The 51,280-nt window shown below is 38.3% G+C and overlaps 1 protein-coding gene across 1 annotated transcript; it reads left to right on the top strand.

Moving 5' to 3' along the window:
• The first annotated feature begins 21,402 nt into the window (after window positions 1–21,402).
• Window positions 21,403–35,641, top strand: CDCP2 (CUB domain containing protein 2). The gene is made up of 5 exons (XM_034415272.3): window positions 21,403–21,862; window positions 24,412–24,753; window positions 26,527–26,880; window positions 31,186–31,364; window positions 34,251–35,641. Exons 1-5 carry the CDS (start codon window positions 21,496–21,498, stop codon window positions 34,566–34,568), a joined length of 1,560 nt encoding a protein of 519 aa, XP_034271163.1. The 5' UTR covers window positions 21,403–21,495; the 3' UTR covers window positions 34,569–35,641.
• The last annotated feature ends 15,639 nt before the right edge of the window (window positions 35,642–51,280 follow it).

The following is a 51,280-nucleotide window of genomic DNA, read 5'->3' as shown; positions in this document are numbered from 1 at the left end:
GGTTCCACCTGTAACAAGGCAACTTTAAATAGCATTATACTTTTCATCAGTGTAACAACCGGGGGTGGGGTGGGGGCAGGGGGGGAAGTGGGGCTGAAAAAAGCTAAATTTTCAAACGATGACTCCCCAATGAGGTTCACATCTCAGTAAGCAAAGATCAAATTTAAATGTTTTTTTTTTGTAAATAGCCATTTCCTTATCAAGAATTGCCCAAAGCATTGATTTATTATTTGTAAGATGTATAACCCAGGTTTCCTTGATGAGCTCAGGGCAGCATACATAGCAATCCCTTCTCTCATTTTAACTCACAACTGAGAGAAAGTGACTGTCTCAGACAGGGGCAGGTTTCAAAACCCGTTGCTACCGTTTTGCTCGTGGGTGTGCACCTGCTTTTGTGCGTGCGTGATGCTTCTGCGCATGCGCAGAAGCCTCTGGGCGGGTAGGCAGAGCCTCCAGCCACTACCGGTTCCCCCGATCCAGGGTGAACCACTAGCAACCCACCACTGGTCTCAGAGTCCTCTAGCCACTTTCTGTAACTGAAGGTAGACCTGAATCTCTATGACCCTAATCTAACACAGGGGTGGCTCAGGAATTTTGGGAGTTGAAGTCCATAGCTCATAAATGGCCCACCCCTGATTTAACACTATAACCCAGGGCTGTCAAACTCCTGGCCTGTGGGCCGGATGTGTCATGCGCTGGTCATGCCTACACCCGGTTTAGTGAAGAGAGAAAAAGTCCCAATACATGACATGACGCCACCATGATGACGTGAGTTTGACACCTCTGCTTTAACCACTACACCACACTGGATTTTTTAGCCTAATTACCCCAGCTATGTATATGATCTGAGAAATGCAGTGTTGGAGAAGATACAGATACTTGCTTCTATCTTGATTCTAATTAGCAACTGCAACATTCAGGCGTACCCTGAAAGTTATTGATTCCAAGAGCTTTCTTGCAATCACTTTTTTTTTTTTGCAAGTCTATCTTATTGATTTCATTGAGAACTAATTTCATTTGGGAGTACAAGGTTATACAGACCGTAATCAAGTCCTATTGGACTCAATGGGACTTGTTCCTCAAGAGATCCATATAAGATACTATCATTCTTTTATCCAATCCAGTTTATTATTCTGAACTGTTACTTTACTGTCTAGGCTTTCACTGATGGTATCTGTTGGGCAATTTAGTGACCATGGTCTGAACAATAGATTTCCTGATATTTCACCAGCAATTCTGAACAAACATCTTCAGTGGAAAAGTACCCTGCTATGCAGGCCACAGGCAAATGAGCACAGGAAAACACTGATTGGGTTCCTGTCTTTATAGCTAGATGACCTGACTTCAGATTGGTCTTTAGCCAAGCTGGTTTTCAGTTGGTGCAGACTGGTGAAATCTGGCCTCTGATTGATTCTTTCTGCCCAATCCTGATTGGCTGTGTTGGTGCTGTTGGTTCCCGATTTGTCCTTTGTTCATGCCAGCTTCTGATTGGTCATTTGGAAGTGCTGATTCTCTTCATTACTTGCATACCCAGCCACCCACAAGTTGTTTGGGCCCATGAGTTTTCAAATGGTAATCCTGAACATGCAGAATATAGATGCTTAATCTTCCATGAACGTCCTTTTCTGCATGCATCTCAATGAACAAAAATGCACAAGATGTTTCCAGAGACTGAGGAAATAATAGGGTTTAGATTTACCATACCTATTTGCAAATGTGATATGGATATAGATTAATCATAGCAACGAGTTGTTAATCTTAGCAACAAAGTTGTTAATCATACTGTAGCAGCAAACCTTCTTGCTGTTAGCAACAAAATAAAGATAAGGTATTGATAACCTTTTGAGAATGGAGCCTTCCAGGGGAATTGAGTTAGAGTTCCAATATAGAAGAGGGGGACCACTTGGTAAAAATGCATCTACCCATGTTTCCCTGAAAATAAGACTGGGTCTTACTGTATATATATTTTTGCCACCCAAAAAGGCACCAGGTCTTATTTTCGGGGGAGGGTTGTCCACTGACTCAACTCACGATATATACAGGTGGTCCTCAACTTATGTCTGTAATGGACTCTGCTCATCATAGTTGTAAGTCCTGGTGGTTGTAAAGCCAGTGACCTTCATGACTTCAAATAGTTGCTAAGTGACCGGTCATATGTTGAGGACTACCTGTATTCCGAAGGCCAAAGAGATAAATAATTTACCCTCATATGTCCCATAGCCTATAATTCATGGGAGCATCACTGTTCCACTGTCCTTTGAAATTTAAGCATTCTTGAATAGATCCCCAGTGACTGTTTCACTGTGGTGTGTTCCCTTTATCTCTATGCTGGGATTTGTATTTCATGTGAGAACAGAGCCCAGGAAGAAAGTGGAACTTTTTCAAATTACTGTACATGTCCCAATGCTTGATGCAGGGCTACCAGATCTGCCCTGCCACCGGTAGAACCTGGCTGTCTACTAGGTGGCAGCCAAGAGTTGGGTTTTTCAATTCTTCTGCCTTTTCTGGTAGGGATTTTTGATCCCTAGATATGGTTGCCCTTTATTATGAATAAATGAATAAGACTGGGTAAGTGGGAGACAGAATTGGAATTGCTGACTTCTGCCCAACAGTGTGCCTTTTGGACTGTGTATTAACACCTTTTCTTTTCACAAAAGGAAGATCTAAAGTAATACTTGAGTTTTTAATACTTAATAACTCAGTTTTGGTTGGCACTGGCAAAACTCAGAAGAAGCTAGAAGAACAGCTCTGAATGTGAAGAGGCCTTGAAAATATCATTATGATCACCCTATCAGGTATTCCAATAGCACTTTAATGAAGCTGCCATTTGAATTATCTATAGTACCCTAACATAAAGTTATACTACAGGGCACTGTGGAAGGATAAAATGATTGTGCTCAGTGCAGCAGTAGAAAATATTTTTATAGAAGGGGATTGAAAATATGCATTCATGGTGATTGCACTATTCAGACCTCTGAGGCACCAAGGGCTGCCTAGATAATTGAGTTTGCATAGACATTCTGAAGCACAAGTAGAATTTAATACCAATGTAACGTTTCTGGATGCTTCAATACAATGGCACTGATTCTTCAGCAATTCATCCCTTACAGACTTCAAGAGGGCAATAGGATGTAGGTAGGGAGTTAAGTATTTACTCTGTACCCCCACTTGGTGTATCACTATGCCTGCTTTTGTTCTAAGACAGTGTTTTTCAACTTCCAGAGCTTGAAGATGTGTGGACTTCAACTCCCAAAATTTCTCAGCCACCATTCTGAGGTCACATTTTTCTGCCTGGAATACCAGCATCTTCTCCAGATAGGCTGTAATAGCTAGGTGATAGGCTCTGACTATCCCTATAATATATTTCTTGTAAATAAATCTCCCTTTCCCTTATCTTCTTCACCAGTCATCGCTCAGGTCAGACTCCCACTCTTAGAAACATCCACAGAGTGAATGCTTCAACTTTCAACTATCCTTATCATGGTAGGCTTTCATCCTGGACTAATTCCTCTCATTTCTAGAATCTGTTAAACCAGAGATGAATAACTTTGCAGCCATCAAGACAAAAAAGATTAGCCACTAAAGACAATAGGAGGGAGAGTTGCAAATTTAATGGGACACTAGAGAGTTCCTGCTCCAAACTCGATTGCAGAAAATATGACTTCAGTAACAGAGTTGTTAATGCCTGGAATGCACTACCAGACTCTGTGATCTCATCCCCAAACACCCAAAACTTTAACCTAAAACTGTCTACTGTTGACCTCACCCCATTCCTAAGAGGTCTGTAAGGGGCGTGCATAAGAACATCAGTGTGCCTACCGTCCCTGTCCTAATGTTCCCTTTAATTGTATTCATTTTATGTATTCAATTCATGCTTATACTTATATATATTATTTAATATGTACTCGACAAAATAAAATAAAATAAAAAAATCAGTGTATCTCAAGCTTTCCAACTTTAAGACGACTCCCATGCTGGCTGGGGGATTCTGACAGCTGAAGCCCACACATGTTATACTTGCCAAGCTTGGGACACTGTGCTTTGGATAATGGATAATTTCTAACTAAATTTGAGTTACAAAAATCCCCTCCAAAAACTGATTGGTAATAATTGAGAGCCAGAGTAATGTGCTGGATTGTGTTGGACTAATGCCAGCGAGACCGAGGTTCTCATTTACCTTCAGCCAAAGAAGCTCAATGGGTGACTTTGGACCAATCATTTCCATCTCAGGCCAACACACTTTGCGTGATTGTTATGAGGGGTAATGGGAGGAATGAGTATTAAGCATGCTGCCTTGAACACTTGACTGAAAGCCCAGATATAAATCTAACAAACAATCAGAGCCAGTTTGGTGTGGTGGTTAAGGTGCTGGCCTAGAAACCAGGAGACTGTGAGTTCTAGTCCTATTTTAGGCATGAAAGCTGGACTTTGGGTTAGTCATCCTTTCTCAGTCCAGCCCACCTCACAGGTCTGTTGTGGGGGAAAATAAGAGGAGGAACGAGTATTAGGTATGTAGCTTGAATGTACTTATAAAGTAATAAAAGCAGGATAAAAATCTAATAAATAAGAAAAAAAGAGTATGTTGTTCACTATGCCAGTTATTTATGCTGTGTTTAGGGGAGAAAGAGTCACATAATTATTTTTGTAAATATGGTATTGTTGCAGCCATTGTGCTTTTGCAACTGTACGTTCCTGAACAATTTTATTAATCTCATTCTGCTCTTGCCCTGCTTTCTATTTCTAATCCTCTTTTTGTGATAATATACAATCCATTTCTATTAATCTTGTGCTTGTTATTTCCATACCATATATCAGCTATGAGCAATGCCACACTTCCCTATGAAATGACTCCACCAGCATAAATTATTGAATTGATTCATGACTCCATGTAATAACATTAAAACATACGCAACCCCCTCTCTCTCTCTCTCACACACACACAACCCTATGTATATGTATACACGTAGAACACACTACACACCAGATTTGAAGCAACATTTCACTTTATTATAATCCAAATATATACTGCATGCTTGTGTGTGTGTGCAGTGTTCAGTTATGTTAGTCTCAGGAAACTGTGCAAACAATGGCATTCACTCTGCTATACAAGTTTACATGCTGATCACCGAACCATATCTTAACTATTTATTTGCTGGTGTAGTGGGTCATAAAATTAGCTCTCAGAAAGCTGATCTGTCAGGTATGCCCTGAATAAATTAGCATGCCTATGAAGTATTTTGCAAACTGGCAATTTTATATCACAATGGGGGTCTGCTTTTATTAACAATTTTTCACCCGAGGGGGAGGAGAGAGAGAAGAAAAGAAAATCTTTGCTTTCCATGGAATACTAGGGAATATACATTTCAATTTCTTTTCTTTTTTTAAAAAAAAGAAACACTTTCCTTCCATTTCATAGAAATAAATTTTGATTTGGTCAATGGGGACATCAATGAATTTATTGTGCCACATTAAAAATAAGAATCATTTGGTTCAGGATGAAATGGGAGGAGGCCACTAAATATTGCTATTGTTAATCATTGCCCATAAAATAAATCCTGTCACTTAGTGACCTTGGTGTAGGGCATTTCCTGGGAATTGATGACTGATTGGTGTTAATGGCCCTCAGCTGCACCTTGAGTCCATCAGCTCCTCCAGGATGGTCATTAATCCACAGGAAACCTCTCGGGTATTGATCAATATAGCTTAATTAATAAATGCTGTGTGTCTTGTGATCTCAGATTTAGATTTTTTTTTCCTGCTAGCTTTTAAGGGTGAGATTTTAAAACCTGACATCTCTCAAAGCATTTTCAATGAAAGTATTATAGTTGAGTTTTCCTTCAGGCTTCACTCATGGAGAATTTCAGCAACAGAGTCTCAAACGATGGTGATGTCCTTTAAGGAGCCATGGGATATGGGCAAGAATATCTGCAGACCCCTCTCATCCTGGACATAAACAGTTTCAAAAATTTCCCTCGGGTGGGTGCTCTGGTCATTGTGATTGTATGTCAAAACAACTAGACATAGGGACATTTTTTCTCCTTCTGCCATCACTCTGCTGAACACCTAATTCTCTCAGTGCTGCCTAATGTCTATTAACCCATGTAGTGTGGCTGTAGTATTATTATTTATCCTTATTTTCATTACTCCCCCTTTTATTTGTATTATTATTCTGTTGCTTTGTATGTGCACTGAATTGGTCTGTACCGGAGACAAATTCCTTGTGCGTCTAATCACACTTGGCCAAATGAAGTATTCAATTCAATTCAATACGGGCAAAAATTGCCATTTGCCACATAGGACAGGGAAAGGCTGCACTTGTTGAAATGCTAGCTCCGACTCAAACGTTTTCCAGCCTAACATATAAAATGTGCTTCAGCTTTAATTTACCAAATTTCCAGCACACATGGCAAAACAAAGTATTGTCTGCAAATTCTGTGCCACAAGAATGCAAATAGAGGGTGCAGCCATATGGTGTATTCAGCAAAGCTCCTTACTCTTTTTTTGTTGTTGTTGTAATGATATGTCTTCCTGCCCACCCAAAAATCCAAATCTTGAATTATTCAGTATGTGTGAGGGGGCGGATAAGATGTACTATTCTCTGAGATTTGAATAGCCTAAGCAATTTTCTATATATTTGTTAGATCACTGTCATAATTGCCCTCCAGGAAAACATACAAAAAATTGGGTAGTTGGGTAGCAACAGGCTTTAAGAAGCAGCTGCATCTACTCACTGCCTTTTATATTAAAAATATAACTGATTCCATGCCTATGGTTTTTTTAAGAAATGATTTTTTAAATAAAAAAATCCTTTTCTGTCAAGGATTGCCGCAAGTTTATAGTGTTGAATGAAGGGTCAAACCAGTGGTGGGTTGCCCCCGGTTCGCACCAGTTCTATAGAACCGGTAGTAAAACCGGCGGGAGGCTCCGCCCACCGACTCCAACGTCACCAAAACACTTCTGCGCATGCGTGTGGCCCCATTGAGAACCGGTAGTAAAGATAAGTAGAACGCACCCCTGGGTCAAACCATTGATATTCAACTAAAAATAGCTAGAAGATTAACTTTAAATTTTTAATTTGAGAAGGGGGAATATAAGATACATCGAAATGATTGGGAGTCAGATAGTATATAAGTTTATTGTTATGATTCATCGCACAGTCAGCCAGATGTTCAGACTGGATTTGGCATTTTTATCTATTATTACTATTACTATATCAATGTAACAATGTAATTTAACAGCTTTTTTTTTTCTTATTTTTAAATAGAACCAAATAGCAGTTTGGGTCACAAAGTCCATTTTAAAAGGACGTAAGTAGATTTCTCCTACCTCTTATGAAGAGGTATTTTATCAATGGCTTCATCCCACAGAAATAATGACTAGATGTAGCAGGGGCCAAGATTCCTCTATCTTTAACAGTAGAGTAGAAGTGGTTTTCATATGTGAGGCATTCCTGTGTTGCAATTGTGACAAAAGATGCATATTTCAAGATTTCTTCTTTTACACAAAGCTACGTAAGGAATGGATTCTAGTGTCTGAAACAGTGGACGTTTTGTAGCTAATATACCAGCATTACATACAAATCAGTTCTGTAATTAAATTCATATTGTTACAGATGGTTAACTACAAAGGACTCTGATTGTATCCTTACCTAAAAGACATAGCTTTGGTAACTTAAAAACAGTAAAACTTCTCATTCTCCAGACTTTTTTTTTGCCCATCCTCTTCTTCTGCAAGATAAAATCAGAAAAATTGAAGAAGACAACTATTGCTCATCTGGCAGTACGGTCTTAGGAATGCTTATTCTGAAATCCCATTAATTTTGTATATGATTGTTCCTGAGTATGATTGAATTGCAGCATTTATTTTTATGTTAATATAAATTACTATTTAAAAATTGACAAATGATACGCTGCTGCATTTCATACATTTTTGTAGTATGTTACTCCATAGAATAGCACTGATGACCAATATTTGTCTATAGTGTTTTCTCAGGATTGTACAACATAAAGTAAAATGAAGATACATGTATCTTTTTAAACATTTTATTAACAAACTCATGAAAACTGGGCAATAGTGGGACAAGACCATATAATGTTTTTAAGTGTTCCTCAAAATAGACACATAACAGACAACCCTTTTAAAATATTCTATGGGGTTTCCAATAAATATGAAATAAAATAGTAAATTGGTCTTATATTAAGATCATAAGGAATATACTTAATATTCTTTAGGACCCATAGCCATATTAATCCATTAATATGCAATATTGGTGCAATGTATTAAGTCTGCTGAAGTAGGAAGTAACATTCTGTTCGTTGATTGGTTAAAGTAACATTCTGTTCGTTGATTGGTTAAAGTAACGTTCTGTTCGTTGATTGATTAAGTCGCCTGACTGCTGGCTAAATAAGAGCTGTCAGGCAGAGTTCCAAGCAGTTTTCAGTTATAGCTGTGGTAGTTAGCACAGCTGTTGCTAATAAACGGTTAATTACATGATCTTCGCATTGTCCATCATCATTGATCAAGCCAATACATTTCAATTTCAATTCTTAATTCCAGACCTCATACAAATAACTAATATCTACCCTATCAATACTCCATATTTTTTTAAAAAAATGCTGTAGAAATAAATCATTCAAAGGAACTTCTAATGCTAACAATAATTTGGGAGTTTTAGATGTGAATGCATTTGGACCAAATTATGAAATCAACAGATCCAATTCCTCTTCCAAAAAAAACTGAAGATAGTTTATAAGTTGATTGTAACTAAGCAATTTCAAGTTATTAATATTCTTAATAGCTTGTGACTTAAACAAAATATCTGAAATCTTGGAATGAAATATAAATTTGTCATTTGTCATTTTCAGACTATAAATTTGTCATTTGAGTTAGACTCAAAGCTGTGCTTCCATTATCTTCCAAATGGGCCTGGCAGCCTTTAATGAAGGACATTTTGGAATATTTGAAATAATGGAACCAAGTTTTTTTTCCAGTTTCTACAGTAGTTGTGTCCAAAATGGGTTTTTACTTGATCACTTTTATTTCATTTGTTCCAACTCTTCAAGATAAGCCAAGCCAGCTACAAAAACTGCCGAAATGCTGTTTATTATTGTAAGATATAATAACAAAAACTTGAAAGTCTTCTTCCCTCGTAAGTGCCTAAATTCTGATCACATGATCATGGGGATGCTGCAAAGATTGTAACTGAAAAATGGTCATAGGTCACATTTTTCAGTGCCATTATAACTTTCAACGCTTACTAAATGAACTGTTGTAAGTCAAGGGTGACCTTTATATTTGTCATTTTCTCTTCTTTACTGAAGTACAGTACAGTTCTGTACTGAAGAAGGTTCCTTATTTTCAGCCAACTAATTCTCCACATAGGTTTGCATGTGAAATCTGAAATTCCCATTTTTTTTTCTTTATCTGGTACAATTAAATATCTTTGTGAGTCCCACAGGATGTGTAGTCAGTAAAGACTTTTGGCATTTATGCAGCATATCCCAACCAATAACATTGTTTCTGTTGCAATATTTTCAGGATCAGACTCAATAAGATTAGTAAGAGTTAAAGGTTTAAATATATTTCCTTTTATTTACAATAGGCATTCTATATTCACTGAATATTCACAGATAGAAGCAAGGAAAAGGGTGCATGTAGCTCCTTATATATACAATGGGTGGAGCTATATGTGGGAGTGGTGAATTATGAATACATTAAGAAGTGGAGAATAAGTTAACCCCTGATACCCCGTTCATATACTATTTACACATTAGAGAATAAGGCATTTACATCTGACAAATCCCCCTCTAAATGCCGATTCGTTATGCAACACCAATTACATTCAGATTCAGGACAATACAAAACATACAACTTAGAAGTTAAATATTTATGTTGCTTAGAAGGTAAAGGCTTTGTCAATATGTCAGCTAATTGTTCTGAAGTATCACAATGCACTGCTTTGATAAATCCATCCTGAGATAATTGTCTCACATGTTTAAATTTTATATCTATGTGTGTCTGGACCTTTGTCCAATAGCATCAGATCTAGATATTTCAATGGCTGCTTTATTGTCTTCATGCATAACAAAAGGCAAAGCAGGTTTTTTCCAAACATCTGAAATTAAATCATTAAACCATACAAGGTTATTTGCAGCTTTGGATAAACAAACATATTCCGCTTCTGTCGTTGAAGTGGCCACTAGTTCCTGTTTACCAGTGTACCAGTAAACTGGACAGTCATTTAAGAGGAATATATAACCAGATGTACTTTTTCTACATGAGGTGTCTCCAGCCCAGTCCGCATCTGCGTAACATGTAAGCTTTGGTTCTTTATTGTCATTAGGTTCTAACATTAAACAAAAGTCTAGTGTACTTTTCAGATATCTTAAAATTCTTTTAACAGCTTCCCAGTGATACATTGTTGGTTTGCTGACATGTCTGGATAATAAATTGAGTGGTAAGGCGATATCTGGTCTTGTCCAATTAGATATATAAAGAAGTGAACCTATGATTGATCTATAAAATGTGTTATCCTTGAATTCGGGGGAAGATTCATCAGTATTTCTTAGAAAATCAGTTTGCATAGGAGTATCACAAGGTTTGGCATTGTTTAAATTGCATTTATTTAAAAGTTCTATGATCTTATCTCTCTGAGTAAGTTTGAATCCCCTTCTAGTCTTATTAATTTGAACACCAAGATATTTGTTTACTTTGCCTAGGGATTTTAACGAGAAATGTTCATTTAGCTTAGTTACAAAAGTTTCTCTTCTCTCTTTATGTTTTCCTATGTATAAAATGTCATCCACATAAATCAATACAAATTCAATGTAATCATCACCCTTTTTGACAAAGAAACAGTTATCAGCAGTGGTAGCGTTGAAGTCCATGGTTTTAAGTACTTTTACTAAACAATCATACCATCGTTTACCAGATTGTTTTAACCCGTATAAACTCTTGTTTAACAACCAAATCTCATTTTTGTTTGTGTATTGACTGTGAGGTGCTCTTACGTATATTTCCTTATCTAGTTTTGCGTGTAGATACGCAGTCTGTATGTCATATTGAAATACATCAAGATTGAGTGCTGATGCTACCACTAGAGCTGTTTTGACACTCTCTGTTCTTACTGTGGGGGAATACATGTCAGTATAGTCCTCCGGATATTTCTGTGCATAACCTTGTGCAACTAGTCTGGCTTTGTATAGAGTATTGCCTCCCTCTAAGTTCTTAATTTTATATATCCACCTGGTACCAATAATTGTTTTATCTTTAGGTGCAATTGCAGGTGTAAATACATTTAATCCTTGTAAACTTTCCATCTCCTTTTTCATCGCTAATTCCCATTTTTCTTTTTCTTCACGAGGGAGTGAAGAAACACTTCCTCATATGTATTAGGTGTTGTTGGCTCACCATCCATGTGCATTATATAATCCTTGTATTTATTTGGCATTTGATTTCTGGTGTTTCTAATAGTTTTTTCAGGTTTACTATCGTTATCATGCAAATATCTTGCTTCCTTTTTTGTTAGTGTGTCTGTCTTTATTTTGTGTTGGCTATTTGTCCAAGTTTTGTTTTTGTTTTTATATTTGTTGATATTTTGCTTTTCTATGGTCCCTTTCTCATGAGGTTTTGTATCTTTGTATTTATTTGGAAATATTTCATTAAGATGTAATTTAGACCAGTTGGCCTGTTCATGGAACACAGCTGTTCTGGAGACTATAAATTTGTTATTATTATCAATGAATCTGTACCCTTTAGTGCCAGTCTCATATCCCATAAATCTGAGTCTTCTGGATACGTTTTCTCCCTTTCTTCTTAATTGCTTAGGTATGTGTACGTCTGCAGTGACTCCGAATATGTGCATGTGTGCTAATTTTGGTTTCCTATTATACATCACTTCATATGGTGTCTTATTTACAATGCTGGACCAGGTTCTATTTTGTGTGTAATTTGAATAATGTAAGGCTTCTGACCAGAATTGTTTGCTTAAGCCAGCATCTTCCAATGTGCATCTAATCATGGTTTGTAATGTGGAATTTTTCCTCTCTGCAATCCCGTTCTGGAACGCAGAAAATGGACTAGATGTGTAATGTAACATTCCTTTGTCTTTTAACCATTGGGAGAATTCTTTAGACATGAATTCACATCCCCTATCTGTCATGATTTGTTTTATTTTGATATTGTGTTGTGTTTCTATGCGTTTGTAAAATTCTTTAAATTTTTGAAAGGTTTCATCTTTGTGTTTTAATGTATAAACAAATCCATAGCGGCTATAATCGTCTACTATTGTCAAGAAATAATGTTTTCTATAAGTGATTGATGGAGTTAATGGACCAACTAAGTCCATGTGTACTAAATCAAAAATTTTGTTAGTTGATCTAGTAGATTTTCTTGGCCTGGGACTAGTTTTTAGTTTTGTAGATTTACATACTGAGCATTCCAAATAGTTTTCACAATTTTTTATTTTAACACCTTCTGCGTGTTCAGTCATTTTTTGTACTACAGGAAAACTGGCATGTCCTAACTTCCTATGTAAGATGTGAGCACACTCATCATGAATTGGCTTACCTATTTTTGGTTTTTTTTCATTGTGTGCATCTATGTGATCATGAGATATTTTACATTCATCATTATCACTGTTGCTAATATTTTCATCATCTACTTCAATACAATCTCCCATATTTGAATCAATGTTATGCAGCCATTTTTCCTTTGTTATCAGATAAGGTAGGCCTCCTTTAATCATCACAGTGCCTATATTTATTTTATTCTTCTCTAAAGTCGCTTTTCCTTTTGAAAAAACAATGTTAATGTCAGAATCTCTACTTAGTTTTATGGCACTTAGTATGTTATGAGGTATTTCAGGTATTAGCAATACCCCCTCTATTTTTCCTAGACCAGGCAGGGTTACATTCCCTCTACCTAATACTTGAACCTTTTCTTGGTTAGCTACCTTTATTATAAATTTATCTTCTGTAAATGAAGACAATATATTTTTGTTATTAGTGGTGTGATTAGTTGCTCCAGAATCAATAAGCCAATTATTGTTCTCATTTTGCTGTATGTTAGTGTTGTCTTGTTTATTTAACCCATTCAGTGAGCCAGATTTTCTATCCTTTGAATTATCTCTGCCCCCTCTATTCTCTTTGTAATTTGGTGGGCTTCTATATCTATGTCTATCTATGGAAGACTGTCTATAATTGTATTTGTTCCTATATTCTGACCTATGTCTTTCCTTTGAAATCTTGGGGCAATCTCTTCTATTGTGTTCCCTGGATCCACAATTGTGACATTTAAATGTTTCATTATATTTTTCTTGGAAAGCTACTTTCCTATATGGTTTGTGTTCTGTGTGATTGTTAGAACGATTTCTTCTTGAATTGTCTTCTGCTATCAATTTATTGGATAGACTTTCTATGGATAAGTATCCTAGATTGATTGTGTCTAAATGTGACATAAAATTGTCCCATGATGGATCAAGTGAGTTGATAATAACACTTTTCATTGTTTGGTCTGAAATCACCTCCCCCCTCAAATGCAGCTCAGCTCTTATTTTGTTTAAAGATATTAAATGCTCACTTATGGAAACCCCTGGTTTTATCCTAGATGAAAAGAAATCTTTAGACATCCTTGTGGTGGTAGCTACACTATCACTGTGAAACAAATTAAACATGCATTGAATAATTTCTGAAACAGTCAGATTTGGCTTAATGCTGTGATACATTGCAGGAGACACACTAGATATTATTAAGAAAAATGCTCTATGGTGTAAACAATCTATTTTTAGAGTCCAAGGTCTTTTTGGGGGACTAGTGATAAAAAATAGTAAGCTTTCCTTCATAAAGACAACCTGGAGCTGTTGATACCATTCTTGCAAGTTAATGCCATCAACCCTTAGCTTCGGGAAGTCACTGGGTAAATTTCCGACATTATTGGGTCCATTACTTACAACCTGAGGTAGTCCGTGGTCTCGTAAATGCAGAAAATTGCAAAACGGCGTGGGGATGCTCGCAACGAGTCTGCGCGGTCTTCTCATCAGTTCATGTCTTCCCGGGCCGTCTGCGTAGTCTTGCGCATGCGCGTTGTCCATTTCTTCTTTGGAGTCGTCGTGGAAGGTTCTCCCCATTGCGGCTCGCTCGTTCTGCTCCTCCTCGGACGAATCGGTCTCTGGTTCGATTTTGGGAGTCCTGACGACGGCGACTGTTCTTCCTCTTCTTTTGAGGGCGTTGGTGCTTGCTTCGGTCTGTGGCGTAGGGCGGTATCGGCAAGGCTCTCTGGGTTCGGGCGTCAGCGCTCTCGTAGTCAGGATGGGAGCGGGCAGGTCTTGAGGCATTGGCTTGCTCGCTCGCTTCTTCGTTAGCTTTTTAGTAATTTTTAGTTTTGGCCCAAATGCGGCAAAAAGCGTTTTCATTGCTGATTTTATTTGGTAGTTTGTTGAATCACCTTCACTTTCTGATTCTGATTCTTCTGAGGTGTTTGAATCTTCTTTTTCATTTTCGTTGTCTGGTAATGTTTTTCGCGCCAGAAATTTTGAATTGAGCTTTTTGATTGGCTCTGCTTCGCTCATCTTGGAGGCCTGTTGAAACCAAGATGGCTGCCATTCAAAATTTCGCGCGGGATCACCGTTTTTCTTCTTCGCAATGATTTTCTCTGCAGTCATATCACTCACTATTTTTGGGTCTTTAGACTTTTCATTAGTGATGTTTTTCTCTCTCGCTGCTCCGCTGTTCTTCAGCATATCTTGGAGGTTCGCGATGAGGCTTTCATCATTCTTCTGGCTCTTTAATAATTTTAATATCTCTGACCTGAGTTCGTTATTCTCTATCTCGATTTCCTCCTGGTCATCATTTTCATCTATTATTTCTTCGTCTTCAGTGGTGTATTCTTCGGATTCTCTCGAAATTGCGTTTGTGGATTCGTTGATTATTTCTTGTTCTGTTTCCATTTCTTTGCTGTAGGCCCTGGTGTTGGGCCTATCTTTCTTAGACATTTTTAAGTTTTTATTGAGTCAATTAACCATCCTCTGCTACCAGCTTGTTGCAATATTTTCAGGATCAGACTCAATAAGATTAGTAAGAGTTAAAGGTTTAAATATATTTCCTTTTATTTACAATAGGCATTCTATATTCACTGAATATTCACAGATAGAAGCAAGGAAAAGGGTGCATGTAGCTCCTTATATATACAATGGGTGGAGCTATATGTGGGAGTGGTGAATTATGAATACATTAAGAAGTGGAGAATAAGTTAACCCCTGATACCCCGTTCATATACTATTTACACATTAGAGAATAAGGCATTTACATCTGACAGTTTCCATATACAGATAAGATATTGACAAGATATCTCGTCCACTGTAAATGCTAGAGATATTTGATCTCGGTTGTGAAAACCAAGTGTTGGAAGCAAAGCACAGTTCATGTTACTAATTCAAAGAAGCAATAAATTATTCATTACATTATTAATTCGACAGCCCTCCAGCTATTTTTCCTTTCCAGAGAGCCTACAATGAGTATACTTTTGCTGTTTTCGCTTCTCTGAGGATGCCCCAGATGCTTCTCAAACACTTTTTCACCATAATTTTCTTGAGCACAGCAAATGGAATAAATGCCAAGGCAGGTAAATTAAGGGGCTTCAGGGTGTGGAAGCAGCATTCTCAATTAGTTTGCAAAGTCCTTACTTTTTAGATAGAATGTCTTAAGTTTCTTTTCCATGCCCATCTGAGATACTTCCTTCAGAAAATTAGCTGCCGTTGAGAGAAATATTGTGCATACTAATGACACTCTTTGGGCAATGTTTTCAGCAGTCTGTTTGGGGTATATTTGTACATTTTTTAAAAAAACTTACAAATGTGTAGAACTGAGCCTAGAGATCTAAGTGCAATCAATTGTCAACTGGAAGTGAATCCAAATATTCACTCCCTATTGGGATGAATTGGAAAAACTCATGTCATGTCATGGTTGTGACCAGTGGTGGAATTCAATTTTTTTTACTACCAGTTCTGTGGGTGTGGCTTGGTGGGCATGCCTTGGTAGGCATGGCAGGGGAGGAATACTGCAAAATCTCCATTCCCATCCTACTCCAGGAGAAGGATACTGCAAAGTCCCCATTCCCTCCCCACTCTTGAGGGAAGGATATTGCAAAATCTCCATTCCTACCCCACTCTGGGGCCAGGCAGAAGTGGTATTTTCCGGTTCTCCGAACTACTCAAACTTTCCGCTACCGGTTCTCCAGAACCTGTCAGAACCTGCTGAATAGCACCCCTGGCTGTGAAAAGACTGAAAATTTATTCCCCTATTCCTCCTGTGAAGATTAGGTATGACAGAACAGGTAGTCCTTGACACAACTGACCCAGAGGTGAAATGCTCCCGGTTCGGACCGGCTCGGGCGAGTAGGTAGCGATGGCGGCGGGCAGTTCGGAGAACCGGTAGCAAAAATCTCTGCCCCTGCCCCCCATGCCCAGCTGAGCTGCGTGATCATCAGAGCCTTTTTTTTTCTTTTAAATGGCTCTGACCAGCCAAGCTCTGACGATCCCAGCTGAGTTGCCTGCTAATCAGGCAACTCAGCTTGGATCGCCAGAGCCATATAAAAGAAAAAACTTTTTTCCTTTTAAATGGCTCTGCCTGATAATCGGTAGCAAAAATCCCTCCCCTTCCCTCCCTCAGCTTGCTTACTTTGGCTGCTGGTCGCAACGCCTTGCTGTAATCCCTGCAATCGATGGCATCAGCAAGCAACTGAATCTCCCTGCCTGCAATCAAGCAGGCAGGGAGTTGTGGACTTCAACTCCCAGAATTCCTCAGCCAGTAAAGCAAAGCTGGCTGAAGAATTCTGGGAGTTGAAGTTTACAAGTCTTAAAGTTGCCAAGGTTGGAGACCCCTGTTCAATTGGGTAAGTCTTTTTTCCCCTTTGGGAGCTTTAAAAAAATAGTTAATTGGGGGTTTTTTTAGTTGTTCTTTTTTTAGACCTAGCCATTTAAAGTTTAAGAAGTTTTAAATTTAGCTGCTTTTATATAAAAATAAAAATAAAACAATATTTGTGCAGCTTTCTGAGATTTAGTGTGTTTCTGTAGTGTTTCACTCTAACTACACAATCACACAAAATCTCACAAAGCTGTATGTGGAATTTTGTGTGTGTAAAGTGTGAAAGTTGGTTTTTTGGGCTTTTTGTGGCTGTGTGAAGTTCCTGCTTGTTGCAGGGGCCATTTTGGGTCTAGCACAGCTGCTTTTATATTGTGGGTGAGCCAGTTGTGTTGTGTTATGTTTTGTAGGTTAAAAAAGGGCAAAGAAGTGACATTGACTTGGCCACGCCCACCTGACCAACAAACCACACCCTCCCAGTCACCTTACCACCAAGCCCCACCCACTAATTAAGCCACGCCCACAGAACTGGTAGCAAAAAATTTTAGATTTCATCCCTGAACTGACCCCAAAATTTCCACTGCTAAGCAAGACAATTGTCAAGGGAGTTTTGCCCCATTTTATGATCTTCCTTGCCACAGTTGTTAAGTGAATCACTGCAGTTGTTGTTAGTAACACGGCTGCTAAGTGAATCTGCCTTCCCCATTGGCTTTGCTTGTAAGAAGGTTGCAAGTGGCATCACATGATCTTGAAACACTGCAACTATCATAAATACATGCCAGCTGCCGGGCATCTGAATTTTGATCATGTGACCATGGGGATGCTGCAATGGTCATGAGTGTAAAAAAAATGATCATGAGTCACTTTTTCAATGCCATTGTAACTTTGAATAATCATTAAATGAATGGGGGCAAGTAGAGGATTACTTCATTACTTCCTACTATTTCACAGATAGTTAATATACTTAGAACTATGTTTACAATAGTCTTAGTTTACAATAGACATGTGGTTTCTGTTTTATTAATATATCATTGATTTCTCAGGATGTACTATCTGTAGGCAAGTCTATTTGAGTAAAGTTAAGGACAATGGTTAAATATTTACAATATGCAAAGAAATACTGGGCGGGGGGAAATCCCTGTCTGGATTATGAATTCATGCCACTCTGTAGAAGTACCAATCTCTTTCTTTGATTTAAAAAAAAAATCAGTTCTGAAGAAACAGGTGTTTTTTCCACCTTGCTACCTTCCAGTATCTTTTACTGAGAGTTTAACACAATGTTACTGACAATTAAATAGTCTTCCCAATTAGACTCTGTTTGAAAGAGTCAGATTTGTAAAATACAACTGTCAAAACAGTTAAACTTTCACAACGTAATCAGAGAAGAGAATTATACTTATGTTCAATGCATAAATGAGAAGGGAGGGAGGAAGGAAGGGAGGGAGGGAGGGAGGAAGGGAAGGGAAGGGAAGGGAAGGAAGGAAGGAAGGAAGGAAGGAAGGAAGGAAGGAAGGAAGGAAGGAGAAAAAGGCAATTTTAAAAGTATGTTTTCATAGAGAATGAATAATTGCATAAAGTCAGAGAACATGATGTCCTGGAGAAACATATCTATGAAACTGATATTTAAATAAGGGTTTTTTTTTCTAATGTGGAATCTTCCAATTTACATAGAAGGAAAAAGGATAATAAGGAAACCACTAAGGTAATCAAAGTGTTATAATAATAGATGAGTTTAATTACTCTCTTATAGACACGGTAAAGGCATGTTCTGGTGAAGAAAAACAAATAATGTCTGTTGGTTATGGAAACAAGCCTGGAGAAAGTAATTTTGTTCATGTCAAAACAAATGCCAATGTTGGCAAAATGAAATGCAAGTGGATCATAATGTAAGCAATGAAGAAGAATTCGAGACACAAATATTAAAGACCAATCATATTACTCTAAACAGAAAACTAACAGGCAGCTGGTCTACTGAATAAACTGTAAATTGAAAGGGAAGTAAATGATATTTCTGAAAAGCTTAAATATTTTTTATAATCTGTCCTTGTTGCACAATATATAGGAGATAGATAGATAGATAGATAGATAGATAGATAGATAGATAGATGGATGGATGGGGTGGGGGATATCCAAGGACCACCTTGTCCGTAAACCCAATCTGATGATGATGATGATGATGATATCCATTTTTTGGGCCAGATGTCTCCATATCTTGCAATCTTTCACTACTTCTTTGAGTTTTTCTATGCTCTTGCTAATGTCAGCTTTGATGGTGACCAGCAGCTTGATTACCAAGTCCAAACTTGGATTGCTTTCTCCAGTGACTTCCTCCACATGACATGGCCAAAATAAGTGAGACGAGTTTCATGATTTATGAGACCGCCTTCTGCCACCGAAAGCTTCCCACCGGCCAGTACGCTCCCACAGAGAGGGGCTCCTCAGGGTGCCGTCGGCCAAACAATGTCGACTGGTGGTCCCCAGGGGGAGAGCTTTCTCTGTGGGAGCACCTGCCCTCTGGAACGAATTCCCCCTGGAGATATGGACGATTCCGGATTTACGTACTTTCCGCCGGGCCCTCAAAACTTTTTTATTTCAACAAGCCGGGTTGGCCTAACTCTCCAATTGTTTAATTTTAATTTTAATTTTAAATGGGGTATTTTAATTGTTGGGCCAAATTGTTTAATATATTTTTAAATTGTTTTTAAATTTTGTATTCTATGTTTTTTACTTTTGGCTGTTCACCGCCCTGAGTCCTTCAGGAGAAGGGCGGTATATAAATTTAAATATAAATAAATAAAATAAAAATAAAATGATTTTGCCTTCTAATGACATGTCTGGTGTTATGTACTCCAGTACAGAAAGGCCAATCTAGAGCTCTATAAAGAATTCAGGCTGGTCCAAGTTGATATGAAGATAGTCCACTGTGACATGAAGCCCAGGTCCAGGGAGAGATTTGATGAACAGAGCCCTCTTGTTCTACACTTTAGAATAACTCCCCTTCCCCCCCCACGCACACAAGTTCTATATTTGTTCTGTATTTGTTGAATAAAATTTTAATGGGAACTGAACTATGTGGTATATTGGAGTCTAATAGCTAATTTAATTTTTTAGATTTCATGTAATTGCTGCCAAAAGTTTAGAATCAAACAAGATACAATTATTTAATGGCACTAGAAGGAAACACTTGACCTGCATTTAAGTATTTTTATGGCTGTGATCATAGCAAATCTTCCAGGGTGAAATCCTACTGAACTTGGTGAGACTCATTTCTAATTAAACATGAATATGGCCCTTTTGTGTATGCTGCAAAACAAAACTTACAATCCAAATGGGTAATTTCCAGAAATGTTAGGGATGTAAACGCGTATTGAGGATATTGTCTATTATTGGACTAATGGTTAAGCTTGGAAATGTAATTATCATTTTGACTGTTATAACTAAATTATTTTGTAATGATACATTACGAATTAGGAGTCTTTTAAGTATGTCGACTACCAAACAAAGCTAACCTCTAGTTGTTAATTCTGTTATATGTGCTCGGTAATTCAATTTTATATACATACGGAACTTGTTTGCAATGTGTATATGTGCACTGCTTTTCTTTCTTAAAAAAACCCATTGTAAGGTATAAACAGAATACAAATGATCTTTAATTAAAACAATTAAATGAAACAATCAAGAATAAACCTACCTACTCTAAAATATTTGCTGTACATGTTACCCAGTTTTATTTAAATATTCTTTTCAGTCAACCAAGTCTCCCAAATTCTTGAAGGATTAGCACAGAACATTACACTATGGCATGTTTAGTATCTTTAGTCATTTGTTTGTATATATCAAAACTATTCCCAAGACCGATTTAGCATGTGTAAATTGACTTCAGTGAATAAAAATAACTTGAGTCAGACTCTTTCAACTCAATTCACCTCACAGTGTAGTGATTGTGGGGGAAATTGGAGGAGGAAGGAGTATTAGATATGTTTGCTATTTTGAATTATTTATAAAATAAAAAAGATGGGATATCAGAATCTTTAAAAAATTGTCAAATGAGTTTTAGATAAGCATTGAAAAAATATTTTACTTTTAATTCACTATTGGGAAAATGTCCAGAGTCAATGGTAGGTATAGCATCTTAAGTAAGCAATATAGCCTATTATGCACAATCTGCATGTGTTCGTAAAGTGTCCATTTTATAGCTCCAGATTCTTCCAATAAAATGAGGTCATACAGAAATATTCTTTTTTGTAATGAGTGACATGACTAACTTGCAGACTTGAGGTTCATTCTGTGCGGGTCTGCACAGAATTCCTTTAAAAACATCAAAATCAGCCCATTTTAGCTCACTTACTTTGGAAACATCATACCTTTCTTTTTAAAAGAAAAAAAAAGGATAGCCTCAATCCTCAAAAATTGATCTATCCCTGATTTGCATTCTCTAAAAGGGAACTAGGTAATTAGAAATTCACCAGCTCATGTTTTATCTTGAAGTGTAATAATCAGGGTCAGGCCTGGTTAGTTTGGGAGGGAAAAAACTATCTGGGAATATCAGTTAGTGCAGGCATTTTAACAAGTTTTTAGAACAAGAGGGAGCAACATCCAGAATGTGGGCTGTTCTAGTTGCTAATCTATTATTCTTCGAATGTTGATATTTTCTGTAGGCATTAAATGTGGTGGACTTCTGTCAGCACCATACGGCAATATTTCAAGCCCAAATTTCCCAGGACTTTATCCGTATGATACAGATTGTACGTGGCTCATAGTGGTAACAGAAGGATCCTCTGTACTGCTCACTTTTCAACATTTTGACCTGGAATATCATGATAATTGCGAATTTGATTACATCAAGATCTTTAATGGGGTTTCTGAAGACCAAGGAAATCTGCTTGGTAAATTTTGTGGCACAAGTTTTCCTCCACCATTTACCTCATCCTGGAATATCATGACTCTAATATTTCACTCAGATAACCATGTGGCCAGTCAAGGATTCTCAGCAGTTTACCAAAAAGGTCAGAATTGTTTTCAACTGGATTTTTCTTAAGAGTACTACATCATACAGTAGTATTGTAGAACCTGTATCATTTTGCTGGTATAGGGTGCTTGAGAAGCAGTAAGTTTCTACAAAGGATGAGGTGAAGCAATTTCAGGCAATATGTAAAGGCCCCACACTGGAATTTTTGCAATGATGAAGCAGGATAGACAGTGTATAAGCAAACTGATTTTCTAACTGTTTGTGGATCTTAATAAGTCTAAACCAAGTGAACCACATTAATGCTTAGAGGGATGTATAAACCCAGCATTTGACACAGTGGTGAAATTCATTTTTTTTACTACAGGTTCTGTGGCTTAGTGGGCGTGGCAGGGGAAAGATATTGCAAAATCTCCATTCCCACCCCACTCTGGGGCCAGTCAGAGGTGGTATTTCCCAATTCTCCGAACTACTCAAAATTTCAACTACCTGTTCTCCAGAACCTGTCAGAACCTGCTGAATTTCACCCCTGATTTGACACACACATCTCTAAGACATAATGTAGTTAGTTTGATTCTGACTTTATGTGATGTGAGAACTTGGCCATTATGCTCTGCAAAATAGGTTATGCTTAAAATATTGTCCAAACCTGACCACTAATTCAGTGGTTGTTAAAGCACGCTATGCCTTAATGTGTATAATTCTTTTGACTGGTTGGTGCTTTCAGTTTCTCTTGTAGAATAGGTGCAACTTCCCATGATTCCAGATGCAATATGCTATTATTCTATATTTCAAGAAATTATTCCTTAATTAGCTTTAAATAGAGTTCTTTTTCAGTTTAATAATGAATGCAGTTTTGTTCTTTTCCTCTGGCCTTTGGGAAATCCTTCAAAACTATCAAAAGCATCTAGAAAGCAACCTGCCATCTTTTTCAGACTTAGATATTTATATTTTTCTTGAAATCAACAACATGTAATTAAACAGTTTATTCCAGTCATCTTTATGGAGCTTAGAAATAACTTTGGTAGTCTAAGTTATTCCAAGCCAATTTATCTAGTGGTTAAGGTACCAGGCTAGAAAGTGGGACGACTGTGAGTTCAAGTCCTGTCTTAGCCATGAAAACCAGCTGGGCCAGTTACTCTCTTCCAGCCTAACCTACCTCACAGGGTTGTGGTTGTGGGGAAAATAAGAGGAGAGAGGTGTGTTGGATATGTTTACCTCCTTGAGTTATTATAAATAATAAAGGTGGGATACAAATAAATTAAACTATTTTTACTTTTCCTCTGAATTCTAGAAATAACTCTCTTAAAGAGACTGAATGTAAGAATATTAATGCTATATATGCCATATATTTCAGAATATCCATTTAAGTAGTGTTCATTCTCTGCCAGTGTTGTTCACAAGTTAAATGTTGGACTCAAGAGGACCAAGTTCAAATCCACCCTCAGTCACAGAAGCTCCCTGGGCGTCTTTGAACCAGTCTCTCTCAGCTCAGCCTACTCTATAGAACAGTTGGGGCATAAAGAGAATGATGAGCTCTTGAATAAAGGGCAGGGTATAATTTAATAAATAAATGTAACATGACATTTCATTAAAGTTTCATGATGTGTATTAGCTATTTTGAACTGCTCAGGCAGCAAGCCTTCTCTGAAATCCTCACCCTAGCATGAAACTGGCAAAATGGCAAAAATCACTTCATCGGTTTTATAGCTGAACAGGAACTGTTTCTGGAACTTGCCAGTCATTTTTGGAGTTCAAACTGCTTCAAAAACCTTGCTCAGACTTCCCTCAAAAGCAGTTACCATTCTATATTAAAGCTTTAAAAATGGCATCGTGGGATCATCAGATAGTATAATGCAAAATGCAAAGTTTTAATGATTTTTTTTTAAGTAGTGCACTCAGAGCGCAGGTGTGTGCGCACAAACACACAAATATATTCTTCATTTTTCTCAAAGGTGTTTCATGAACATTGATCCAAAAGATCCAGAAATCACACTGGATTTTTTTTCCCACTCAGGGAAAAAAACAGCAGCAGGAAAAGGTTTCAGGCTTTATCCTGCTTTTCCTCCCATTGTAGTTTAATTGCTTCTTCCTTATTATCTTGTTGTAACTGAAAGCAGAAATGACCCAACAATTGAAACTCCTGGCTGGAATCTCCAAACCATTAGTGATGCGGAAGGAAAGCTTATGGATTTCAATGTGACTACTCCAGAGTAAACAATTTGAAAATAGGAAATTATTTTAGGCTGCATTTGGGGTTACTAGTAAGAGTAAATTCCACCCTGAGCTACATATATTCTCTTTCATTCAGTCATAATCTGGACAATTCTCTGGCTTCTGATTCCTGCCTCTCACTAATTTTATTTATCATATTCAGCCTCAAATACTTATATTTTTATACATACAAATTCCTGTTTATTACCTCCCATCCATAGCACTCCTTATTTCCTCTACTCCTCCAGTGTTTCCTTGCCTGGTTAAGATTATTTTCTGTGATGCAGAAGAATGCGGTTGGAATCCACATAGGAACTTTCCTTATTTCTATCTCTGTGTCTTATTTTAATACATATTGTATTTTCTTGCTTCCAGATGTTTGTGGGGGTGTGCTCACAGGATTGTCTGGATCAATCACAAGCCCCGATTACCCAGAGAATTATCCCAATAATGCTGAGTGCCACTGGGTCATCCAGGGAACGTCCAATTCTGTCATCAAACTGATTTTTGTTGACTTCCAGATGGAACACAGCGAGCAGTGTAATTTTGACTATGTGGCCATCTTTGATGGGCCCACAATGGAGGATACTCTTCTCAGTTACTACTGTGGAAACACGAAACCTCCAGAGGCGGTATCTTCTGCACGTGAACTTTTGGTTGTATTCAAATCAGATTTTAACATTGCTAACAAAGGCTTCAAGGCGTATTTCTTTTCAGGTATGGTGCAAAAATTAATATTTATCACAAATCAATATTATAATACGAAATGATGAAATGATTTTTGGAACCTTCTTGGAAAATAACATCAAATAATTTTTTTAGATCTTTGGAAAAATGTGTGTGTGTGTGTGTGTGTTTGTGTATGAAACTCAAAGTTTTCCAGCCTTCTTAATGAGTCTTAAACCTTCTGTGCATTCTTAATAGAAGGACTCCCCCAATACTAGGTAAGGCAATATGACCTTAACTCTACTATTCATTTACATCTGATAAAGTTATCATTATTTTAGTATGCTGAATATTTTTTCTGAGTGTTCTGCCACGTTATTTATCGTGTTTCCCCGAAAATAAGACCCTGTCCTATATTTTTTTGAACCCTGAAATAAGCACTTGGCCTTATTGCCATGCGCTTAAAAGCCCGATTGAGCTTATTATCAGGGGATATCTTATTTTGTGGGAAACAGGGTACTATATTCTGGAGAACCTAAGCTTTAGACCAGTTTAGGATATGTGGTACATAATCAGAAGATATCTTGACCACAAAATATGAGTAAAAAATCCCAGGAGCATAAAAAGTATGAGACAGGCTGAAGAAAAGCATTTGGATAGTGATAGCAATAGCACTTAGACTTATATAGTGCTTTTACAGCCCTTTCTAAACGGTTTACAGAGTCAGCATATTGCCCCCAACAATCTGGGTCCTCATTTTACTCACCTCAGAAGGATGGAAGGCTGAGTCATCCTTGAGCCGGTGAGATTCGATCTGCTGAATTGCAGCTAGCAGTCAGCTGAAGTAGCCTGCAGTACTGCACTCTAACCACTGCGCCACTTTGGTGGTGGTGGTGAGGAAGCATGAAATCAAAGAATATTTCATCCTTGAAGAAATGAAGAAGCTTCTTGGATGAGAAATGAAACGTTTTCAAAGAAAAAAACCAAGAAAGTCCCCTTACCTTTTAGAAAAGCATCTTGGGATAGTTAGATAAAAGAAATCTGAATCTGGGCCAAAACTGTAACCTGAGTAACTTGTCTCAGACAAGAACCTCCCTACTTAACACGAAGATAAGATGGGGGGAGGAAATGCATTCACATTTGCAAGATTCTGTGACTGTAACCTTATAATAAAAGTAGTATTAGCATACATGACTTTGGTTTCCTAATCTGGTCTGTCTTGAATGGCTGACAATGTTAGACCAAACTGCAGCATAAAATTCTCATGGCATTGGCTTCTGACAATGATAGGCTTAGATAGCTGCTTCCTACCGTGTTTCCCCGAAAATAAGACCCTGTCTTATATATATTTTTTGAATCCTGAAATAAGCGCTTGTCCTTATTTTCGGGGATGTTTTATTATTTTGGGGCACATGGAGGAAACCAGAGGAAATGGCAGGGACTGTCTGCGCATGCATTTAAATATTTTCGGGGAGGGCTTATTTTCAGTGGGGGCTATTTTAGTGCATGCCCTCAAAAACTCAATTGGGCTTATTATCAGGGGGTGTCTTATTTTAGGGGAAACAGGGTACTATCAGCTACTCATAGTGGCCCCCTTTTCTAGTTCTAGCTACTTTTAGGTTAGGCCACAAATTTAATGGTCTATTATTTGTATCCCTTGTATCATAGCTTCAAACCAAGTCTGAGCAGAGTGAAAGCTATTTAAAAATGCATTGAAGTAAAGGACAAAATTTGAAGAATAAATTTCTAGGTGATCCTACACAATAAAACAAATGTTTTTGTTGCTTGCCATTGTATTTCATTTGTTTTTCCCTTGCAATGCAGGTGCATGTCAGGAAGTGTATACCGCTGTCAAAGGAAATTTCTCCAGTCCTCAATATCCACACTCTTACCCCAATAATATCAAGTGTCGATGGACCATCCAGCTGCCGCTAGGTTATCGAATCAAAGTTTTTTTCCTGGACCTGGATCTCGAGGGACGGAACAGCCTGACAGATGGTTGTGATTATGACCATTTGGCTGTGTTTGATGGAGGTACTGAGAAGGCATCTCTGCTAGGAAAGTGGTGTGGGAGAGAAATGCTATCTCCAATTATATCTAGTAGAAACAACTTGCTGTTGGTCCTTCACACTGATAGGAATACAGCCAACCGAGGTTTCTTGGTAGCATATTATGGAGGTAAGATCTATTATTGGATAAACCATGTGGAATAAAATAAAAATGTGAGGATCAAGAGAAAAGCAAAATAGTTTGAATTAGCTCATAAAGTTTCTACAATGCTGCTATATGGAAATCAGCTTTCCCTGAATAATGACCTCCACAGTAACTAATTTATACATTGTATAGATATAGGTATCAGCCAACTTTATTTTTTTTCCTATTGTTATGTATAAGCAAGCTCTTAAATGTACCAGAAGGTTCCAGTTTGAATTAGAACCTGCTAAAAGTATCATTTTAATTGTTCTAGATTTGAATTTTTTAATTGGAAAAATCCCCACCTTCACCCAAACTCTACATGGCCATGAATAGGTCTCCTGTTGCCTCAGCAACTTCTTGACTGTTCCAGGAACTGCATCTTTATGAGGGTTTTTGATTTTGCTGATCATATATGCTTTTATTTTTACTGTAGAATTTTATTATATTTTATTGTGTTAATATTGGGTATAATTTTTTTCTACCCCAGCAGAATGTCCAGCTTTATGGCCTGAGAGCAGTTCCAGAGATATTCAGCATAAATGAAGACAACTTCATTATTTGGGTTGCCTTATTTTTCTAGCCAATTTAAAATTCGGTTGAGATATTCAGGACCGTCTACTTTCTTTGCCAATTATTTTTCTGTCCTAATTTTACATCCACACATATATCAGTCTTAGTATTTTGAGGATGTTAAAAAATGTCCAGTATGTAAAACAGGATTTTTACCTTATTTATATATAAGAATTATGTTTAATCATTATTCCACAAACACACATCAGTGGCATCATCTCAAACTATAGATGCATTTTTCTAATTTTTTCTTCTAGCTAAAATATGAAGTCCTGGAATATGTACTAATTTCTTTCCTCTGTACTCATAAAGGGATCGGTCTGAGACCCATCTGTTATGTGTTAGCAGAAGGCAACAGCTCAGCATTAACTGTTCCTTTGCCCTGGGCCCTCTATCCCCCAAAATGAATAGGTTAGAAATGCACCCTTTTTCCCCCAACACTGAGGAAATTAAACTGGTGTTAGGGATATGAAATTATTCCAAGATTTCTCACTATGCAGTGAAGAATGAACTCACAATCACAAAGGGAAATATTTTTTTTCCAAGCACCGCTTCAATATAAATGGAGCTACTGCCCAGTATGTACAGTGGTGTTAATCTCTAGAAACATTGGTGAGCCAAAAATTTAGTTGTTTAGTTCAGCTCATCATGTGAAATTCAACCTGATTACTCTTTCGGGATTCTTCATTGGCCTTTTTGTGGTTACCAGTTTTCAACACTGCAGCAAAAGCAGAGACCACAACTGGAAAAATCTCTACCACAATATATTTTAGATAAATTCTAGACATAGTTCTATGTCTGACCACCTTCTTGGTCCTGAAAATTTAGATTTTAAATGGATGATCTGCTTATATTATTGCTGCTAGTTATATAAAACTCCACTATACAATTGTTCATCTCTATACAAAACTATTCCCTTATCTATGATGTAGATAGCAGGAAGCCTATACTGTTTCAGGCCAATGGTTGTCCAATCTCTTCTTAAAAACTTCCAGTGTTGGAGCATTCACAATGTCTGAGGGAAAGTTGTTCCACTGATTAATTATTCTAATATATATACAGTCCTCGACTTATAACAGTTCATTTAATGACCGTTCAAAGGTATAACAGCAATGAAAAAAGTGGTTTATGACCATTTTTCACAGTAATGACCTTTGCAGCATCCCCATGATCATGGGATTAAAATTCAGATGCTTGGCGACTGGTTCATATTTATGGCCATTGTTGTTGTGTCATGGGATCAGCTTTTGTGATTTTTTGACAAGCAAAGTCCATGGAAAAACCAGATTCACCTAACAACCAGTTTACTAATTTATCAACTGTAGTGGTTCACTTAACAACTGCAAGAAAGGTTGTAAAATGAGGCAAAGCTCGCTTAACAAAAATCTCACTTAACAATAGAAATTTTGTGCTCAATTGTGGTCGTAAATCGAGGATTACCTGTATATACAGGCAAGAGATAGGAGTCTGAATTAATATAGAAATTACTAATAATAACAATAATGATTTTACTACTGGTGGCCCTTGTTCAGTGACCACAACTTAGATTGGCAACTTCAGTATGAGGTAAAACAGTCACTAAATGAAACTAGGACAACGCTTATAATCTTACTTCAATTTTTCTTTGCTTTATAGACCTGCAAAGGTTATGGTTGTAAAATTACTTTTTCATCACTATTGTAATGGCAGTCACTAAACAAGGATTAATTGGATAAAGCATCCATCTTTTGTTTTGTTTTGTCCTACTTTAGTTCCACCCAGTACCAATTTTTCATAATTTAACAGATTAACAGAGTTCGAAGGGACCTTATAGGACATCTAGTCCAACCCCACTCCTCAAGCAGGAGACCGTACATCATTTCTGACAAATGGCAGCCCAATCTTTTCTTGGAAGTCTCAAGTGATGAAGGTCCCACAACTTCCGAAGGCAAGCTGTTCCATTGGCTGATTGTTCTAATTCTCAGAAAGTTCCTCCTCATTTCTAGGTTGAATCTCTCCTTGTTCAGTTTCCATCCATTATTCCTTGTCTGGCGTTCAGGAGCTTTGGAAAACAGCTTGATCCCCTCCTCTCTGTGGCAACCCCTCAAGTATTGGAAGACGACTAATGTATACCACTGTTTGAAAAAAATACTTTATGTAATAGGTGTTGATATAATTGTTAGATACTTAGGGTAATTAAACACCAATATAATATTTCTGTTCTTTCATATAACTTCTTTTTCAATCTAGTTTTTTTTTTAAAGGGCTCTCTTTCCTTTAGGGCTTGGCATATATGTGAGGTAATCTACATTGGCTGGTAGTATATCAGAACAGAAACAGATAACGTTCTTACTTTAAATCTTGAAGTAATGAACACTGGCTTTTCCAGTATAGCAAGATCTATAGTGTGGGAGACTTCGTGATGATGTCAGCTTTCTAAAAATATAACTGAAGCACAGGATGCACAAAACAGCCCAATACTGTATGTATTGAATTTGGACCATGAGCAGAAGATATTAAAACTACCTGAGCAATTGAAAGGACTATGAAGGTTACATGTTAAATGTAATGCTTGGGAAATACTATACAGTATGCATTTCTTTGTACCAGCTCTCATTCAGTTTAGTAGAGATATTTGTTTTTAGATATCCCTTCAAAGATGCAAGGAATTTTGGAGAAACATTGCATTTTTGTGCTCTTTTACTTATGATTTGTCCAAGAAGGGATGTGTATTTATGTCCTTCCTCCTTCTAGGAATGTTCAACAACCTTGCTAGTTGTCACATATCAGTTAAATCCAAGGGAAGACATGAGGGGAAAATTCCTATCATGTAGGGATTTTCAAAACTGTCACTGCTAAGGGGGAAGTCTATCTTGGACAAATTTTTGATGTTCTTCCTCTGGAGAAATTGGGATATATTGCCACCCAATTCCTTTGGGCCCAGATTTGATGAAGAATTTATTTTATTTTATTTATTATTTTATTTATTTATTTTGTCAAGCATGTATTAGATAACAGATTTAAGCATAAACATGATTATGAATACATGAAATGGATATGAATAAAAGGGAACATTAGGACAGGGATGGTAAGCACGCTGATGCGCTTATGCATGCCCCTTAAAGACCTCTTAGGAATGGGGTGAGGTCGACAGTAGGCAGTCCAAGATTAAAGTTTTGGGGGTTTGGGGAAGAAACCATAGAGTCAGGTAATGCATTGATGGTGCTTTCTAAGTTCAGTATTCTGACTGAAAAGACATATACAGAGTCATGTATACTTGGTCAGATTTTTAAAAACAACAGCAACCTTTTGCTGCCCACCAATTACTTGGGAAAACTAGAGATCATGAGATCCCAACTCTTACCCTGTTTCCTAATCAATTTCACAACCCGGTCACATCCATCTAATGTCTAGCAGAAAACTCTCTGGGTTGATATATTTCATACAGATTCCCAAAATATTGTAATCTATGGGACACTACATGGGGAGTTGTAGCAAGAACTACAAGATAGGTTATATCTACCATATAGTAGACAAATATGGTTTATTATCTCTAAAACTGGATCAAATAGTGATTTGTTGCATGTGTAAGACTTTAGATTAGAAGAGAGGATGTTGTTATTGACTTTATAGATAGTGTTGTGCCAGGCGCATTAACTCCAGAGATTGTCACTGGTTGTTTGTTATGATTTTGTAATTTCAGAGATTCCTTCTTTGTTTTGTTTCTCCTCAATGTAGTTGTCCCTATGAACGTCAGCTGCACAAGAACAGAGTTTCATATCCAAATCCCCACACAGTCTTTGGCCCAGCTGGAGCGAAATAAAATCTACTTAGGAATCCCCTCCTGCCCTGCGCAAGTGGTTGGCTTGACCTTTCGGATACATGCAAGATTTGAAACCTGTGGCATGGAACCGCAAGTACATTATCTGTGTGGAAAGGGCAGAGTTTTAGCTACTAATGCTGAGCCAAGATGAAAGGAGCTGTCTACCCACCTCCCACATATAGCAGCAGTTGTGTTATTATGAAAACCATAGAAAGGTCTATTGCTCCTGTAACATCTTGATCACAATAGCATCTGCTGCTGAATGTGTTTCAGAGGATTGGTGAGGAAAATCCTCTTCTCTGAAGTCCTCTGAAGTCCTCCTTTGCTTTGCTAGCTGAGCGCAAATAATTAGAAACTGCAAGACTAACATGTTCATGAAATTAACAATGCTATATTTGTATCATTGGACAATTAAAGCTGAAGTCGAAAATGATTATTACTGAAGAATAGGTCATCTAATATAGATGTTTATTTAATATATTGAATCATCTGTCCTAGATATTTTGATATATTGCCAAGGAACTTACTCAAAGGAGCATGCAAAAGATTCCTGATAGTTATATATCCACTCACATACATACACATAAAAAAAACAGTCTCTGATATTTTAGAGAGGAAGATAAAAAAAAATGTTAACTTGCCTTTTTATGTATTGGATGTACATATAGGATATGGTAATTTATGACATGAAACTATAAGTGGTGTAGACCTCTATTCATATCTTTAACTCTCTACTGACTCAGACCATATAATTTTGCTCAATGCCTATTGAAGCATCCATTTGCTCAAGTAGTCATTGAGATATTGGCTCTTCCTCTATACCGGGTGTCAGCAACCTGCAGCTCCGGAGCCGCGTGCAGCTCTTTGGGCCCTCTGCTGTGGCTCCCTATCGGGTGCCCACCACTGGCTGGCCCCGCCCTCACCCTCCCCTCCCAGTCACTCCTTGCATGGCCTGAGAAGGTAAGGGCGATGGCGGGGGATGGAGAAGCGGCCAGGGCAGAGACAGAGAGATACAGAGAGAGGGGGAGAGAGAGAGACATAGAGAGATACAGACAGAGAGGGAGAGAGAGAGGGAGGGAGAGAGAGATGTCAAAAGGGTTTTGTGGTTCCCGGTAGTTTTTAACAACCAGTTCTCTGCCCTAATGACCGGCTGGGTTGGTGTGGCTAGGTGAGGGTCATGTGACTGGTGGAAGTGAGTGACGTTGAGTTGGCCATGCCCACCCAGGTTTTGTGGCTTCTGGTGTTTTCATTTCTGTGGGAAACTGTTCCAAATGGTTCCTTGAGTGTTTAAGGTTGCAGACCCCTGCTCTATATCTAATTTATTATTATTTTATTTTATTTATGGTTGTAGGCTTCTTCTCCTCCTCCTCTTCTGTTCTTTTTCTTTCTTTCTTTCTTTCTTTCTTTCTTTCTTTCTTTCTTTCTTTCTTTCTTTCTTTCCTCTCTATCCTATATATTATGTAAAACTATATAAGAAAGGTGATTGTGGTTTACTTTCTTTCAAGGACACAAGCCCATTATTCTCATTCTCTGGCTGATAGTTTGAGGAATTGATTTTTTAAAAAAGAAATTGTGAAGAAAAGCATTAGTTCATATGGAAAGCTATAGGCTGTTTACTAAGCAAAATAATTCCAGATGTTCACTTTTTATGTAAAACGTGCTCAGATAATATAATAAAAAACAGAGGGCCAAACTAGTTTTAACATTCCATCTTTTGTATTTAGTCTGCTTGGGTATTTTTATTTCTGGGATCACCAGAGGCAGGGAAATGGAACTTAACTCTCTCATTTCCTACTGAGGTCCTATTGATGATTCTGCTTCTTTGCATTGAGAGAAAATCCTCCATTGATAATGAACTGCTTCCAGATAGACAGTGTCTCGATAGGGACACCAATCGCTAGCCAATCCAATTAAGGCATCACTCTCCTGCTGCTATTTTTAAGTTTTTTTTAAAAAAGTCATAATGGATGTCCTACTTCACGGTAATCAGTTTGGCCCCAGAATTTTAGTGCATATAAACCGGACATTTATCACCAGGGAAGGAAGGATGGTTGTTTATATTATGAATTTCAGTTCATCTATGTTACTTTATTTATTTAAGAACTTTATCATGCCAGCAGTCTTAAGCAAATAACTCTGGGTGGAACACACTAGAAAACAATAAAAAGATCATAAAAACAAGTACAAGCAAACATAACAAATGCACAAATACAAAAGCTGAGACAGCTCATGCATTATCTTCAATCAAGGAGTCCTATATGGGGCTCCCCGACCAATATGCCCCTTAAAACCTATCGGGGGGAAAACAGCCTTCCCAAAGGCCCAAAAAGTCAGGGCTGTCCAGATTGCTGTCCCGCAAGGGAGGTACCTATAAAACATATTCTTTTATAGATCATGAAGGCAGGTACAGAAGATTTCCCTGCCAGTGGTGATCCCAGAAATAAAAATAAAAACACCTAAGCAGGTTAAATGATTTGCACGCCATGGTTCTATTTAAATCGTTTTATAATACATTCTAAGTGGATCCTTATCTCAGTATGTGGTCACAAAAATATTGGCATTGTTTTTTTACCCAAAACTTCATCTGCACACCCACAAGGCTTAGTATTATTTCTAGCCAGCCTACCCATTTATCACACTGAGCAGTTGTAAAATTATTGCACAATTTCCCATCCAAAACCTTACCTATAAGTTTGTTAAGTCGTCTTGCCACCTGTCTCCTTTTAGGTTTGCACAATATATGAATCTTCAAGCCAAATGCAGCTGGGAAGCTGTGCCAAGCAGCCCAGCAACGGCTCGAAAAGCATCCAGTTTTGCTTCCCGCCTGGCACTACAGGACTGAATGTTGAAAGCCATAATTTGTCACTTGTAGTAGCCCATCTTCAGCTTCGTCTAATGGACTTTATTTATCTGTATTCAAAGCTTTGTGTACCAGAAACTGTTTTATTTTTAAAACCCATTCTTTTCTTCCCTCGTTTAGAAAAGGAACAACACATCTGTGATTGTCAGCATTTTGTACATTGACTTTTCCGATGGAAACCAGGAGGATATTCACCAATACGAAGTGCAATGTGAGCCTAAAAGGAAAGAGGCCCTTGTGAATCTGATCTCTGGCTCTAATCCCTACAGGCTGAACCAGTATGCTGAGAATCTGGTAGAGTCCCAGCCAAAGGATGTAGGAGTAGCAGATGTCTATGAGAGCAAGGCTCAAGATACCAGTGACTTTGTCTTCATCAGCATCTGTGTCCTTGCTGGGGTCCTAATGGTGATTGCTATTGTTGGGTTAGTCTTATTATAGGCATCTGCCTCTTTGCTTGTGCTCCTGTACTGTTAGAGCACTTTCTTTGATTTATTGGGTTTACAGTGCATTCAGAAAGTATTCACTTTTGTCAATTTTGTTATGCTGCAGCCTAATTCTACGGTTGTTGAAATTCATTTTTCTCTCTCATTAATCTACACTCAGTACCCCATTATGACAAAGTGCAAACAGAATTTTAGAGATGTCCATAAATTTATGCGCTTTATAGCTATCCATTTTACAATTGCAATTCTAAGCAGTGCAGAAAGGATTAATACCAAATAGCAATAGCACTTACTTATATACCGCTCCACAAGTGCTTTTACAGCACTCTCTGAGTGGTTTACAACATCATCATATTGCCCCCAACAATCTGGGACCTGACATTACTGATCTCAGAAGGATGGAAGGCTGAGTCAACCTTGAGCCCATGAGGTTCAAACTCCTGGCAATGGGCAAACTTAGCCTGCAATATTGCATTCTAACCACTGTGCCACCAAGGCTAAATAAAAACAAAAACATTACAAACCACAATTATTAATGAAATGACAGGCAAACCAACTCCACTGATGGCAAGCAAATCAGCACAAAATCACACCTAACCTCCAGACTTTATGCTCAATGAACAGACAGATCAGAGGTGGGTTCTACTTACCTTTACTACCGGTTTGCAACGGAGCCACACGAGCGTGTTTCTACGCATGCACAGAAGCTTCTGCGCATGCACAGAAGCTTCTTGATGATGTCAGGGTCGGTGGGCGGAGCCTCCCAACGGTTTTACTACCAGCTCTATAGAACCAGTCCAAACCGGGGCAACCCACCACTGAGCCAGATCTTCAAAAAGTTGTGACTTGCTAGCAGGGTCAGTGTAGCGTTCTCTGCCTGTTGCCACCAGCAACCAGGAAGAGCCTCTGATTGGCCACAAATTGACAGCTCTTTTGGCGGGAGACGTAAGCGTTAACCATTGGCTACAACTCTGACAGCTGATGGTATAAATAGCGGTTCTGTCACAAGTTGTTCTTGTTGCATTCTGGTTACTTGTTGTTAAACAATAAACAGCTGTGTTTGAGTTAGTCTGCCTCAGTCGTTATTCCACGCCAATACCCGATTCAACAGTCAGGGCCCCACAATAGCGTTCCAGGTGAGAGGCACTGCAATAGAGAAGGCAAACTTCCTGGGTTCTATCTGATGGTACTGTTTAACAGGTGGGACCTGGAACCCTGCTAGATCCAATGGGACAGATAGAAAGAATTGGAGAGAGGTGATCCTGCAAATAACCTGGTTCCATTCCATGAAGAGCTTTGTAAGTCATAATCAGCACCTTGAATTGGGTTTGGAAGCCTACTGAGAATCAGAGCAGCTTGGAAATGAGTGATGTAACATGGGCAAACATGGGTGTTCCAATAACTCCCTGTGCAGTTTTGAATTATAAAAGGCCCACATGACAGCTCTGCTCCTACAGACTTTAACTCTGATTTTGTTTTTTTGTTTTTTTTGCTCAAAATTATACTATTCAAAAGTCTTCATATCAGCAATATGTTACAGGGATAGTCCTTGACTTAAAATCATTTATTTAGAGCAAGGGTCTCCAAACTTGGCAACTTTAAGACTTGTGGACTTCAACTCCCGGAAAGCAAAGCTGGCTGAGGAATTCTGGGAGTTGAAGTCTACAAGTCTTAAAGTTGCCAAGTTTGGAGACCCCTGATTTAGAGACTGTTTAAAGTTATGACAGTGCTGAAAAAAAGTGATTTATGACCAGTCCTCACACTTATTGCCTATTGCAGCATCCCCACAGTCACATGATTGCAGTTCGGGTGCTGGGCAACTAGTATGTATTTATTATAGTGTCCCAGGGATACACGATCACTATTTGCGACCTTCCCCATCAGCTTCCAACATGCAAAGTCAATGGGGAAAACCAGATTCACTTAGCAACCATGTGATTTCCTTAACGATCATAGCAAAAAAGGTTTTAAAATCCATCACAGTCACATGATTACTTACTTAAAATACACATCACCTAGCAAATGGAGTTCTAGTCCCAATTGTAAGTCAAGGACTTCCTGTATGTCCTTAATATATTTCCACTGGTTTCCTTGAAACTTGTTTTGCGAGAGCCTAATGCTGGGAACGATTGAGGGCAAAAGAAGAAGGGGACGACAGAGAATGAGGTGGCTGGATGGAGTCACTGAAGCAGTAGGCGTGAGCTTAAATGGATTCCAGAGGATGGTAGAGAACAGGAAGGCCTGGAGGAACGTTGTCCATGGGATTGCAATGGGTCGGACACGACTTCGTGACTAACAACAACAATTAATTATAATTTCATTCTGGTTCCTTGGACAAATAAATTATCTTCAATCCTTTTTTAAATTGCAATTTTCACTTTGCAGAGGAGGAAACTGTGAGGTATAAAGAACGACCAATTTTCTGTTGATGCTCCACATATAGGTATGAAGCTATGTCAAGATCTTTTTCAGCCTGCTACTGATACAGTGTGCTGGAAACTTCTGAAAATAAAGCTTGTGTATAAAATGGAGGATAATTCTTTACATAAGAATCTTTTTTGAATATAAAAAAAATCTTACTTGCATATTCAGAACAAGGGTAGGAAACTTCAATAACTTTCACAAAACTGTCATGTTCAATGTTCTGATTTGGGTGTTATATTGGTAGACTTGATTTAATCAAGAGGCCAAGAAGCACTGTAGCTTCTAGATTCTGAAAGTCTCTTTCTGCAGTTTTGTTCAAGAGCGCACGTAGAAGTCATTTCCATAAAGAATATCAAAAGAATATGACTTAGCACAGCCTTCACACGACTCACACCGACACATAATCCAAACTTCTTTTGAGGTTCCTGATGTAGTTTTGACTCACGTATGCATATTACAGTTTTTAAAACGAAAGTGACTTCACAGTGTTTCTGTGTATAAACTCAGTAACAGTAAAAACTCAAATTCATAAACAGGGCTAGAAATGGAGTTAGGATAGGCATTAGCATTTACAACTACTATGTCCTTATCTTTTTCAAATTATCTCCAGATCGTTCCGTATTTAAAATTCCTAGTCATCTTCCTTTAAGTTTGAAGACCTTGAGCATGTGCTTCATTTTTTTAACCCTCCAGTTCACTTCTTGTGTTTCTATTCTGGTCTCATACGGTATTCTATTTCAACTATTATTCCTCAAAGATGCACACGTTACAACTTAGCTTCAAATGCATGCATGTGTAACTGAACAGACCCCAGTCAACTTAGTGGTGTTAATTTATTGATGAACAGGATAGGGTTGCAAATTAAGCTGAAAGACATCCCAGAAACATAAGTTTTAACTCTCTTAATTGAGTTATTTATTTATTCGTTTGTTTGTTTAATTATTTAATTCCATGTAGGTGCTGCCCAACTGCAAGTCAACTCTAGGTGATTCAGAATAATAAATAATTAACAGAATAACAGAGTTGGAAGGGACTTTGGAGGTCTTTTAGTCCAAATATGTTTTGTTTAACATTAGGACAACTTTTGCCATCATCATTCAACACAACCACTATCAAGCAGTCTTCAGTTAGAGAGATAGAAAAATATTAAAGCCACCCATAACTATATAAACCTTTATTAGTGGCCTTTAAGTTTTTTCTCTAAATTCTAATGCATAATATTTACATTTTCCTTTTTTTCTTTCTATATATCTACCCTCACTCTCCACCCCCCAGGACCTTTTCCATTCCTTTGCCCTTGACTAGACATTTGACTATAAAATATCATAATTTATATTATCATCCAAAATCATTACCATAAAAAAGTACAACTTTTGCCAAAATTGTAGCAAGAAACTCCTGATGTTTCATTATTTCAAAATAATGTTAGAATTTTATTTTATTTTTATTTCTTTATTTGTCAAACACATATAAGATAACAGATATAAGTATAAATATGATTATGAATACAGGATAAGGATACGAATAATTGGGGTTAGTAGGACAGAGGCGGTAGGAATGGGGTGAGATCAACAGTAGACAGTCTAAGGTTAAAGTTATGGGGGTTTGGGGAAGTAACCACAGAGTCAGATAGTGTATTCCAGGCATTTACCACTCTGTTGCTGAAGTCTTATTTTCTGCAATCGAGTTTGGAGCTGTTTACCTTAAGTTTGTATCTATTGTGTGCTTGTGTATTATTGCGGTTGAAGCTAAAGTAGTCATTGATAGGTAGGACATTGTAGCAAATAATTTTGTGTACCACTTCAGACTGAAGGTGGCATAGTTCTAAATTGTCTAATCCCAAAATTTCAAGCCTGGTGGCATAAGGGTTTCTGTTGCGAGCAGAGGAATGGAGTACTCTTCTTGTGAAATACCTCTGGATTCGCTCAATTGTATTAATGTCCAATATACAGTACGGGTTCCAGGCAGATGAGCTGTATTCGATAATTGGTCTAGCAAAGGTTTTGTATGCCCTAGTTTGCAGTACAATATTACCGGAGAATTATTTTTCCAATAATTCTAAATCTGTGTTGTCTGTATATGTTCTGTATCTGTTCCCATTTCCAGGATTTTGCATACTGATGTTCTGGAATATTGCTCCCATCTACATATAGTACTTAATCATGAAATACTTTGGTTCCTATTACAGATAGTCCTTGCCTTACGACTACAAATGAGCCCAAACTTTCTGTGGCTAAGTGAAACAATTCACCTCTAAATGAATTTTGCTCCATTTTACGACATTTCTTGCCATAGTTGTTAAGTGAATCAATGCAGTGGTTAAGTAAATCTGGCTTCCCCATTGACTTTGCCTGTCAGAAGGTCACAAAAGGTGGTTACAGGACATTAGGATACCGTAACCATCATAAATATGGACCAGTTGCCAAGCATCTGAATTTTGATTAAAACAAATAAATGCACTGATTGGATATTATTTTGCATATATCAAACACAGTCCCATAGTCACAAAGAAATCTGTTTAAACCAACCAGGGAAGCATAGAGTATCCTATGGTATTATTCAGACTTTGTGCAAGTAGATTTATTGACACTTGCAATCATGTAGATAAAAGGAACAGATTAAAAAAGACAATCTGTCCATTATTCCTCATGAAGAAAGCTTTCATTATCAGGGTTTTTCTACTGAGTCAATGTTTATTGGGCCAATTTGTTGGTAAATGACAGATTTATGAGTGAAATATTTGCCAACTGTGTTAAGCTTCATTAAGGAAACATTGGTGTGTGTATACATTCAGACTTAGGAAAGAAGGCTAAACTAGCTTCAATAAATGCACATCTTAAGGTTAGTCAATGGCTATGAATATAGCTATCACTTTGAGACTAGAAAGAAGAGTTGACTTTAGAGACCTCTTAAAAGATGTAATTATCTTTCTTCTGCCAGATGTGAATATACCGGTAGTACTTACTAGTTGTATAGATGCCAATTTTTTTATGATTGAACAAAACATATACTGGCCAATTGTGACATGTCAGTTAGTAGTGTAAGAGGGGGCAGTGTAATGAAAAGGAAATGTGAAAAATGTTTTCTTAAGCACTGATGCATCTGTTTGAATTACAAACCCATCATACCTGTTGCTCAGTTTCATCATACTTTTCATTTCATTATTAATTGAACAGAAGAACTGAATTATGAGAATTATGTAAGGAAAAGGTATGTGCGAACCCAGGCTCATGGTTTATAAACTCTGATTTATAACATTGTATAATGTGTGAAATCAATTAATGATTTATCCAATAAACTATAATTAAATAATAATTTGGCACGTTGTGCAAATCAGCCCTTGTCTGTAAACCTAACGTATCTTCAAGGATTGCTACTGGTTCGCAACAGGGTCTCACACGCTCGCTCGCTTCACTCATTTTGATGACATCAAGGTTTGTGGGTGGAGCCTTCTGCCGAATTTACTACCGGTTCTATAGAACCGGTGCGAACCAGGGGCAACCAATCACTGATGTAGATGAACCTTAAGTAAGACTCCAAAATAATGATCAAATGGCAGCAAGGAGAAACATAAAGCTTTAAATCTGTAGCCTAGATGTGATAGCCCTAGCTTAAACTGCAAATATTCTTCAATATATGGTCATTTTCAGTTTCCTCTCATAAAGGTGCTTTTCAGCTATACATAATTATGAACTTCTTTTCCATCATGTAGCTCCTCCAATCTCCCAGCCAGACACTTGAACCACAGTTGAGGAAAAAAAATCAGGGCAGAAAAAGGCTACAGAATTTTGTGCTCTTTTTCCACCAAGGGTTTTCACCAGTTAGTGTCACATTTCTTTCTTGTTTAGTGCTTATCTTCTCATTCTTGCCTTTGCTCTCAACCGCATTTTTTATTACTAGGTAACAGTGGTTCTTCCTGGTCATTCATTAAGGCCTCCTGTGTAAAGTCAAACCTCTTTGCACTCTGCTTGCATTCAGTCATTTGCTGGTTTCAAATGCAAGTACCATATCTGAGCATCTCCTTTCAGATAGTTATCTATTATCTGTCTACCTACCTGTCTACCTGTCTTATCTATTTATCATCTGTCTTCTCCTATCTGTCTATTGTCTGTCATCTATTTATATTCTGTCTTATCTGTCTGTCTGTCTGTCAGCTATCTATCATCATTTCTTTCTTATGTATCTGTCTATCTGCCTATTATCTATCTATCTATCTATCTATCTATCTATCTATCTATCTATCTATTATCTGTCTATCTATTCTATCATATACTGTATCTCTATATAATTAATGTATATGCATATGCAGGGGTGGGTTCTAAAATTTTTTACTACCGGTTCTGTGGGCGTGGCTTATTTTGTGGGTATGGCTTGATGGTCATGTGACAATTCTTTAGGATTTAGCAGAGGTACTGGTCTACCAGGCTTTTGACTGCCTGCTGAGCTGTACTGGTCTACTCATTTGTTTTTGGAGGCACCGGTCTACTCATTTGTTTTTGCAGGCACCGGTCTACCACCACTGTAGGGCGGCCCTTTGAAGCCCCGCGGCAAGAGTTTAACCAGTTTTTTTCCTTCTAGCCAATCAGCTGGGACTCAGGAGGCAGCAATGGATTGGGGGTGGGGCCAAATAAAAGGTAAGAATAACGTGGGGACGGGGGTGACAGAACTGGTTCCGTGATGTCATATCATCACCGCTACCAGCTCTCCGGAACCGGGAGGAACCCACCACTGTGCATATGTATGTGTGGGTGTTCGTATCCACATGCCCATATACCCTACCTTTCTATTCATGGCTAAAAATGGGACAAAATTCGAATAAAAGTAAAATATTTAAAAATCTAATACAAACATTGTTTAACCATTAAACAATGGTTAGAGCCGAGGTGGTGCAGTGTTTAGAGTGTAGTACTGCAGCTACTTCAGCTGACTGCTAGTTCAGCAGATCAGCGGATCAAATCTCACTGGCTCAAGGTTGACTCAGCCTTCCATCCTTCCGAGGTGGGTAAAATGAGGACCCAGATTGTTGGGGGCAATATGCTATTTAGTATACTGTCTTTGGTGTAAGCTGCCCAGAGTCCTCGGAGAGTGGGCGGCATAGAAATATGAATAATAAATAAAATAAATAAATAAAATTAAAAGCCTGGCCATGAGATATATTATGGCAATATTTTTCTTTAAAAAAAAGTTTTTTTTTTAAAGTTTGGGGCCAAATGTAAATCAAAAGTGAATTTTTCAGCCTGAAAGTGGCCTAAGAGAAAGCATAAATGAGTTTGTGATGATGGGGACGTCTAGTTCAGAAGACTTTCAAATAAGCCTTAAGATCTTTAGGGCTTGAAGGTTAATATCAACCCTTCAAGTTATGCCTGGTAAGCAGTTGGGCACCAAGTGCAAATATTTTAATCCTGTCATCACATGTTCCTTCTACCTTGCCCTGGTTAGCAGCCAGCTAGCCCAATTTGTATCAATTTTCCCACTTCCTTTCCACATTCTGCTTGCCTCTTCCTTCATGACCTGCTGTAACGATCCCTTTCTTAGTTAATGAATATAGGCTTCATATTTTTAACTCTAAAGGAACTTTATCAACTTCTTCCCTTTCTTCCTGTTACTCTAATACTCTCTGTGTAATCACAGTAATTCACCTCACCACCCTTACTTAGGAAGCTAATAGCAGAAATGCCATTCTGCATTTGTCAAAGATCCATCCAGAAAACCTTCACAGAGACTTGCCATCTATAGAAATGAATGTAAAAGAGCGACTCATTACACTTGCAAGTATCTGCGCATATTCTGAAACAACTGTTGAAACCGCACATCTAGGAGCCTTTTCAACCTTTTGACCAATTAACTCTGGGCAAGATTGCAATTGGAATTAGTTCACTCCCTTTGACATGAAGAGATGCCATTTTTGGTTCCAGGGTATAAAATTCACACAGATCACAAAACTGCCCCCATTACCCAATTTTATAGCTGCATTTTTCTTTATTCATCATGGCTGGAAAACTAAGGGTCCTGTACTTTTTGCAGTGGTCCAGAAAGTGAAATCCTACCATAAGCAACTTTGCAAAGTTCTTATGGTAACAAGAACATAACATGGTAACATAAGCACAGATGTATCGATTGAAATAGCCTCCTCAGTGCCGTCTTGCAAAAAGCTAAGCTAGATTTTCAGTCCAATACAGGTAGTCCTTGACTTATGACCACAATTGAGCCCAAAATTTATGTTGTTAAGTGAGTTTTGCCCCATTTTACAACCTTTCTTGCCACATTTGTTAAGTGAATCACTGTAGTTGATAAATTAGTAATCCAGTTGTTAGGTGAACCTGGCTTCCCCATTGACTTGGCTTGTCAGAAGGTCGCAAAAGGTGATCATGTGACCCAGAGGTGGGTTCTATTTATCTTTACTACCAGTTCACAACGGAATCACGCATACCAGTTTTCTTCACTCGCGCACATGCCAAGCTTCTGCACATGCGCAGATCACCTATGATGACATCCGGGGATGTGGGTGGAGCCTCCCACCGATTTTACTACCAGTTCTTGCTGTGATCGCTACTAGTTCTCCAAACCACCCACCATGATCGCTACCGGATCGTGCAATCCGGTCCGAACCGGGAGCATTTTGTCCCTGATTGTAACTATGAACAGTCAGCAAATGAACTGTTATAAGTCAAGGACTACTTGTACTGGAGACTTAGGATTGATCTACATTCTACACCAGGGGTGTCAAACTCAAGGCCCAGGGACCGGATCTGGCCCGGTCCGAACCGGGAGCATTTTGTCCCTGATTGTAACTATGAACAGTCAGCAAATGAACTGTTATAAGTCAAGGACTACTTGTACTGGAGACTTAGGATTGATCTACATTCTACACCAGGGGTGTCAAACTCAAGGCCCAGGGACCGGATCTGGCCCGGAATTGTTTAGATCTGGCCCGCGGGCATGCCCTGGGAACAGCCAAGGACAGGCCCGTGGTGCCTCTGTCAGTGAAAATGGAGCTCCCAGGGGATGTGTGTGGCCCTCCTGAGCTCTGTTTTTGCTTGTAGAGGGTTGCAGGATGCCGTCACAGCCAAAAACGGAGCTCAGGAGCCCGTTTTTGCTGGTAGAGCACTTGGGCCCCCACAGGCATCCCTGACACGAGTGATGTCAAACTGGCCACGCCCACCCTGGCCACACCACACTCACCCCGAGATGAAACACAATCCTGATGCGTCCCTCAATGAAATCAAGTTTGACACCCCTGTTCCACACCATCAACTTGCCTAGTGCAAGTAGGGCCACTGATTCTATCTCAAGGTCAAGGTCTTCTATCTACATGCAGTCCAGGAGGAAGTCATTTTGTTTTTGCTTTCTGCTATACATCAAAAACAGTATTTTGTAATTTGTGCTGGCTCAAGCCAGGTTTACCTGCTGTTCTTTTATTTCATTGTGGACGGCCATTTGGTTCCTGTGACAGAATTAGGCATAATCTAAACAAGCTACAGTTTGGGGCATCACAATCCACAGTGCCCCACAAAATAGTTCAGGGATTTATTTATTTTTTTGCTTTTAGAATTTACATTTTAACAACATTTCCAAGGTATATTATATTATAATCTATGAGAAGGATCAAGCCAGCCCAATAATAAATAAATAATCAGTAAATCATTTGTATTTTTCACTTTTAATAATAAACTTTTATGATTCATGACATTTTACGATTTCAATTGGGGGGGGGGGTGACCCAAGGTCTTGTTTTGGTACATAGTATCAGTGATGAAATCCAAATTTTTTTACTACTGGTTCTATGGGCGTGGCTTGGTGGGTGTGGGGTGGGGTGATGGGCGTGGTGTGGTGGGCATGGTATGGTGTGGCATGATGGCCGTGGCTTGGTGGGCATGGCAGGGGAAGGATACTGCAAAATCTCCATTCCCTCCCCACTCTGGGACCAGCCAGAGGTGGTATTTGCCGGTTCTCCGAACTACTCAAAATTTCCACTACCAGTTCTCCAGAATCTGTCAGAACCTGCTGGATTTTACCCCTGCATAGTACCTTTGTGAGACGTTAACCAGGATTCTCCAAGATTTATATAGTTTAAGGGTCCCGCCAAGTTTAAATCGGCACTGTTCTCTACACTGTCATTGATTCTGCCTTCCACCATCCTTTTTTTTTCTCTTTCTTTTTTTTCCCAAACATAATGGACAGTGGAACAATGACAAGTTGGGCTTGACTTTTTCAGAGAGAAATTGAAAAGATGGAATCTTTTATATTCAAGTGAAATTGACAGGACTCCTGTCACTTTCCTCCTCAAGGCCAAGCCACAGGAAACAGATGTTGCTCTCCCTCAGCTCTTAAAATAAGAAACCAGAGCCTATGGCTCTCAAGTCAGGCTGAAATGCAGCTCCCATCTTCTCATACTATTAGCCGGCTTTCTGTGTGGCTGCACTTTGAATTTTTAGAGATGAGCAACCTGATGTCCCCCAAATACATTGGGACAACTGCTCAGAATTTTGGGAATTGTATTCTGACCGTATCTGAGGGTATTGAATTGAGATATGCACATTTTTCATAGGTTGCATAATAATAATAATAATAATAATAATAATAATAATAATAATAATAATAATAATAGCACATATGTCATTTCCCAGGCTTGCCTTAAGGTTTGGTACCTTGTCACCATCACAACGTTGCTATTGGTCAAAACTCTTTTTTTTGAGATGGGACTTGTCTTTTCAGGCTTATCTGATAATGCCAGGAAGTGCTGTAAAACACATGCTTAGCTTCTCAACTTCTGGCCTTGACCAAATCTATAAAGAAGTCTACAAGGTAGAAAATGATGGCTACTGAAAAGGCCAATGCTTAGACCTATATCACTGGCCAAAAGCCCAAGCAAAGAAACCTCCAAGAGCTAATCCTACCAGACATCTCCTTAAATGTCCAAAACATGTCATGCACTGATGCCAGGCCTGCATCTCTATTTATTTTAAAGAACAAATAAGATCAACGTTATTCTTTAACATTAAGAATAACATTATTCAATAACACCAGAAGCCCTGGTGGCGCAGGTGTTAAAATGCGATATTGTAGGCTCACAGTCTGGAGTTCAATCCTGACAGGGCTCTCGATTGACTCAGCTTTCCATTCTTCCGAGGCTGGTAAAATGAGGACCCAGATTGTTGGGGGCAATATGCAAATAATGCTTACATTTTAAGCCACCCAGAGAGTACTGTAAAGCACTATGGGGCAGTATACCCTGTTTCCCCAAAAATAAAACATCCCCTGATAATAAGCCCAATCGGGCTTTTGAGCGAATGCGCTAAAATAGGCCTCCCCCCAAAAATAAGCCCTCCCCAAAAATATTTAAACACAGAGCTGGGAATCAGGTAAGACGGCAAGAGGAGCCCCATCTTGCTCCACGCACCCCAAAATAATAAGACCTCCCCGAAAATAAGGCCAAGCGCTTATTTCAGGGTTCAAAAAAATATAAGACAGGGTCTTATTTTTGGGAAAACACGGGTATAAGCCTAAATAGCCATTGCTATTATTAAATCTCTTATTTTATTTATTTATTTATTAGTCATATTTCTATGCCGCCCACTCTCCGAGGACTCTGGGCTGCTTACACCGAAGACAGTATACTAAATAACATATTGCCCCCAACAATCTGGGTCCTCATTTTACCCACCTCGGAAGGATGGAAGGCTGAGTCAACCTTGAGCCGGTGAGATTTGATCCGCTGATCTGCTGAACTAGCAGTCAGCTGAAGTAGCTGCAGTACTACACTCTAACCACTACACCACCTCGGCTCATTTAGCTACACTTAGCTACTCTTATCTCTCCACAAGTATGGTAGAATAATCTGGTTTCATTATAGCTCATGAATCCCATGTGGCATTTGTGGAGGGAATGTCCTCGCTAGGAACAAGAAATCCTGGTTGCTCCTACTTGCTTTTTTTTATTTTTATTTTTTTATCATTATTCATCTCTAAGAGCAGCACCATGATTAGGCCATGTCCTTTTGCTATTTCTGTTTTGCAGCCTCAGAAGCTGGCAGGACCCTTTTATTCACTGCAGCATATGGAATAGCTCTGCAGAGCACAGACACAAATCAATAGACTTTCACCTAGCCTGTAATTCAGCTTTTGTCTTCTTTCCTTCATAGAAGAGACAGCAACAGTACAAACATCTTGTGAATGCAGCACACAGGGACCTCTAGCGGCTACCTAACATAATGTAAGGAGAACTAATTAAAAGAATCTGTGTGTATGAGCTCATTTTCAAAGAAAACAAAACAAAACAAAACAAAGGAATCCCTAAATATTCATGACTCTATAATCTAGAAAGAATCTGAGCCAAATTTGCCAATCTCATTTTGTCCAGCTGTGTTGGAGCATTTATCAGAGTTCCCAAGATGTTGCTATCATAAATAGCATTCATACTTGAATATATTTCATTCCATACTTTTTATATAACTCTCAATTTAAATACATTTCTATGATGGGAGGATAGGATCATCATGATTTTAGAGCTGATTTTTATAGTAACAAAGGTATTTTAGTGTAATTTTGGGTATTCTATGGTAATCATAGTAACATCTTGAGCAAAGACATAACAATTTTATGCAATAATTCTCCAATTCTTGTGAAACTTTCCGTCATCTGAAAAGGCCTATAGGAAGTTAGCACCCACCCCTCTCCTAGGAAAATGAAATATTCTAGGAAATATTAAAAAGGCAGAAAATTATATTTTCCCTAAAGGAGAAACGTGTTTCTAAAGACAAACTCGGAGCCTCAGCTCCCTGCCCCCACCCCCACCCCAGCAGATATTTTGGTGCCAACCTATCTACAAGACAAAGGCTGGGCCAGTTTATCTACAACACAAAAGTCATGGCCCTCAGGACATGATAGGATTAGCCCTCATTCAAGATCCAAATCACGACAAAGCAATTAAGCCGTAATAGGAATTGCCCAAAGCTCCTTCATTAAATCATCACCCAGCACAGTTCAACCAAGCTTGACTCAGAAAACCTACAAGGTTAGCTATGACACCTACAGCAGCCAATAGCTTGCCATAGGAACAGGAAGCTCTAAGGTGGGGCCCAAGAGAGGATATAAATCTCTCTCCCTCTCTCAACCATGCACTCATTTTGCCCAGGGCCCAAAAAACCCATGTGGTCCTGTCCACCATTAAACCATCTTTCCAAGCAGTCTCCATCTTTCCAGTGTCTTTCTCCCCACTTGGAACTGAACCCAGATGGACATTTCTTCCACAGACCCCAATAGATACAGTGCATTCAAGGCTACTATAGGTGCTAACACTGAGTTTTTAAAGGAACATCTCTTTCACTGGAATGGATTTCTGGTAACTTCATGGAAATGTCTATGCGGTTTTCTGGGCAACAATATGAAAGCGGTTTGCCATTACAATAAAATCTCACTTGAATGGAATCTTGTTCAACACATGCAAAGAATCAAATACTTGCTGAACTAATGGACCGGTCCAATGTATTGAAAATAATCTGGATAAAATACTTAAAATAACATTTAATTTAAATTTATCTCACTTGCAGCAATTTATGCCATTTGCATTATGGTGACATTTTTTTTAAAAAAATTTGATTTATATGCCGCCCTTCTCTGGAGACTCAGGGCGGCTTACAATACATTAGCAATCATTGACATGATGCCAATGACACAATAATGCAGATATTGTAATGTGCATGCATTGTGCCATAGTTTGACAGAAATAATAACATACTTTCCCACTTAATAGAACTTTGGGAAGTTCAGATGTTGTTAAATGGGATGACTGGTCTACTAAATCGGGGGGGGGGTGTAGTCAAACTTTTACAAGCTGCAGAATCAATTAGTTTAAGAAAAAGGATCCCAGAACCCTGATCGAAAGGCAAAGCTTTAGTAGAACTCTGAGGTTCTATGGAAGACACTTTGAAAGATCCTGAATTATATCAAGGCTTTACTCTTTTCCAAATTCCTGGATAACACAGCTGTAGTATCTGTGAAATTGCCCCACCCAAACACTAGTTCTGCTGATCTTCAAAGCCCAAAGCCAGCCAAATATTTGAGACATCTTACTGACTCTTATCTAACAACTATGTGGATTTCAGGTGCACCAATTTTCAAGGATGTGCATTGCCTTGAATTAATAACAGATCAGAAAGTCTGCTATTAATCTATGTTAACCAAATTAACCTATGGTGACAATTCCTTGACCAGAGAAATTTTCCATATCTTGAATAGAATATAACAAATGAATCAAACTTTTATGGTCAAGATTCTTACTACAACTGAATACCTCTGATTTTAAAACTTTATTAGTTCTTCTTAAAACATCTTGAAAGTATTATAGAATTAAAAACAGGAAATTTTAAAGAACACCCCCTCTTCTCTTTTAAAAAAAATGCTTCCTGGTACCCAAGTTCTTAACTTTTGGATTAAAAAGTTGGTTACAACTTGATTTCTAAAGTAAATGAGGGCTTGAGAGAACATGTTTGTGTTTTGCAGCTTTTTGTTCCAGTTTATGGTTTAACCGAGGGCAAAATCTGCTCTGAAGTTCCTTTCATGTTTCAGGTGCCACAATGGCACGTGACAAAGAGCAAAATGCAGTGGCTGCTTCCTTTCATATGTGAACATACATGGTACATCCAGAGGTGATATTCACTTACCTTCACTACCGGTTTGCAAATGTGAGCGCATGCGCAGAGCATCAAATACAGGGCGTGATGATGTCCAGATGGGTGGGCGGAGCTTCCTGCAGCCGCTGCTACCGTTTCGCCGTTCCATCGGATAGAATCGGCTGAATACCACCACTGGGTACATCCCTCAGAACAGTCCTGGAATTGTTGTTTTTGTTGTTATTATTTAGATTGTATGCTGCCTTACTCTCAACAACCTGTAGCATTGATATTTTAAGTCTAATAGTTATCAGAAATCGTGTCTCCACCCACCCACCCACCCGTCAATATTTTTACTCACTTTTTACCCAGTATTGATTAAATTGCATTATTCCCAGTTAGCTCCACACCACCACAGCACAGAAGGCCTGCCTCCTGGGACCCACCTATTGTAAGTCTCTAGCACAGGGGTCTCCAAACGTGGCAATTTTAAAACTTGTAGACTTCAATTCCCAGAATTCCCCAGCCTGGGGGGAATTCCCTGTCTGGGAATTCTGGGAGTTGAAGTTTACAAGTCTTAAAGTTGTCATGTTGGGAGACTCTTGCTCTAGCAGATGAGATCTGAAGAATGCCCTCTCTGTCAGATCTAATGGGACGGGCAGGTGTTGAAGCTTCTAAATACCCTTCTATGGCATTCAAGATGGTGCCACCAATGGCAGCCTCAGTGAAATGCTCTTTGATTATCTTACGATTTATATTGTTTATTTAGTATCCTAGTATGATTTGTGTTGATTGCTTATTTAGTATCCATGACTATCATTAAGTATTGTATCTAATGTTTTATGATGAAGGTATTTGTACAATGACTATGATAATGATCTATCACTATTGGTTTATCAGTATATACACGGAGACAAATTCCTTGTGGGTCTAATCTCACTTGGCCAATAAAGAATTCTAATTCTAATTCAAGTTCAGATAAATTGGTACAACAGCTCCTTCCAAGAATTATACTCTCAGCATTTCTGGAGAGCATCAGTTTAGCAAAGACTGATTAAAAAAAAAATCAGTTATCATTTTTGGCTTTAGTATCTTCTGGAGTTCCGCCTTTTTTCAATATTAAATATAGTTATTAAATGGGTTGATCAGACAAACTAATATTAAATTTTACTGTCTGTAGATTGGGAATCTGGATTAATTCTGAATACTGACTGGGACTAGCTTAAGGTATCTCAGGAATCCATGTTTCCTATTGAGCCTGCCTAAGAATTTCATCCGCTTCTAAGGCCCTTTGATTCTCTCATCTGATAGCTGTTCAGTTGTGCAGGGTGGAGGAAGAAGAAAAAAATACTTTTTCTCCACAGATTCTGGTACTTTCTTATTCAACAACTTCTGCCTGCAGCAATTAAAGTGGATTTTGGTTGTGCGTGTGTGTGTTTATATACATATATGTATATATACTTCGTGTGTATGTATGTGTGTGTTTGTTTATGTGTGTGTATGTGTGTGTAAAATGAGAAAGTAGATTAATTAATACATTTAATTAAAGCAGCCACATTATATTTTAGATTGGTGCAAATCTCAAATAAGATGCCCTTGATTTTATGAGTCAACTCATGATAGTGATGCTTAAAGCAGTTTTTTTTCATGCTTGCACAGAAGATGGATAAAAG

Source organism: Pantherophis guttatus, chromosome 3 (assembly GCF_059756535.1).
Source record: "Pantherophis guttatus breed Tessera chromosome 3, ASM5975653v1, whole genome shotgun sequence".
NCBI lineage: Eukaryota > Metazoa > Chordata > Lepidosauria > Squamata > Colubridae > Pantherophis > Pantherophis guttatus.
Note: the sequence above shows the minus strand (reverse complement) of the source record. Positions and strands in the feature narration are given on the sequence as shown.

What these genes read in the sequence shown, in the direction of transcription:
- CDCP2 (XM_034415272.3), top strand. Translation starts at nt 21,496, where the DNA reads ATGTTGATATTTTCTGTAGGCATTAAATGTGGTGGACTTCTGTCAGCA. An exon ending in CTCAGCAGTTTACCAAAAAG is followed by an intron (nt 21,863 to 24,411) that starts GTCAGAATTGTT and finishes TCTTGCTTCCAG; the next exon opens with ATGTTTGTGGGGGTGTGCTC. An exon ending in CTTGGTAGCATATTATGGAG is followed by an intron (nt 26,881 to 31,185) that starts GTAAGATCTATT and finishes TCCTCAATGTAG; the next exon opens with TTGTCCCTATGAACGTCAGC.